The following is a 72,089-nucleotide window of genomic DNA, read 5'->3' as shown; positions in this document are numbered from 1 at the left end:
GCATGAACTCCTAGACAGATTAAGAATTATAATTGGCACTGGCATGAGCATGGTTGCCTGCTCTTTGATCACCTCCCTCAGGCAAGGTGGCCTTACTAGGCCACAGAGAAAGAGGTCCCAGACAGACCTGATGAGACCTGATAGGCTAGGGTCAGATAGTAGGGGAGGAGGACCTTCCTGATCAATTGACTATGGGACAGGCATATGGGGGGAAAGAGGGAGGGAGGGTGGGTCCGACGAGAGATGAGAGAGGGGACTACAGCCAGGATACAAAGTGAATAAATTGTAATAAATAATAATAAATTTTTGAAAAGAAAAAAAAAAGCCCACTCATCCTCTTGGAATCAATCACTGGATTCAGCCTATGTGGAACCTCCCTTATTTGGAGCGTAGAGACAGACCCCTCAACCACTAAGACCATTTTTTCAACCCACCGCAACCCTGAAATCGAGTACTGGCCATAGGGCAGCTGAAATCACTGTCACTGGAGTAGAAAAGAGGCAAGCAGAGGAAGTGCTTATTTTCCTGCCTGGCAGGTCCTTGCTGACACTAGCTGGGAACAGCAAGAAGGCCTACCTTCCACTCCTATCCTGACTTCCCTCAACTGACATGGATGTGTGAGCCAGGTAAACCCTCTTCTTTCCTAAGTGCTTTTGATGAGAACATTTTATCACAGCCACAGAAAGGAAACCACCACAATCGTCTATTTCTCAGTTTTCTCTAGATATTTAAAACTCTTCCAAAAGTCTCTTTCTCTTCTCTTCTTTCTCTCTCTCCCTCTCCCTCTTAAACAAAGACGGACTTTTTTTTTTTTACAGGGCAAACTTCTCTGAGCATGAAGAACCCAAGCAGGGGTTCCAGAGCATGAACTCCTAGACAGATTAAGAATTATAATTGGCACTGGCATGAGCACGGTTGCCTGCTCTTTGATCACCTCCCTCAGGCAAGGTGGCCTTACTAGTGTTAATAAAAATCATTAAAATGAGCTTATCAAAAAGACACTACACACCCAAGATGTGGGAGAGAATCACTGTGACTTCTCTCTGGGCCCTTCTTCCCCATTGAGCGCACTATGGCAAGTGGCTCAGGTCCCCTTTTCAAGTTGGAAGGAAGAGTTGTAACATGCCCATGTCATATCATTGGACCTGTCTGCCTTCACTTCGGTCAATAAATGGGTCTTATGTTGAGGTCTGGGAGTTGAGAAGGAGTCTGCCACTCTCCGGTGTATTAACTCCAAATCAGCCAATGGTTCGACCACCTAGACACTTCCCCTGCTACAGCATGTGATACTTCAGTAGACCGATTAGAAAGACCATTCCTGTGTGCACCATGATGAGTTAGCTGTATTCAAAGATCCCTAAGCACAGGCCAGACCACACTGTTCATTTTCAGAACCATGTCTGCCCCATTTGCGGAAGAACAGCCTTACCACGTGGTCCACCATGCCTGCTGCAATTTGCAGCATGACTTTGCTGCAGTTCTCACAGTGGAACTCAAGGTATTGCACAGGCCAGGCAAGCACAATAATACTGAGCAATATACCAGCCTTTGGCTGAAGCTAGAAAGGTCAGCTCTCCCCACCCCCCAGGCCTGGCAAAGAGCTGCTACAGCTGTAGGCTTCTTTATGTTGCTAACTGATGGACATTTCGTACTGAGTTGGATCGTATCCTTACATTCCACCACTTTCCCAGAAAGACTGAAGCTGTCTTGTCACAGCCACAAACCAAACTTGCCCACTAATATCGATAAGGAACAAAAAATTAGGGGGACAGCAAAGCCACTATTCACAAAAAGCTGCCGCTAAATGAACTAAGTTGTTCAACATGTATGTCTGTTCTTTAAAGTCTATTAGCTTTTTTTTTCTTTAAATCCATACATTTCCTCTTGATCTCACTTTTTTAAATGTCCTTGTCTACAAATTCAATTATATATGTTATTATGTAATTTATAATGCGTTCTTTCAAAATGATTTTTCTCCCACCCTTCTGAAATATATTTTTTTAACTTCTTCATCTGGCAATTTTTAATTGGATATAAAGCATTGAGAAATCAACTTTATTGGATACTATTTATTAATTTCAAAATTATTCTTGTGCTTCATTTGAGATGAAATTATTTGGCCACATTTTTAATCTTTTGAGATTTGCTGTTAAGCTTTAGGACTCACGAACAAAGCAGGCAGCAGTCTAAGACGTGAGTTCTCAACCTGTGGGTCACGACTCTTTCGGAGGGAATCACATATCAGATATCCTGCATATCGGATACTTACATTACTCATAACACTAGCAAAATTACAATTATGATGTAACAACCACATAATCTTATGGGGGGGTGTTACCGCAACATGGGAAACTGTATTAAAGGGTCTCAGCATTAGGAAGGTTGAGACCATTGGTCTAGGACCACAAACATCCAGTGCATACAGGTCTGAACTCTTGTCCATGGCTGTGGAAACACAGCTCTGGGTGATCTTTGAGAATTCTTTATCTTTCCTGGATTCTTCTTCTGCCCCTTACAGTTGCCTCACTTGTACCTCCCAATTGATCTTTACTTCTAAGGTGCCATGGTACTTTGGGTCTTTCCTTCATGTAGATCGATCTGTGTGTTCAACCTATGTACTCAGGTTGCCTCTTAACCCCCAACTCTGCATAGCATCCTTCTGCATAGCAGCCTGGAACCTCCAAGCTGGCAGTGGTCATAGGTCTGACTTTTCCCCCTGTATCTCATCCACGGCTCTCATGTACTGCTCAGTGTCTGATCACTGTTCCATGCACATTCCCAGGTTCTGTTTTGTCAATTGCTTCAAATGGGGAGGAAAATCCTATCTCATCACTCTGGTTTGGATCGAAGCATGAATGTGTATTGATTTTCTTAGGTACATGTCTTTTTTATTTATTTTTCTAGTTGCTTTAGATATTATAACATAGATCTTTAGTTGTTGCTGTTAACTTTGAAGAAAAATTATACTTCTAAATGAATGTTAAAGAGCCTTGTAACTATGTGTTTTCTTTCATTCTTGTGCTTCTTAGCATTCTTGTTGTATACATTTTCTCTGTATGCCATATGCCATGATACATTACTATGAACATTTTACTTATTAAAGCATTTTAAAACAGTCTTATAACAGAACTTTTATTTTTTTCAGATACTTTGGGGGCTCTTTCTTCTTTTTAAAAATTTACTTTTTTAATTTTTTATTAATTACACTTTATTCATTTTGTATCCCCCCATAAGCCCCTCCCTCCTCCCCTCCCGATCCCACCCTCCCTCCCCTTTCTGCATGCTTGCCACTCCCCAAGTCCACTGATAGGGGAGGTTCTCCTCTCCTTTCTGATCTTAGTCTATCAGTTCTCATCAAAAGTGGCTGCATTGTCCTCTACTGTGGCCTGGTAAGGCTGCTCCCCCCTCAGGGGGAGGTGATCAACGAGCAGGCCAATCAGATTATGTCAGAGGCAGTCCCTCTTCCCATTACTATGGAACCCACTTGGACACTGAACTGCCATGGGCTACATCTGCGCAGGGGTTCTAGGTTATCTCCACGAATAGTCCTTGGTTGGAGTATGAGTCATGGAGAAGTTCCCTGTGTTCAAATTATCTTGTTCTGTTGCTCTCCTTGTGGAGTTCCTGTCCCCTCCAGCTCTTACTATTTCCCACTTCTGTGTGTGTGTGTGTGTGTATGCATGCCTGAATGTATGTATTGCATCATTTGCATATAGGAGCCCAAGGTGGTCAGAAGAGGCATACAATCCCTTGAAAGAAGGGTTACAGATGGTTGTGAGCCACAGTGGGCCCTAGGAACCCACCCCAGGTCCTCTCCAAGAGCAGCAAGTGCTCCTTCCTAACTACTAAGCCACCTCTCCAGCCCAAGCTTTTTATTCTTAACTTTGACTCTAGAGTTTTATATGGACTAATTTTTATCATTTTGAGGCAATTTTATCTGTTTTTATTCGTGTTTATTTTAGACATGAATTTTTTGAAGCCTGCTTGGCTCCATTTCAGAGGACGCTCTCCTTGGGCATAGGCTGACAGCTTTTTCTCTTGTTTCAAGTTACTGCCTGGTGCTTTGGGTATGAAATCCTCCTGGTGAGAAGACAGTATCACTCTTACCGGTGTTCTTTGCTGCTTTAATAATATTTGACATTATTTACTTTCCTGTGATTTTCCATGGTTTCATTCTGTGTCCAGGTACAGACTGCTATGTAGCTAACTAGCTTAGGGTTGATTGTTTTGAATCTGAGCCCCAATGTCCTTCATAATTTTTTTTAAGTTCTAGATCGTTTGGCTTTACAATATTTCTTCTGCATTATTCTTTATCTTCTGCTCCTGAAATTACAATACCATATACAATAAAGCGTATCCTATTGCCCAAAAGATTTCAATTGGTTTATTCTTTTTCTAATGTTTTATTAATTATTTGAGATCTATTTTGATCATATTCATCCTATTTTTAATTCTTGTTTGAATCACATTTTGTCTACTTTAAATTCATCTGTCTTCAAGGTCAATGGTTCTTTACTCTGTTTGGCCTGTTTTGCTCCTAGAGATATTTATCCAATCCTTTTTTTTTTAACATTGTTTATTTTGTTCCTGTCAACACTACTTGGCTTTAAAGCTATTCTTTACAATTTTATGTTGCTGCACTTACATTAAGCATGTTGTATGCTGTTTTTACTGGACCAGTTAGTCTTTTTATCATCAATACCTTTGAGACTCAGTCTGGCCTTTAATCATCTGGGCTATTGCCATTTCTGCCTTCACTGTGGTATGCAGTAAACTTTCCTGGTTCACTGTTTATCTTGTAACCTTTGGTCATATGGCAGACATTTCATATGAAGCCATTGCCACTTATCTCAAGAGGCGAACACACCTTTTTTTCTATGTGTTTTTGCAGTGAAGGCCTTAGCCATTGTCATTTGTTTTTCAAATGAGCCTCAGCTTTGTTTCAGCCTTGGTATGACCTGCTTCATTCCTTGTGGATTGGTAATTCTGAGAGTGGCTTCAGACTCTGCCTTAAGCAGCTTTGGAGATGCCACAATTCTGAGGAGCTTTTTAAGATTTATAACTGGGTAGAGAGATTCCAGACTGTGTGCAAGCTCTTTTTGCTTTGTAGCATGTCTGCCAGACTTATGAGGTCTGACAAGGTTCTCTTTGCTCTTCAGCCCTATTTTCTGTGGCTTATGGGTTTGTTCCTTCCTGTTGCCACTGCTCAAGCCTTCAGAAAATGGCTTCACTATGTACTGTAAAGTCCAGTAATGCCCTGTGTTTGGTTTTCATGTCATCTGTGTCCCCCGCTTGTGCTGCCTGAGAACGGGACAGTAATTTCTTTCAGCTCTTTTATCATGTTCTTCCCCAATGGTGGAGATGCTTTTCTACAAGCCTTGATGTACTAGGTGCCTCATGGTACTACTGGTGCTCTTGACCTGCCTGGGTTTGCTGGTTTACTTTCTCTAAGCACTCAGTGAAGGCCTGCTGCCAGCATCTACCACAGCTTATGACTAATCTGTCACATCTGCTCATAAACTGAAATTCTGTTCAAACTTCAGCCAGGTTGTCTTTATTGTAAACTAGATATACTGTATAAAACAGTTTTATTGTTTGAGTATTTCATATATTCATATAATGTGTTTTTTTTATCAAATCCTTTTCATTCCCCTTTCAGTCCATCCCCTAATCTCTCACCATCACTTATCTCTCCCAACTTCACATGCTCTTTCTTTAACAAACAACAACAATAATAAAAAACTTACTGAGTCTTCTCAGTATTCTCTGCATACACATGGATGTAGGACCATCTACCAAAACATGGATATCCCCTGAAGAACACTTACTCTTCCTCCTACAAAAACCATCACTTCCAATAGGTCCTCAGCTAGGGATGGGAGCTCGACAGTTCTTCCCCTATGCATGCGGGGATTTGGGTTGGCTTGTTCTTGTGCCGGACTTGTGTGTGCAGCCGTCATGAGCTCATTTCTGCAATACATCTGTTGTGTCTAGAAAATACCATTCCACATAAGACAGCCACAACTTCCAACCTTTATGCTCTCAGTACTTGGTCAGGAGTGTGGACAGCTAAGGGGTTTTTTGCTTTTCTATAGAAATGGTGTTATCTAGACTTTAACCAATTCAGCCAATAGTATGGTATGTACATATATCTGTATCTTAAGCTGTTATAGTTTCTTTTGGCTTTTGGTTGGTAAGGTGTGGACATTTCCTTGTGGGTTTATACACTAATGGGGAGTAGACCTCAGACATGTGCTTTTTATTAATTCTCTGACTTACCCAACATGCCTGGCAATTTCAGCAGGTATAGTGTTGTGGAGAAATTTCAAAAGGAATTTATTCACAATAACTTTTATATTATTAGGAAGAAAAAATGCACCCCTGAGACCATCCCCAAGGAGTAGGAATATTGCTGTCTTGTGCAGAGATACAATGCTTGCCTAGTACGTACTGGGTCCCAAGTCCAGTCTCCAGTACCACAGAAAGACTGAAGGGGTGTACTAAAAGGCTTCATTTTAAGTTTTTCCTTAATGCCAACATTAACCAGTTTTCGAGTGGGCAGAGCAAGATCATAGGGATTTCAATGCTAATCCTCTTGCTTACATAAATGATCCACATGTGCTGCCTTCAAGCTGTATTTACTACAATACCTTGACTTCTGGTCAGTGTGTGGCAGATGGCAAGCACAAAAGGAGCACTAGTTACAAAACTGTTTGATCATTGAACTCCTGAAGATAGATAGGAAAGGGAAACATCTATTTAGTCTTCAAAATTGTTTCATACACTTTATCTACATTGTTTTACTTAATCCTTAAAACAGTTCTCCTGGGCATTATTACAATGCTTCGATGAATACAGAGGTAATGCTTCAAGCCTCTCAGCAGGCAGTTGGCTCCACAAAAGCTTACCTAAACTCCAGTTTCTGGACCTTTCCCACTCTTCTTCCCTGCCTGTCATGATAGAGCTTTGACCAACTGAAGAAAGTAAGGAGCAGCGGGTCTGGAACCTTACCATAAAATAACCAGACATCTTTATCAGCCCTCCCCAGCACATCAAGTCACATCAGGACTGAGCGTATCCTTATCCCCTGAGGCTAAGCAAGGTGGCCCTGTCAGAAGGAAGTGATCCAAAAGCAGGCAATAGAGTCCATGTTAGAAACAGCCTCCCCCTCCACTCGCCAGGCGACCCACATGAAGACCCAACATCAAGGTCATGTATTTGTATAAATACACAAATAAAACTGAGACTTGTGGTCCATCAGTTAAGAACACTTGCTACTCTTTTAAAATGTGGGTTTGAGTTTCCAGCACCCACATGATAGCTCATGCTCATCCATATGTCCAGTTCGAGGGGGGTTGAAATTGCCTGCTGCCCTATTCAGCACTGCATAAACATGGTGTGATTATATGCAAGCAGATAAAACACTCATACATAAAGATAAGACTAAATAAATCTTATAAAAAGAAAGGAGAAGACATTTACAGTAATAAAATGCAAAAAAGAAAAGAAAAGCTTTGAAGGCTAGGAAGATGGCTCATCAAATAAAGAGGTGACTGCCACCAAATCTGATAACCTGAATTCTGTCTCCAAAACCCACAGGGTAGAAGGAGAGAACTGACAAATGTGGCACCGTGCACACACATGCACACTTAAACCTAACAGCAATAATAAATATATGAACAAAATATCTTTAATTAAATACTTTGAATGTTCCAAAAAGTTCACATGGCCCTTGTAATCTTGTTATGTTTGTTTTTAAGGTTTTATTTATTTATTACTTTTATGTATATAGGTGTTTTGTCTGTATATAACGTGTGTGTCTGGTGATTGTAGAGGCCACATGAGGTCATTAGCTTCCCTGCAATAAGAATTAAAGATTCTTTAATTTAATTTAATTTAATTAAAGGTTATCTGAGTGCTGGGAATCAAACCTGGTTCTTCTGGAAGAGCAGCCAGTTCTCCTGAACACCACCAAACCATCTCTCCAGCCCCCATTTTGTTACATTGAATACAATAGTGCTTTATATTGGAAACAATAAATAAAACCATCAATTCCAAAATCTGATAACTTTTCAAAACTTCTACATAGATAGATCATGTCATGTTGGCACTGAAGAGATGTTAAAAAGTAATTTATTGAAATGTGATATCCGATAGTTTTAAATATCATAAAACCCTCTGTTTTCTTCAGATAAATGTATTTTCCAATTATCCCAATATCTCTTTTCATTATTTTTTAAAGATGTATGTACTTTTATTTTATGTGTATGTGTTTCATGACTGTGAGTACCCACAGAGTCCAGAAGACTCTGGAGCTGTAATTGCAGGCAGCTGTGAGCTGAGAGTTGAACCTTGGTCCTCTGCAAAAGCACTGGCACACTTAAACTGCTGAGCCATCTCTTCAACTCCCATATCACAATATCTTTTTAAAAATCAAGTTACAGTCTGTGTTCTTAAAAGCAGGCTGTTGGAGGGGGCCAAGATGGCGGCACCGGGAGAACACCATGTCTGAGAAGCAAGACAACACACTCCGTGCAGCAACAAGGAGACTGAACTCTGGGCCCTAAAACAACAGCGATCGATCGTGTTTCCCAGGTGAGGGGAGGCTCCCACGGCGTGGGAAGCGGTCGGGTCCACTCTCAGCTGCCCAGCCAGAACCCGGAAGAGAACCTGGCTAACATGGTTAGCTTTGGGTCTCCGGGCTGGTGCCGCAAGCCTGCTTGTCCTGATCAGTTTCCCAGGCTGATTGGTGGGCACAAGGGTGCCTGAGGTTGGGAGTCCCAGTCGCAAAAAAACCCCACGGGGAAGGAAAGTTGCCAAACTGGTCACGGGTCACCCAGTCTTTCCCTGGAAGGTCTCTCCGACCGAAGCGGGTACCTGCCACCATCACAACTGAGCTCCCGCCGCGGGCGGATAGCAGCTGCGCGCCCAGCTCAAAATCCCTACTCCCTCTTCGGAGGAGGCAGGAGGTGCCCAACAGAATCTGCCACAGACCACATTGTCTGTACCCCAACCCGAGATCGGGGCTGAGAAAACCCAATCCTTTCGGGCACTCCCCCAAACGCCGCCATCACCCTGCCGCAGCAGAGCAGAAGGATAACAAGGTACACAGCGGCTTCACAGTGCCAGGACTCCAGTGCTGCCTGCTGCTCCTAGCAAACAAACTACAGCTCGGGATCTGGGACTGCGGTCATTCTACACGTCCTGAGATTCTCCTGGGTCCAGCGCAATAAGGTCTAGCAGCAAGTTCTATCACCGCCACCCCCGACCCCTGGCAGAGAAACGCCGGCTCAGGGGTCAGGATCTGACTGAGAAGCCCCAACCCCTGCTGGCACTCCCCTGAGAGCATCTCCATAAGCTTGCCCTAGCAGAGGAGAAGGTCAGAGGGGAAGGACAGAGAGGCAGCCTGCCAAGGACACAGCACCCTCTCTCCAGCTCACCCAGTGGCCCCCAGCAGAGAAACCCATGCTCTGGATCTGAGGACACTCAACCCTACCCGGTACTCTCTTGGGATCAGCAAACATAGATTCTACCGGTAGGCTGCTTCTGGCAGAGAGATCTGGGCCCAGGATCTGGGATTGAGTACACTCATCCTAACTCTTTCCAGCGCCACCCAGGGACCAGTCAACATAACCCCCCCCGGCAGAGGGAAAGGACAAAGAGGCAGCACACAGGAAAGGTGGACACCGAGGCCTGCGGCCACAGTGTCACAGAGCTGACTGTTAGCCTACCCGTGCACTTCCGAAGCAGGACCAAAACAGAGAGTAGAGAGCAAGGGGAACCCCTGTGCATTCCAACTGGTCCTGCAAGAGAGTGAGTGAGCCTTCTAGGGAGAGATTGCCCCAGACCCAGGGCCTCTCCACAGAAGCAACCAGACGAGATCCCTGCCACCCACACTCCTAGTGTGGGCATCAGAGGGATTCTTGGGATAGCGACATTGAAGCCTCTGCCTTGCGGGTCCACCAGGGTAATCCAGGCAAACAATCCCTGGATCTCAGTCAGAACTGCCTAATAGTGGCTTACAGGCCACTGCAATAGTCAGAAAATCCGCGCATGCACACTGCGCCTGCTAAAAGCGCACGGGAATAGCGCCAGAGTCACATTCCTTACTTAGGCAAAACTGAAAACACAGTGCACACTCCCAAAGCAGTGAACCTCTCTCATCTTCCTGAAAAAACAGTCCAGAAAACAGAAAGAGAGGATCATAGCCCAAACTACAATCTCGAGAAACAACCAGTGAGGATTATAAATAACCAGATGGCTAGAGGCAGACGTAAGAACACTCCCAACAAAAATCAGGACATAATGACCTCACCAGCAACCCCACAAAACAATGGACACTTCAATTCACTAGATATACAAGAAAATGACCTCAAATCTATGTTTCTCCAGCTATTAGAGGCCCATAAGGATGAAATGAACAAAGCCCTCAGAGAAATAGCCAAAGAAATCGAGACTAACCAAGAGGAAACAAATCGTGCTCTCAGAGAAATGACCACGAAAATTGAGGCAAACAGAGAAGAAATACACAAAGCTCTCAAAGAAATGTCCACACAAATGAAGGCAAATAAAGAAGAAATAAACAAAGCTCTCATAGAAATACAGACAATTATACCCAAAGAAGTAGAGGCACAATTAGTGATACATAGAGAGGAAATGGACAAAAAATTAGAAGCTATCATTGAAAAGCAGGAGTCCACATTCAAACAGATGAAGGAAATGGTGCAAAACATTAAAACAGAATTAGAATCAATAAAGAAAACACAAATAGAGAAAAACCAGGAGCTGGAGAACATAGAGAAAAGATCAGGCACTACAAAGGTAAGCATCACCAACAGAATACAAGAGATGGAAGAAAGAATCTCAGGAGCCGAAGATACACTTGCGGAAATTGACACGTCTCTCAAAGAAAAAATAAAATCAGAAAAGTTCCAAACACAAAACATCCAAGAAATCAAGGACACCATGAAAAGACAAAACCTAAGAATAATAGGAGTAGAAGAAAAAGAAGACATCAGGCTCAAAGGTCCGGAAAATATTTTCAAGAAAATTATAGAAGAAAACTTTCCCAACTTAAAGAAGGAGATGGCCATAAACATACAAGAGGCCTACAGAACACCAAGTAGACTAGACCAGAAAAGAAATTCTTCATGTCACATCATAGTCAAAACACTGAACCTACAAAACAAAGAAAAAATTCTAAAAGCAGCAAGGGAAAAAGGTGAAGTAACATATGAAGGTAGACCTATCAGAATCACACCAGATTTCTCAACAGAAACTATGAAAGCCAGAAGGGCCTGGACAGAAATCATACAGTCCTTAAGGGACCACAGATTCCAACCCAGACTACTATACCCAGCAAAACTTTCAATCAACATAGACGGAGAATTCAAGATATTCCAAGAAAAAGCCAAATTTAAACAATATCTGCATAGGAACCCAGCTCTACAGAAGTTACTAGAAGGGAAACTCCAAACCAAAGAAAACAACTACATCAAAGGAAACAGAGGAAATAGATAACTACACAACAAAAAAACCAAAAGAAGACAAGCAATGAAACTCAGTGACACCACCAACCCCACATCTAAAGTAAGTAACAATTGTTGGTCACTAGTTTCTATCAACATCAACAGACTCAACTCCCCAATTAAAAGACACAGACTAACAGAATGGTTGCGGAAACGGGATCCATCATTCTGTTGCATCCAAGAAACACACCTATGCAACAAAGATAAACACTACCTCAGAGTAAAGGGCTGGAAAAATGTCTTTCAAGCAAGTGGTTCCAGAAAACAAGCGGGAGTAGCCATCCTAATATCTAATAAAATAGACTTTCAACCCAAGTTAATCAAAAAAGATAAGGAGGGCCACTATATTCTCATCAAAGGAAAAATCCACCAAGAGGACATCACAATTTTGAATATCTATGCCCCAAATACAAGAGCACCTACATTCGTAAATGAAACAATATTAAAGCTTAAATCACACATTGATCCTAATACCCTAATAGTGGGAGACTTCAACACTCCACTCTCACCAAGGGACAGATCAACTAGACAGAAAACAAATAGGGAAATAAAAACACTTACAGAGACCCTAAATCAAATGGACCTAATAGACGTCTACAGATCTTTTCATCCAAACTCAAAAGAGTATACCTTCTTTTCAACACCTCATGGAACCTTCTCCAAAATAGACCATATAGTTGGTCATAAAGCAAGCCTCAACAGATACAAAAAGATTGAAATAATCCCTTGTATTCTATCTGACCACCATGGACTTAAGCTGGACCTCAACAACAACAGAAATAAGAAACTGCCTACACGCACATGGAAACTGAACAACCTGTTACTCAACGACAGCTGGGTTAAGGAAGAAATAAAGAAAGAAATTAAAGACTTCCTAGAATTCAATGAAAATGAAGGCACAACATACCCAAATTTATGGGACACATTGAAAGCAGTGCTCAGGGGAAAATTTATAGCACTAAGTGCCTGCAAGAAGAAATTCGTAACATCACATACAAACAACTTAATGGCCCAACTGAAAACCCTAGAAAAAAAAAGAAGCAGATACACCCAAGAGGAGCAGATGGCTGGAAATAATCAAACTCAGGGCTGAAATCAATCAATTAGAAACAAATAAAACTATTCAAAGAATCAATGAAACAAAAAGCTGGTTCTTTGAGAAAATCAACAAGATAGACAAACCCTTAGCCAAACTAACTAAAAAGCAGAGAGAATCTATCCAAATCAACAAAATCAGAGATGAAAAGGGTGACATAACTGCGACACAGAGGAAATTCAAACAATCATTAGGTCATACTACAAAAGCCTATATGCCAAAAAATTTGAAAACCTAAATGAAATAGACAATTTTCTTGATAGATTCCATCTTCCAACATTAAGTCAAGATCAGATAGAAAGACTGAATAGCCCTATATCCCCCAAGGAAATTGAAGCAGTCATTCACAGTCTCCCCTCCAAAAAAAAGCCCTGGGCCAAATGGTTTCAGCGTGGAATTCTACCAGACCTTCAAAGAAGTGTTCACACCAATTCTCCTCAAACTATTCCACAAAATTGAAACAGAAGGTACATTACCAAACTCATTCTATGAAGCAACAGTCACCCTGATACCTAAACCACACAAAGACCCAACAAAAAAAGAGAACTTCAGACCTATCTCTCTTATGAACATTGACGCAAAAACACTCAATAAAATACTTGCAAACCGAATCCAAGAACACATCAAAGATATCATCCACCATGACCAAGTAGGCTTCGTCCCAGGCATGCGAGGGTGGTTCATTATATAGAAATCCATCAATGTAATCCACCACATAAACAAACTGAAGGAGAAAAACCATATGATCATCTCCTTAGATGCTGAAAAAGCATTTGACAAAGTCCAACACCCATTCATGTTTAAAGTCTTGGAGAAATCAGGAATACAAGGCACATATCTAAACATAGTAAAGGCAATATACAGCAAGCCTATAGCCAACATCAAACTCAATGGAGAGAAACTTAAATCAATCCCACTGAAATCAGGGACAAGACAAGGCTGCCCACTCTCTCCATACCTCTTCAACATAGTACTTGAAGTCCTAGCCAGAGCAATTAGACAACTAAAGGAGATCAAGGGGATACAAATCGGAAAGGAAGAGGTCAAAGTGTCACTATTCGCAGATGATATGATAGTATATATGAGCAACCCCAAAAATTCAACCAGAGAAATTCTCCAGCTGATAAACACCTTCAGCAAAGTGGCAGGATACAAAATCAATGCAAAAAAATCAGAAGCCCTCCTGTATACCAAAGACAAAAGGGCCGAGAAAGAAATTAGGGAAACAACACCCTTCACAATAGCCACTAACCACATAAAGTACCTTGGAGTGACACTAACCAAGCAAGTGAAAGACCTGTTTGAGAAAAACTTCAAGTCTCTGAAGAAAGAAATTGAAGAAGATCTCAGAAGATGGAAAGATCTCCCTTGCTCATGGATTGGTAGGATTAACATTGTGAAAATGGCCATCAGCCAAAAGCAATCTACAGATTCAAAGCAATTCCCATCAAAATACCAACTCAATTCTTTACAGACCTTGAAAAAAAGATTCTCAGCTTCATATGGAGAAACAAAAAACCAAGAATCTCCAAAACAATCCTGTACAACAACAGATCATCTGGAGGTATCTCTATCCCCGATCTCAAGTTGTACTACAGAGCAATAGTAATAAAAACTGCATGGTATTGGCACAAAAACAGAAAGGAGGATCAATGGAACCACATAGAAGGCCCAGAAATAAACCCACACACCTATGAATACTCAATTTTGACAAAGAAGCCAAATCCATTCAATGGAATAAAGACAGCATCTTCAACAAATGGTGCTGGTCCAACTGGATGTCCACATGGAGAAAAATGAAAATAGATTGATATTTATCACCCTGCATAAAACTAAAGTCCAAGTGGATCAAAGACCTCAACATAAAACCAGATACTCTAAATCTGTTAGAAGAAAAAGTGGGGAACAGCCTAGAACTCATTGGCACAGGAGACAACTTCCTGAACAGAACACCAACAGCACAGGCTCTAAGAGCAACAATCAATAAATGGGACCTCATGAAACTGAAAAGCTTCTGTAAAGCAAAGGACACCATCATCAAAACAAAACGCCTGCCTACAGATTGGGAAAGAATCTTCACTAACCCTTTATCTGACAGAGGACTAATATCGAGTATATACAAAGAACTAAAGAAGCTGAAAAGCAGCAAACCAAGTAATCCAATTAAAAAATGGGGAACAGAGCTAAAGAGAGAATTCTCTGTAGAGGAATAACGAATGGCAGAGTAACACTTAAAGAATGCTCATCCTCATTAGCCATCAGGGAAATGCAAATCAAAACGACCCTGAGATATCACCTTACACCCATCAGAATGGCCAAGATGAAAAACTCAAGGGACAACACATGCTGGAGAGGTTGTGGAGAAATGGGAACCCTCCTCCACTGCTGGTGGGAATGTAAACTGATACAACCACTCTAGAAATCTATCTGGCGCTTTCTAAGACAATTAGGAATAGTGCTTCCTCAAGACCCAGCTATACCACTGCTAGGTATATACCCAAAGTTGGCTCAAGTACACAAAAGGGATATTTGCTCAACCATGTTTATAGCAGCATTATTTGTAATAGCCAGAACCTGGAAACAACCCAGATGTCCATCAACGGAGGAATGGGTACAGAAATTGTGGTATTTTTACACAATGGAATACTATTAAGCAATCACAAAGGAGGAAATCATGAAATTTGCAGGCAAATGGTGGGATGTAGAAAAGATCATCCTGAGTGAACTATCCCAGAAGGAGAAAGACAAACACGGTATATACTCACTTATATAGACCTATAAGATATGATAAACATAATGAAATCTATACACCTAAAAAAGATAATCAAGAGAGCGGACATGGGGTAAGATGATCAATCCTCATTTAGAAAGACAGATGGGATGCACATTGAACATATGACAGGAGTCTACTGAGCGCATTTTAAAGACTCTAACTAGCAGTGTTTTCAAAGCAAAGAATCATGACCAAACCTTTGGCAGAGTACAGGGAATCATAAGAAAGAAGGGGAGTTAGTATGATAGGGAAAGGATAGGAGCTCCACAAGGACCAAATATATCTGGGCACAGGGTCTTTTCTGAGACTGACATTCAACCAAGGACCATGTATGGATATAACCTAGAATCTCTGCTCAGATGTAGCCTGTAGTAGCTCAGTAACCAATTGGTTTCCCATAGTGAGGGGAACAAGGACTATTTCTAACAGGAACTCAATGACTGGCTCTTTGACCTCCCCACCCCCCAAGGGAGGAGCAGTCCTGTTAGGCCACAGAGGAGGGCTTTGCAGCCAGTCCTGAAGATACCTGATAAAACAGAATCAATTGGATGAATGGGGAGGAGGTCCCCCCCCCCATCAGTGGACTTGGCAAGGGGCATGGTGGAGATGAGGGAGGAAGGGAGGGACTGGGAGGGAATGAGGGATAGGGACACGGCTGGGATACAGAGTTAATAAAATGTAACTGATAAGAAAAAAATAAAATTCAAAAAAAAAATCAAGTTACACATTAAAAGTTTTAAATTTCTTAATAACTCATTTTTCTTTCTTTTTTGTTTTGTTTTGTCTTCGTTTTTTTTATGTTTTGTTTTTGTTTTTTTTGTTTTGGGTTTTTTTTTTTTTGAGACAGGGTTTCTTTGTATAGTTCTGGCTGTCCTAGACTTGCCTTGTAGACCAGGCTAGCCTCAAACTCACAGAGATCCACCTGCCTCTGCCTCCCTCAGCGCTGGGATCACAGGCATGCTCCACCATGCCTGGCTAATATTTCATTTTTCTATCAAACATTTAAATTTGACTGAAGTGATTTTCATCGGAGTATTGCCATTCTGAGCAAATATTCACCCAGTTTCCAGGAATACCATAAAAATATGATCAAGAGGTAAAGAACCTAAATGTCTCAGAGAGGAGAGGGCAAAAGGGGCTGAGGTAGTTGAAAGAAAATGGCTCCCCATAGGCTTATAGGGCGTAGCACTATCAGGAGGAGTGACCTTTTTGAAGTAGATGTGACATTATTGGAGGAAGTGTGTGTCACTCTGGAGGTGGACTTTGAAGTCTCAGAAGCTCAAGCCAGGCCTACTTGTTCACTGTTTCTTCATGCTGCCTGTGGATCCTAATAGAACCCTCAGTTCCTTCTCCAGAACCATGTCTGTCTGCACACCACCTTGCTTCCTGCCATGATGAGAATGGACTAAACCTCTGACTGTAAGCCATCCTTAATTAAACATTTTTCATTATAAGGGTTGCTGTGGTCATGATGTCTCTTCACAGCAATAGAAACCCTAAGACTTTAGAACCAGTCACATCCATTTGGGAACCAACACAAAGGAAGCCAAACAGTAAAATCTCAAGAGGCTCTTGTTGTCCAACCAAGAGCACCTAAGCAGGAACAATAAACATAACACGTTGTGAGAGATAGCTGACAGACTTACTGTTTGGAAATATTTTTTTTCTATCAGATTGCTAGTGAGCAATCTCCAGTTCTGCAATTCATCCCACTCTATCTTTGCTTTGACCACCTGGAACTCAAATTATAGACAGAGCTCATAAGCATGCACATGGCCACATGTACATTCATGACATGCTGAAATACATATGCAAAAACATGTACATAGAAATAAGTATACACATGGCCAGTAAACCAACAAAAACACTTAATATCATTAACCTCAAAAACACAATTAGAACTACTTCACATCCACTAAGATCTTGGAAAATAAAAAAGTGGTAAAATTTTAAGAAATTTGAATCTTTATGTCCTCATCATTAGGACAGAAAATTATATAGCCACTTGAGAAGGTGGTTTAGTATTCTTCAGTAAGTTGTCATGTGACTCAGCAACCCTATATTTAAACATAGGTTTCAAGAGAATTAAAAGCATATGTCCACACACAAAAAAATGAATGCATGAATATTCACAGCTTCATTATCATAACATCCAAAGGGTGGAAACAACTGATCACCAATCAATGGCATACTTTTTTTAATGTGCATACTTATATGGTCAAATATCAGTGACTAAAGAAATAAAGTATGGGCTAAACCACAAACAAACTTTAGCATATTATTCTGGGAAAAAAGCAACAAAATACAAAAAGCCACATCCTCATATTGCATGGTTCCAGCTAACTGAAATGCCTGGAATAGACAGATTTTGGACAGAACATGGATGAGTGATACTAGGCTGCTAGACAAAAGGGCAAAGTGTGATGACTATTAATAAGTACAGGGTTTATTTAGAGTGGTTCCAAAAATTTTTGGAAATCGTACTGGTAATGGTTTTTTAAAAGCTTATGAATATGGTTAAAAAAAAACACTGGGTAGGAGGGATTCATTTTAAAACAGTGAATGAATTTTTCCAACTATGAATTTTAATTTAATTTAACACACACAATGTGAGGTCCTGTAAAAGCTGTTGCACTTTATTTCAGCCCTAGGCTTGTGTGATTTTTTTTCCAAGTATTCAGTTCACTTTGTCAGTTATTGATACTAAATCATATTCTGCCATATAAATAAACCACATTTATATATTCTACCAACTTATGGTTGGTTTCCAACTTGGAAGCCTTACAAATAAGATTCTACACATTCTTCTATGTGTGCTTGATCAAATACATGTCAGTATTTCTACAGGTGTTGCACCTAAAAGTAGAATGTCAGAATTGGCTGTTCAGATTCATTCCATTCCAGGTGCGTCCTTATAACAGATACTCTGCAAATGGTCAAAGTACCGAGACAATGATGATTTCACACTGAGGTACCCATGAAGCAGCAATGGGAGGCTAAGGAGAGATGCTTGGCTCCAGAGGTCTGAGCTACAAAAAGATCTAGGCTGACTGCAAAAGCGTTAAAGGGCACAAGGGGATAGTGTGAGGCAAAGGAGAGAAGGGACCAAGAAACAGGGCTGGACATTCAAAGGGAGGGTGGGAACAGGCTGTGAAAGCAGGAGAGACTTACCTTCTTTGCTGGCAGAGAGCAGGATGTGGAAAAGTTGGGCTCACGTTATACTCTGTGGAAACTGATGGAATATTTAAAGAAACTGATTCTATCACAGTCCCTGAAATATACCTTGAACAAAACTTTTTTCCAGACGGAGCACTCACTGTGGCTTCATTATGAATTTCCATGGTCTTCCCACACCCCCACACATTTGGTACAAGAAAGGACTAATCATAGAGAGGATATGGCTTCTGGTACTATTTCTTTGAAAATAACTCAAACATCTCATTACAAGAGTTTACTGTGGCATGTGCCGGACGACAGCTTGACTTGCTGCCATGGGATGCAGCATCTTTGTGAAAATGGAAACCTTGAGATCTATCTCCCCAGACCTTTCGGCAAGCTCCTATCTAACCTTGGTGAATTTTTCTGTAACTGGCTTGTAAAAATCCATTAGTTCTGGCATGTAAGGAGCACAGAAGGCAAGGCAGATGATCCCACAAGACTGACTTCTCCTCTGGGGGACGGCAATAATAAGACAAACGAGATAAAGGGACATGTCGTGATTAGGGTTGCCTTCACCACGCCACAGGGTATTTATTCATGGTAAGGATCCCAGGATTATTGAAATGTGGTTCCTTCTTCCTTCAAGAGCCTGACATTTAAATGAGAGAGGAGGCAAACACTCCGTGCGCTCCAGAGTGATGCAAAATGGCATAAATACGAATGATGAAGACAAGCAGCAAGCTGTGGCTATAAACATGAGTGAGCTTCCTCCCTCACTCTGAATGACAAATGCAAACCTCCTAAGAATGGAAAATTATCTCGAATAATGAATGGAACTCTACAAATAGAAGGCTTCTAAATAGAGAGCATGAGAAAAATGCCAGGTTGTCAAAGCATATACCATATTCATATTCAAACAGCCCATCCTTCCCGTGCTTACAGAGATGGAACATGTGTATGTGTGCATCCAGGTGTGGGTGCACCTGTGACTGAAGGTCAGAGGTCAACATCGGTCATTGTTCCTCAGGACCCATTCATCTTATTTTCAAGATTGGCTGGCCAGTGAGCCCAAGACCCTCCTGTCTCAACCTCCACACACTGGTATTACAGACAAATGTCACCACACTCAGCTTTTTTGTGGGTGTTGGGGATGGAACTCAGTCCTCATGCTCATACATCAGATACTTTGATTGCTAAAGTATTGTCTCAGAGCAATATCGCTGGAATATCGCTGGAGCCTTTGTTAGAAATGTGAAGTTTCTGGGCCCCATCACTGACTCAGAAACACTGGGCATAGAGTAGATACCACTTTACCTTCCCCTATACCTAGGTACAGGGTGGGAATATAGACTGCCCCAAGCGCTCAGCATGTCTCTTGATTACTCTGATTTTTGAGAACCACTGCACAGAGAGCAACCCAAGACTAGAAAACATGGTGAGTCTGAATCATGGAAAGCAAAATGCAAACTCAGGGACTGGGGTTTTATGATGTAGGCATTAAGAAGCCATTGCATGATTTTCAGCTAAGGAGGAGCATGATCTCCATGTACTTCAAAAGAAAATCCAGGAGTCAATTGAAAAACATTAACAAAGGGAATAACAAGGTGCAGAAAGAAAATATCTGAAAGCCCATACTTGGAAATCTCTGCACCAGCTTTATGTGTCAGTTCAGGAATATGAACAAAAAAGCTACCATCATCCTTTGAGAGAATAACTTCAAATGAGCAAGCATCTAGTTTGGCCCTGCAATAGAAAGTCCCAGACCATGGCATTATCATCTTAGCAAATTAATAATTAATTTAAAAAAAAGCATTCTAGAACTTAACCAGTGTCCCATATTACTTTAAGCATCTTACATATATTATCTCATACAATCTATGCTCAGCTGTTGCATGGAGGATTAGAACCTTACCAATGGCATGCACTGGAGCAACAAAAGTGGAACCCTTAGAGAGCTAAAATTCGCGGGGACAGAAAAACATCAACTTTAACAAAACTTTTCTGCTATACCGTACCACGTCTATTTGACCTCACTTCTTTCTTGGTGCTTACTTTCTTGGTACCCATTCAACCCCCACCCAATTCCTAATGCCTCCTTCAAAATTAATTATGAGCTCACCTTCTTCATTACGCCAGCCCCACAGGCAGTTTTCCCAAACTGTTCAAGTACTGAACCTTAACCTCCTCCTACATTAAAATCACCTATACAACATTTCCTCCTTCAGTGACCTGGTGGATCCTAAGGATACAGATACATGGGCCCATGGAGAGCATGTCATTTAATGCCATCTCCATTTTCTACACATAGAAAAGAAACCAGAAAGGACAAATTTTACTCAAAGTGTTCAAAAAACTTCAATCTGATTGGTTGTTCAGAGAACTTCCGACCTCATGGTCATCTGATTTGTAATCTCACCTTGCATCATTATTTACTACAATAAACTTCTAAAGCAGTAGCTGACACAGAGTATGCAATAAATATTTCTGACTGAATAATTGAAATGTCATCAATGAATTCTACTCCGTTCTCTCTGGCTAAATTTTCTCTTTTCTTAGCCTTTCCAACCTGACTGGTCTCTCTTCCTTTCAGTTACAAAGAGGTGATCACGCCGTCATTTCTTTCATTTCATTCTTTAAATTTAAAAAAAAAAATAGAATTCATTTTATTTCTACATATAAAAAAGTCTCGGGGCTGGAGAGTTGGCTCAGTGGTCCTGGGGTGGGGTCCCCGCGCCCCCAGGGCAGCTCGTAGCCACGTGTACCTCCAGCTGCACTGCATTTAACACCCTCTTCTGGTCTCCGGAGACACTGCCTGTGTGTGGTACGCCTAATGCATGCAAAACGTATATGCACATGCAATAAAAATTAATTTTAAAGAGAGAGACTTCAGAGATTGTGTAATGATTTATACTATTCTTTTTAAGAAAAGCAATGTTATTTACAAGCCCCTAAAGCAAAATGTAACAATGTGAAAAACAAGTACCCTGGGACCTGCATTGAGAAATACTGTGTTTATCAGTCTGATTATTTGTAAATGGGGGCTTCCAAAGGGCCTAAAACCTAAATCCCCTTCTGGGAGACTCAACATCTTTGCTGGAAGCAACTTATGTACTTGTTTACACAGCTACACTGATGGACCTATATCCATTATATTAACCTATTTGCTATGAGGATGAAAAAAAAATTATTCTCACTTACCTGTTTTTTCTGGAGAAACAAAAGTTCTCTAGTTTTTCTACTTAGAAAGCCTGGGAGCAGTCTTGGATATTACAGCATGATTAGAATCTAATAAGTAATGCATTAATTCTGCAGTGCTATATGACTTTATGAGACCTAATCTTCATCCTGAATATTTATTGGGTTTTTTAAAATCATTTCTCCTCTGTATTTTCCTTCTGGCCATTGAGTTGAACAGTATTAATAGCTGATATTGTCTAGCATATCCTAGGCTGGAGATTTATCCATTTGTGTCTGCCTTTTACTTCATTCCCTTGCTACCCTAATCAAGTCCAAATCCTTGAAGCCATTCTTGGCATTGCATGACATCAACAAGAAGGTGGAATACTGGGGTGCGCCCATTGAAGACCACTCCATTTATATCCATTCAGCACATGTTTACTGAGAGTCTAGCTGTCCTGGTGTGTTTTCTGTTGCTGTGGTTAATGCTATAAACAAAGACCACTTGGGGAAGAAAAGGTTTGTTTGAGTTATGTATCTAATCTTTTCATTGACAGAAGTCAAGGAACTCTGACGAAGCAGGAACCTGGAGTCAAAAATGAAAAACAAGAGAAGAATGTTGCTTACTGGATTGTTCCCCATAATATTATTCAGTTGAATGGACAGAAGGAAAGTCAAGAAAAGATAAACACCCAATACTGAGGGTGGGGATCCCTAGGTCTCATAAAGCCATCCATACAACACTGAATTAATGTATTATTTATTAGATTCTAATAAACAAAGCTCAGCCTACTTTATTGTACAACCCAGGACCACCTTCTCAGGGGTATTATTCCCACAGTGGTCCGGGCTCTCCCACATTAATTAAGAAACTGTCCTATAGACTTGCTTTCATGCCAGTCTGATAGAGGCACATTGTCAGATAACTCTAGCTTGAGAAAACTTGACAAAGACAGTAACACACTACCCTTAAGATAAAGCCTAAAGATAACAAAAAAAAAAAAAGGATTATACTTGAACTAGAGATAACTCAGCACTTAAGGGCACTTGCTGCTTTTGTGTAAGACACAGGTTCAGTTCCCAGAACTTCCATGGTGGTTCACAACCATCTGTAACTCCAGTTCTAGGGCTCCAGGAACCAGGCACTCAAGTGATGAGCATATACATACATTCAGGCAAAATATCCATATATGTGAAAATAATAAAATAAATGAACATTAAGGTTTTTTGAAGATTAGCTTTGTCCTCAGGTGGCTCTGCAGAAAAGCCTAAGTAGGAAAGTGATCACACCCCGAGAGTGCTGTGTAGAGCGGCCAGGAGGTCTGGAGAAGAGGTGCCTGAGACAAAATCAAAACACTGGAGAATTCTTCTCTCTGGGAAAAGGACTGTTTCTTAGTTAGAGTTCCTATTGCTGTGAAGAGACACCACGACTATGGCAACTCTTATAAAGGAAAACATTTAATTTCAGTTGGCTCACAGTATAAGAGGTTTAGTCCTTTATCATCACAGCTGGAAACATGGGAGCATGTAGGCAGACACTGTGCTGGAGAAGGAGCCTGGAGTTCTATATCTTGATTTGCAGGCAGCAAAAGGAGACTGTCCCACTGGGCATGGCTTGAACACATGTAAGACCTCAAAGCCTGTCTCCACAGTGACACACTTCCTCCAACAAGGTCACACCTACTCCAACAAGGCCATACCTCCTAATAGTGCCACTCCTATGGGTCTATGGGCCAATTACATTCAAACTACCACAGATTGGAAAGACTTCTTGGATGATATGGCAATGACAAGGGAGTTGTTTACATACAAACGGTAGGGAAAGGTTCAGACAAAGAAAAGTACATTGGAAAATCTCAGAGGCTGTTACAGCAGGTCTCCTTGGCCTGGAAAGCTGATACTATCTCAGGAGCTCCCAGCATCATAGACTTGCCCTGTGCCACAATGCAAGGACCCACAATATTTAGGCTGTTATTTGTTTGTTTGTTTGTTTGTTGAAAAGCACACATCATGGACCACAGCAGAGCTTTGCTGGTTATTTTATGAATGCCCAAAGCACATTTTCTCAAATGTAGCCTAAGGGCCACTTGCCTCAGAACCAAATTAATTATTTTTTGTTTAATTGTCCCCATAGACCACTATACATCAATGCTACATTCTTTACCCTGTCGCTCAAATTGTGCCAATTTTGGCTACTGAAAAGTCTTTCCATTCATATCCTTTGTGTGTGTGTGTGTGTGTGTATGTGTGTGTGTGTGTGTGTGTGTGTGTGTGTGTGTGTGCAAGTTTATATGTGTGGGTATGTTCACATGTATATTTGTCCATGTGAAGGCCAGAAGTCAATGTCAGAGGTCATCCACATTTACTTTTCTATTTACATTTTGGCACAAAATCCTTCACCGAATGTTGATTTTGCTTCAACTACACTTACTGGTGAGCAAGCCCAGAGAGTCCTCTGTATCTGACATTCTAGTGACAGAATTACAGGTCTGGACCACTAAAACCAGCTTTTTCATGGGTGTTCTCATGTTTGCACAGCAAGCACATTACCAACTGAGACATCTTCCTAGCCCCATCTATGCCCTTTTAACACCTGATGAATGTGATTGTTTAGGTCCGTTTTGCTCAATGTTTTGACTGTTACGGTGGTGACACGGGTGCACACATTTGTCAACGTTACAGAACCATACATTACTAAAGAATGGGTTCTAATGCATTAAATTAGATCTTAATTCAAATTAAAGTAAAAATTATGAAATGCCAGTCAATTAACACAGACTAACGCTCTGATGTACAGACAAATAGAAGAAGGGAGCATATGGTATGTTCTCAGACACTGGAAATGATGTAGGCACAGACAAGGGGATGGAATCAGCACAATGTTAACAACCACTGCAAGTACAAGTAAACAAATACGCCTCTTTCACATTTTATATAACTGTGCAATAATAAAAACAAATTCATGTGGAGAAAAACTGTTAAGTGGTATATACAGGCTACGGACTTTGTGAATAGCTGTTTATCTAGTAGCTCCATAGTCTAATACATCCAGTGGTTATATAGAATGCAGTACAAATTCTACACATGGACAGTGCCATTCAGGAATGCCATCAGCTGAAAATACTTACAGTGAGATGAGAGAATGCTCTCGCTTCTATGCCTGACCTTCAGTGGCCTTCCTTGTGCTGTCTAGGAACATACAGTCTTCTTCACTTTAAACACTCACAAAGTCTGCCTGTCTCATGATTGTAACTTTAGACCCACAGAAGACTGTGGAATCCTCAGATACAGACCACTAAATCAAGGCAAACTAGCTCAAACTCAGTATCTCACCATTTACATTTGAATATGGATTTACATTTCCTCCCTTGGGATAAATATTTTAATAACATATTTTTATATCTAATCTTGAGGTGATCCGTGTGTGTGTGTGTGTGTGTGTGTGTGTGTGTGTGTGAGTGTATGGTTAGAATAGATAATCTATTTCCAGAAACATGTTTTCTGATACAGCCTCTACCCAGAGCATCCTTTGCTTTACTGATCTTCTCCTTTACACAATCAACAAATACTTATTGTTTGCTAAGGTCTAAGGAAAGATGCTTGGTCCTAAAGAAGAAAAAGTGCTAGACAGGGGATTCACAGTCTAGTATATATGCAAAAAGCAACACAGATATAGGCTCTCTCTCTCTCTCTCTCTGTTCTCTTGCAGTATCTTTCTCTCACATATAGAGTGACTGAGAAAGCAAAAAAGAGAAAGACAGAAAGAGAGAGAGAGAAAGCAACAGAATATGTTACACAAATGAGAATAACAGATAAGGACTAGAGAAAGCTGATGAGTAACAACTCCATGGTGTGGCTCTGTTAAGGGGGCTGTCAGGGGGGCTCAGTGGTGAAGAACATAGACTGTTCTTCCAAAGGACCTGAGTTGTGTTCTCAGCTGTGAGGTGGCTCATAATCATACATAACTCTAGATCCGAGGTAACCAATGCTTTCTTCTGACCTTTATGGGCACTTGTACTCATGTGTACAGACTTACACTCAGACCTAGACATATGCACATAATTAAAAAGTAAACTCTTGAGAAATAAATAAAAGAAATGTTATTCCAGCAGCCGGATGCACTGGCTAAATAATATAAATTAACATATTAAAGAAAGGCTACGAAAATAAAATTGCTAAAGATTCTCAGAAAGCATTTTAGGTTTTCTTTGTTGTTTTTTTTTGTTTGTTTGTTATTTAAGTAGGAAAGTGAGTGGAAACCATGCAGGGAGAACTGCAGTAGCAACGGTGAGATAAAATTCTGTCATTTATGAGAACTGCATGCATTTTTGGATGATTACGCAGCAGGATGAGCACAGGGAATACAGGACATAAGTCCACTAGCATTTGGAAGCAGGCTACAGAGAAATTTCCATGCCATAAAAAGACACTTGGACAATTCGGTAGGCAATGGGAATTATTGGAGACTCTTCAGCCAAACCGAGGCTGGGCATCATGGGAACTGAACTTTAGAAAACTTTTAGTTAAAGCAGAAGCAACATGAACAGGAATGTGACTTTGAACTTCTCACGACCCTGTAGGTATTGGAAGAGCCTGATAAAAAGGTACTTGGCCTTCTCTTCATTTTCACTCTGGTCTGGAGACTCTTTTCAGCCACTTGTAAGCCATGCTCTACTTGTATAGCCAGCTCTCTTCCCACACATGAAGCCTGGCTTTGTTCCAGAGGAGAGTCAGCTCTAAAAACCAGAGCTCTGGTGATGGTTCACAGGCCCAGTGAAGCCCAGACCTTAATCAGGGTGACCAACTTTAGCCTTGTTTCCTCCCAGAAGCTGACTGTTTAACACCAACTACTGGGTTGGAAGAATATAAGTCTTTGCTTCAATGAACTGAGGTAAATCTTTTTTATTATCATTTATTACAATTTATCCAATTTGTATCCTGGTTGTGGCCCCCTCCCTCATCTCCTCCCAAACCCACCCTACCTCCCTCTTCTCCTCCTATGTCCCTCTCCTAGTCCACTGATAGGGAAGGTCCTCTTCCCCTTCTATCTGACCCTAGCCTATCAGGTCTCATCAGGACTGGTTGCATTGTCTTCCTCTGTGGACTGGCAAGTCTGGACCCCCCAGGGGGAGGTGATCAGAGAGCCTGTCACTGAGTTCATGTCAGAAACAGCACCTGCTCCCCTTACTAAGGAACCCACTTGGAGACTGAGTCTATGGGCTACATCTGAGCAAGGGTTCTAGGTCCTCTCCATGCATTGTCTTTGGTTGGGGTATCAGTCTCTGCAGGGTACCCAGGGCTCACATTTGTTGTTGTTGTTTGTTTGTTTGTTTTTTGTTTGGGGTATTTTTTTTTGCACTGTTGGTCTCCTTTTGGAGTGCCTGTCCCCTCAAGATCTTTCTATCTCCCCTTCTTTCATAAGACTACCTGTAATCTGTACAAAGTTTGGCTATGAGTCTCAGCCTCTGCTTCAATACCTCGATCAGTAGAGTCTTTCAGAGGCTGTCTATGGTAGGTTCCTGTCTTGTTCCCTGTCTTCTCCTGCTTCCAATGTCTATCGCATTTGTCCTTCTGAATGAAGATTGAGCATTTTCCCTAAGGTCTTCCTTGTTTAGCTTCTTTAGGAGTGTAGATTTTAGTATGTTTATCCTATATTATGTGGCTAATATCCACTTATGAGTGAGTATATACCATGTGTGTCTTTCTGCTTCTGGGTTACCTCACTCAAGATGATCTTTTCTAGTTCCCACCATTTACGTGAAAATATGTTTTCATTGTTTTTAAGAGCTGAGTAGTATTCCATTGTGCAAATGTACCACAATTTCTGCATCCATTCCTCCACTGAGGGACATCTGGGTTGTTTCCAGCTTCTGGCTATTACAGATAGAGCTGCTACAAACACGGTTGAGCAAATGCTCTTGTTGTATAGTTGAGCATATTTTGCATATATGCCTAGGAGTGATATTGCTGGATCTTGAGGCAGCACTATTCCTACTTAAAATTCTACTAGAGAACTCCTTCAACTGATAAACACCTTCAGCAAAGTGGCTGGATACAAAATTAACTCAAAAAATTAGTAGCCCTCCCATACACAAAAAACAAAAGGGCTAAGAAAGAAATTAAGGAAACCCTTTCCAATAGCCACAAATAACAGAAAGTATCCTAGGACTCTAACCAAGCATATGAAAGACCTTTATGAAAAAACTTCAAGTCTCTGAAGAAAGAAATTGAAAAAGATATGAGAAGATGGAAAGATCTCCCATGCTCATAGATCGGTAGGATTAACATAGTGAAAATAGCCATCCTACCAAAAGCAATCTACAGATTCAATGTAATTCCCATCAAAATACCAACACAATTCTTTACAGAACTTGAAAAAACAATTTTAATTTCATATGGAAAAACAAAAAACCCAGAATTGTTAAAACAATCCTGTGCAATAACAGATCTTTTGGAGGTATCTCCATCCCTTATCTCAAGCTGTACTACAAAGCAATAGTAATAAAACTATGTGGTACTGGCATAAACACAGAATGGTGAATCAATGGAATCAAATAGAAAACCAAGAAATAAACCCACATACCTACAGATACTTGATTTTTGCCAAAGAAGCCAAAACTATACAATGGAAAAAAGATAGCATCTTCAACAAATGGTGCTGGTCTAACTGGATGTCTACATGTAGAAAAATGCAAACAGATCCATATTTATCACCTGCACAAAACTAAAGTCCAAGTGGATCAAAGACCTCAACATAAAACTAGACACACTAAACCTGTTAGAAGAAAAAGTGGGGAAGAGTCTTGAGCTCATTGGCACAGCAGACAACTTCCTGAACAAAATACCAACAGCACAGGCTCTAAGAGCAACAATCAATAAATGGAACCTTGTGAAACTGAAAAGTTTCTGTAAAGCAAAAGACACTATCATCAGAACAAAAACGACAGCCTACATGTTGGAAAAGGATCTTCAGCAATTTTGTATCTGACAGAGGGCTAATATCCAAAATATATAAAGAACTCAAAAAGTTAAAAGCAACAAATCAAGTAATCCATTTTAAAAGTGGGGTACAGACCTAAACAGAGATTTCTCAACAGAGAATGACAGAGAAACATTTAAAGAAATGTTCATTGTCCTTAATCATCAGGGAGATGCAAATCAAAACAACCCTGAGATTTCACCTTACACCCATCAGAATGGCTAAGATCAAAAACTCAAGTGACAACACATGCTGGAGAGGATGTAGAGAAAGGGTAACACTTCCTCCATTGCTGGTGGAAGTGTAAACTTGTAAATATTCTTTAAAAAAAATAAATAAAGGCTTCTTTTCCTTCCTGTAATCGTTCAGCTTGAGGAAAGTTGCTTACACATGCGAGTTTTCTGAATCTCAGCAGGGATCACTTGTTAGAAGTGTGGGAGGCCACTCTCTGAAGAGCAATCCACCCTCTCAAGAGAGATGTGGAAGTATTTAAGGAGCCTTTTGTTGAATCTGTCTGGAATAAAACAATTCTCTCACGATTTATTACAAAAGTTTGAGTTCTTCAGTGTCAGGATTTTAAGTGACAAAAGATGGACAAGAGTTGTATACTGTCAACTACAAAGCATTGTTAGAAGCAAAAGATGACCCAAATGAATGGACATGACTCCCATGTTCCTATTAAGATATCAGTGCTTCATGTATTCGTCTATATACTAAATAAAATCTCAGTCAGAGACCAAGGAGAAGCCAGGTGTGGCAGCACACTGGTGATCTTAGAACTTTGGCAGTAAAAGCAAGTAAATCAGAAGTTTGTGGTCTTCCTGGGCTACATAGCAATTTAAAGGCTAGCCTGGGCTACATGAGACTCAGGCTCAAAAATATCTCAAGAGAGCTTTTATTTGTCTACTGAAAAGCAAATTCTAATGAATAGAGTAGCATATATATATATATATGTATACATATGTGTATATATATATATACACACACACACACACACACACACACACACATATATATATATATATATATATATATATATATATATATATATATATATCCTTTATGCTAGTCTATAGGTGATATATAAATGTAATGGCTTTGAAGGGGAAAACCAGGTTGTGGCACTTACCTAAACTGATCTTAAGACTTACTGTAATGCCATGATTATTAAGAGAATGTAATACTGGCACAATATCACAATATCCCATGCACAGCAACAGAACATAATGGAAGGTCCATAAAACACCACACATGATAAAAATCAAATTACTAAAGATACAATGTCTGTTTTTCAAGAGGCTCTAAGTCTACTGGAGATTATGAGTGAGTTTTAAAAAATTATAATTTTGTGTAATAAATGCTACTGGAACCTAGATAAGGGACCTCTTACTCACCAGAGAGCACCTGGGAAGCTTCACTAGGGTAGCTGAATGAAAGATCATTTGAATTCACAAGAAGGCAGGGTGAGATAACAGCACTATGGGTAGCACCATATGGGCAAGAACAGAAGCACAAGCGAGTCCAAAACAGTTGAGTTCATCACAGGTCGCTATACAAAGTGCTGCAACGGTGCATGCTGGGAGTGGCAAAAAAAGGCGTAGGAACATTGGAGCTACAACACGACACACCTTGCACAGCCAAAGGGAGGCTGAGATTTATTCCAAAGGTGAGCAAATCTACAGGAAATTTTACACAGGCCTTTGACGTGGTCATGTTTTTGTTCTGAAATATTACTTCATTAGAAGGATTTTTAAAAAGTGAATTTGGTAAATTTTGAAGTGGAGGTAGCAAGACCAGGCAGGATGCTACTGTAACTACTTTTGGTGGGACTCACTGGAGGCTTTCCCCAAGGCAAAGGCAATAGGTGAAGGTGAGATACTGAAACACTATAATCAGGGGAGGGATGTGAGAGGTGACTGAATTGTAAAGCGAAGAAAGAAAAAGGTGTGAGGATGGGTGACAAATGTTTCTCTCAATTCAGCTTTTTGTCAGGTATAGCCTGCAGCCTCTGAATGCATTTAAAGGTAAAAACTTTCAAAGAACTCTTTCAATAAACAGCCAGCCCAGAGTAGAGGCCAGGAGGTAATGCAGGGTAGTACATCATAGACCACCTGTGCCATTTCAATGCCACTTATTATGTCCAGTTCATGCTCACCTTCCTACAGGCATCCTTATGCTGTACCCACCAAGTACCTGGGAGAATGCACACAAACAGAGCTGGAGAACATGACTCAGACATTGTGTCTTAACTAGAGTTAAAATGAAAGCATTCTCAACCAGTAATGAGACTTGAGTCCACCCGAGTCCATAATCCCTCTCCTAGTCCTGCTTCCAGGCTCTCACTCTGCAAATGATTTATCTATTTCAAGTCCTGCCAAGCTTGAGCCCAGTGCTTTCCAGACACTAGACTATAAATGGCTGAAGTAATAACGGGAAAGGAGCAGAGGTGAAAGGTCAGTGGGCAACTGTTTTTCTTTAGCTCTGTCTGGACTGAGTAACCAGCCAGCTGGGGTCAGGCCACCCCACCTTTTATTACTCAATGAGACAACTCACATGAGCTCATCTCTGAGCAGTCACTGGGACTCTGGAAAAGTCCTCAAGAGTCCACAGACCCATTGTAGATCATCTCAAGACCCCCAACGCCACTTATATCTCACTAAACCACCAGAAACACCCCACACTACCGAGTGGGGCTTATTTACAAGACTGTGGGGTTGGTTTTTTGTTGTTGTTTTTGTCTGTTTGTTTTTAGTTTTTAAGAGAAGGAAAACAGATAGAGGTCAGCCCAATTGTGATGCAGATGGAGGAGAGACAGCCTCAAGTGATCCCTGAAAACTAGCAATCCCTAGTGTTGCTAGATCCCTTCCCTGGGGGAGACATCCATAACACCTACCCCTCCTCCAACAGTCCCAGCCTCATAGTGAGATAAGATAGCACCAAAGTTCACTCTCAGGAACCAGAATTTTTTGGCTTTATACACAATATAATGAGGGCAACTGTAGATCAGGCACACTAGAAGGGCTTCATCCAGCATGATGACCCCCCCCCCTCCATGGCCACATGCATGCAATCCTGTTTATGTACTTCTAGCCACTCCCTGAGACCATGTGCCATTACAGCACAACTGCATGTACCAAGCTGAGAGGAAGGACTGGATACTTCAGTGAGGGTCCCGCAATTGTCCCCACCACTCCTTCTATGAGGGGAGGTCAACGGTCAACTAGTCATGATGTGGTGATCTTTTACAATTAGGAACAGGTGAACTCATGAAGATGGCTTCAAAGACAGCATGGTACAGAGAAGGAGCCACCACACCATCTCTAAGTAACAATGACAGCATGAGTGGGTTTACAAACAAAACAATCAGCTATGCTAAGCTCTCCTCCAAATCTCACTCACTTGGCCGTCCCTGATAATACCGATGTGTATATTTTCATGATCAAATGAAGAGTGTTTTTAGAAACACTTATTCTTCATATATATATATATATATATATATATATATATACATGTAGATGTATATGTGTGTGTATACACATATATGCCTCACCATGTAGACCAGGCTGACCTCAAACTCACAATGATCCACCTCCCAAATGCTGACATTAAAGATGTGCATCACCACACAAACTTGAAAATAATTATTAACTTACAGACTTGGGACCAGTTCCCAGTGGAGTCAGCACACTCATGTGGAAAGCTTGCTTAAGTTTATTCCTCAAATCCCAGTAAGAAGCCTTACAAGCCTTACCCATTTTTGGGAATCACTGATGTCTAAGTCGCTGTTAAGTGTTGGCTTAATATTTATTTATGTACAATGGGAAGGGCAAGGGAAGAATCTAAACAACATGCATTGGCAAAAGACGTGCCTGGCTGAGGCTGATCTTGGAAAGGGTTAGTATCTGTGCAAGTTTTGTGTGGTTTTCACAATGGGAAAAAAAAAAAATCAAGTCAGAGTCCAGCAGAGACTTTGCAAATGAGAACACTAACCAATGAAAACTAAGCAAGAACCAGTCACAAAGCTCTGTATAGTTGTCTTCGTTGCTATAGCAAAAGTAACACATAATAAGTGTTCTAAACAGCAGAAAGTTGAGTCTCTACAGTTCTGGAGACCTGAAATACCAAAACCAGGGAGGAAGTTTGGTGGTTGATCCTGATGAAAGCCCTCTTGTGGTGTGTCGATAGCAATGCCATTGCTGTGTTCTCCTGGTGTAGAACAGAGAATGAGGAAGCAGATGTTCTAACCCATCTCAAAAAGACAAGCTCTCACTGGGAAGGCTCTCATGATCCACTCACCTCCCAAAGATTCCGACTCCTGTCAGCTTTACTTACCTTTGCTGTTGGTTGAGTTTTCATTTTTTTTTTCTGTTTTGTTGCTGCTGCTGTTGCTCATTTTGTTTTGTCGTTGTTGGTAATGGTGAGGTTTGAGGGTTTTGTTTTGCATTGTTTTATTGTTTTGGAGAAAGGTTTGCCAGGCTGACCGCTAATTCTTGGCAATCCTCCCACCTCCACCTACTTAATACTAGAATAACAGGAGTGAGTCACCAGTCCTGGCTACCATAAGGTCTTAAATTAATGGATGAGTCTGTTAATTCTGACTTACTAGAATATCTCTGTCTCTCTGTCTCTCTCTCCTGTTAAACTGGCACTTAGAAGATAAGACCTGCTTACACCATTTGGCCTGTGCATTCCAACAGTAACTGTTTTCTTAGTGAAAAGGCTAAGAAGCCAGTAGTTGCTCACACCATGAGGCTCTTTCCTCAGCAGCACCAGTCTAGTACTCAAGGACTAGAAGATTCTTAGAGAGCCACTGGCCTTCCATTTTGAAAGCCTAAAGAAAGCTGAATGCTGGTAGCAAGGAGAGATTATCCATAACTGCAGCAATGGGGCAGATGAGTACACCAGAGAGACATGAAGGCAATGAGCCAAAAAGCCAAAACCCTCATTTTTAAAGGCCATACTTGGGTATCCTTGAGTTGGTTCATGTGTTGGTTTGTGGGTTTTGTTATTTCTTGTTTTTAGTTCTTGTTTTTGTTTGATCTTATTTGAGACAGAGTTTTTACTCTATATGGTGTTGCCCAGGGTGGCATCAAAATCATTGGCATCTTCCCCAGTACTGAGATTACAGGTCTGAACCATCACACCTTCTTTCGGGTTTCAACATTTAAATTTAGGGGAACACAAAGGTGCTATCTATACTAGTTGTATACTATACCAGAGAACTTTACTGCTAGCCAGACCTGTTCCTAAATTCTCCAATATTCTTACAGTTAATAGAAACTATATATGCATATATATATATATATATATATATATATATATATATATATATATATATATATATATATATATATATATTAGTACTGGCCAGTGAGTCTTAAGAAAAAGTGGTACATGTTATTTCTAACACATTTAAGTGATGGTGCTCAGCCGTCCAGCTCCTCCTTCTTGTTTTCTTTGTGAAGACCTGGACATCAGATTTTCCAATTGGCAAAGATACATGAGACAGGAAACTGAGAAATTAAATCATGGCTTGACACAGAATTGCCCTCACTGGCTGCCAAAATCATGAGTGAGAAGTAGATGTTTATGTATTGGGCTACTGGAGTTTCAGGATTTGCTTGTTATCATGCTAAAGCCTAGATTAGCCTGACTAACAGAGATAACAAGCAAGAAATCAAATCGGAGACTTGGGCCTGTGTGCTTACAAAATAGGTTTATTCACTGAGTCGATGTTGAACAAGAACTGATTAAGAATTATAGTCAGGGCAGAAAGGGATCAAAGCCAGCTAGCTGCCTGCAAGCAGAGCCTCATCCTACCACTTCCTTGGAACAGTCTTTCTCCCATGTTATAAGACATCTGTGATGTGAGGGTGCATCTGAGTGGCCCATAGACTTTGTAGTGTGGTGGAACTGGAGCAGGAGAAACCAACACTACACAAAGTTTCTTACTAGGCTTCTCTGTGTTGCCCTTGGCACCCTGAATGCTAAGACACTGTCTTCTTCACTGCCAAGCACTCTGGGTGCCACACACCTCCAGGCCTCTGGTAAATGTAAGAATGCCTAAGATAAACCCCCACTTTGCCAGTTGCTTTCCTCATTACTGTGACAGAATCATTACAAATATTACAAGCATCCCACAAGCAGCAATGCAAGATAGGAACGATTTGACTTTGGCTCATGGGCTGAAATATGACCATAACAGGGAAGCCACAGCAGGGGGAGTGACTGGAAGTTCCGGAGGTGGATGTGCACGGGTGCCTGTTCACATCTTATTAAATCAGGAGACAGGGGACAGGAAGTTGGGCAGGGCTGTAAAACTCAAAGGCCTGCCCTCTAGAGACCTACTTTCTCTACCTGGGCTTCGCCTACCCTTCCAAAACAGAGCCACGAAGTTGGGACTAAATGTTCAGATAAATGGGCCTGTGGGGGACATTTTCTATGCAAACCATAGCTAACCCACTTTGCCTTGAGCTTATGTCCCAGATACACTGTACACCAGTGAACAAGCTATGTCTCTGCCTGTGCTCCACTTCTTTGACTATCAAATAGAATATCTGAGTTTGATGATACCAAAACACTTTGCAAACTAGATTTTCTTTGAAAAGACTACTTGGGAACATAAAAAGAAATTAATTAAAGGGCTGGGAGATTACTCAATGTATAATAGCATTTGCTCTGTAAGCATGAGGAGCTGAGTTTGATATCCAGACCACACAGAAAATGCTGGGCATAGACAGCCATGTTGGTGAGACTTTACAGGTTTGGAGGGAGAAAAGGATAAACTGATGTGATTATATGATAATCTCAAAATGAAAGTATTTTTTAAAGATACTATCCATACCTGTAACCCAAGCTCGGGCTGGGGGAGGGCAGGGACAGGTGGATCTGGAGATGCCATTGGCTAGCTAGGCGAGTTGAAATAGTGAGTGGTCCTACGAGAGACTGTCTCAAGACGATAAGGTGGAAATTTATTTAAAAAAAAAACCATCCAAAATCATGCTCTGGCTTTCACATAGGGGTGTACATACTCACATGCATGTGCTATACCACACACACACACACACACACACACACACACACACACACACACACGCATGCATACAAGAAATTGAAACTGCAACTGTTGAGCAAAGCGTGCTCATGCTAAAGCTATGCAGGAAAACCTGAATATCTTCAAAGCCAAATAACACCACTGGTTCTTTTTATTATTAGCTACAGAAAATGCCCTTCCCATGATAAAAAAAAAAAAAAGTACCCCCCTCCACTAAGCTGGCTGACTTAGAAAACATTTATTCCTGTCACACACCAAAGGAGGACACCTTGAGGAAACACAAGCTCTCTCTTGTGTTATCAGATAATTGGCTGCAGAGATCAGCTTATCTGTACTAAACAAGAATTACATGCCCCAGAGTTCCTTTATCTATCGACTACTACACTCATCTTCAGACACGTTTAACAGAAAAATATATTGCCTCCATAAACTGTTATGCTAGCATTGATTTTTTTTCCTTATGTATAGAAGTTCCATATTTCTCTATCACTCGCTGATCAACCTGATCTTTTTTTATATACCAAATATGAGAATAGTTCAAGGGCTTTGCCTTGAATTTTGGTTATGTTCCTCTAAAGGAACATTCTGCTTTTTATTAAGGGAGATTGCCTATGAAAATACAGCGAGGGTGGCTCTTATTAGTGATCTACTACTGAAATTCTTTTTGCATGCTCCCCTGGACCTATCCTTCCTTAAAAGCTTCGCACAGCACAGAATAAGAATAAGAACATGGGCTTTGTTGTGAGGAGAACCTAGTTTTCAATTTCTAGTTCAGAAATCCATTGGCTCCATGGATCTTAACTTCGCATGTCACTTAAGCTCTCTCAGCCTCGGGGGAAAGCAGGGTATCAGTACGTTATGACAGTGCTGTGCCCACCACGCATTGGGTGGCAGCTTATTATTAGATGGTTAGAATTGAAAGTGTCATAGTGACCTTGAATCATTGTCTTGCAGAGCAAGAACTGCTAAGAGAAGAAGAGCTTTGTGGTTGCTCTAAGACGCTTTTGAGTTCCACTTCTGCGTTGCTGTGGCCCCCACCACTCACTCCTCTGTCCCAGATTTCATCAAAGATATCCTAATTAATAACTCCAGGGAAGGCGTTTTGATTGGCATCTTCCTGGGCCTCCTACAGACTTTGTAAGCTCACTATTTCTAAGACCTCCTGCCCTCTGCACACCCAGGATCCCTTGCTCCTTCGCAGAGCAGGTCCAGCTGATGAGAGCATGCTTATCTTAATTTTAGTGTCCCCGGAGTATTTTCCTAGGCCATTTTCCTTTATGTTGTACAGTTACTTGAATTCTTCTTGTTCTTCCTACATAATCATTCCCAGATTTGGACCTCCCAATCTAGACAGACAGCTCCAACCTGTCTACCTAGAGGTCCTTTAGCTGCTTCATCTTCCAGCCACAGCACCAGAACTTAATTATTTGAATTCTATACTAAGTCCACCCATCGCCCTTCTGGTGGGCTCTTCTTCAATCAGCAAAATGACCATTTAACAGACAGCAAATAAACAGGAGCTGTGTTCTAACTCTGAGCTTCCTCTGCACTCTACTCCTATGCTTAAAACATCTAGAATCATTCTTTGTTATGAATCCATGTAACAACACCACACTCCAGCTTAGGTCTTCATCCCCGAGAATTACTTCCTCATTTACGTGATGGAGTCTCCCAGGCTCTGAATACACAGCCTTCACACAAGCAGAATAAGCTGTCTGCAAGAAGGCTACTCCAACAGCGGCCCTCAGACAAACGACCTGTTTTCTAAACATGACAGAACAAGAAAATTGGGCCAAAATGTGACTCAACCACAACACTAAGCTTGCTTCTCATTCAGCTGACCTTTTAAAATAGCAACATTTACTTGATGAGAGAAGGAGAGCGGTGGCTTCCATTCTAGCCCTGGCTTCTTGCAGCACTGCACATCAGCTCTAGAACGCACATCAAAATAGAGTCCCAGTGTGCACTGTAAGACAGTCTGATCTGAGGCCTCCTTTCCTCTTCAGTCACATCTGCCATTGTGATCAACTCCATTTCTCCCTCATCATCCCAGATCTGTCTGTTCCCCTCTGTCCATAAACACATTTTCAAGAAGTGCACAAAGATGTATCTTCATCCCTCCTGGTGTCACTATCACCATTATCTCCATCCAATGCCCTGCTCAGCATGGCAAGTTTGACATTCTTCACCTCATGCTTTATAACCATTTAATTACACATCTCTATGTAAAATGTTAGCCCCTGGAAGAGAGAAGATATGCACTATCCTGGTCTCATTTATATTGCTTTGAAATACTACTTTAAGAAAAAGCAACTGATAGACTAAAGGGTTTTTTGGTTTTGGTTTCAGTTTTTGTAGCTTACAGTTTCAGGTTGTAGCCTATCATGGTGGAGATGTCAGGCAGGAACTTCCAACAGCTACACACATCACATCAACAGTTAAGAGCAGACAGCGATGAATGCATCTGTGTTCACGTACTTGTGCTCAGATTGGTTTCTCTATTCTTTAACAGGCGAGGATCCATGACACCCACTGTGGGCTGGATCTTCCCACATCAATTAACCTGATTAATAGAATTGCCCCACAATCACAAACATAGGCCAGCCCAGTGCAAACAACCCCTCACTGAGACTCTTTCTGGGTGACTCTAGGTTTTGTCAGCTGGCAAAGCTGACCGTCTCAAGCCTAAAACAGCTGCTCCAGGAATAAGTAAACCCTCAAATCTCAGTTGACTTGACAACATTTTCTGATCATTCGAAGCCCCATGCATAATGAAAAAGTAGCTCTCGCCAATGGGGTCTATTGCATGGGCCAGATTCTCTAGTTCATTGAGTTCCTTTTTTAGGTCTTTGGTTTTCTGATGATGGTGAAAAGAAAAACCACAAGTTCATTTTAGTAGTCAGGAATGGAAGTGGCCTACATCACTCTTTTCACACCTATTAGCTAGAAGCCACTAGCGAAGATTCACATGACCTCAAGTGGACTCAGATACAGTGGGACATAGCTATGTGCCTGAGGTAGGGGGAAGAAACTCTTCAAGAGTGTCAAGCAGAGCCCTGGACACATCAGCCCTGGACTCTAAACAATTATCAGTGGTTCTTACGAAACTCTTTGTGAATGAATTACAGCTGTTCTCTTGGGGTTAAGCAAGCTGTTACTCCATCATCTACCAGGTCTGCAACAGAGAAAAAAGACTGTTGATGAAGACCTGGAGGAGAGCTGCCTTCAGCTGGACACAGTCAAGTGCTTTCAACAGCCATGACCGCACAGGAAGATGGCAAGTAAACACTAAGGAGAAGGGCAGGAAGCCAAGTTCCTTTTCTTTAGAAGGTAAGCCCATCTCATGACACGTCCATCAAACCTCCTTTGGGATTTGAAACAAGTTCCCTGATAAAGAACTTCTAACTCCCGGCCTCATTCATCCTTCAATTTATAGTTTTCATTTTCAGGAGCTTAAAGATGAGCAATAAAAAGTCCTACATTGGCTGGGCAGAGGTGGCACATGCCTTTAATCCAAGCACTCAGGGAGGCAGAGGTTGGCAGATCTCTTGTGAGTTTAAGGCCAGCCTGGTTTACAGAGTAAGTTCCAGACAGCCAGATCTACACAGAGGAACCCTGTCTCGAAAAAAGCAAAACAACGACAAAAAAGTATTACATTCCATTTCTAATTACATCACATTTTCCCATGTCTCTCAGATCCCTAGAAAAATCCTTAAGTGTTCTCATTAAACCCAAACAACTTTCTCATTTTATTTAACTGAAGCCATTCTTCCATAATCTCTTGATTTCAACTTTTTATGGCACCCTTTAAACAAAATGTAAATTTAGAGCTCAAACAGCTTAACCAACATCCCTTTAAAGGAATAGAATTTAATAATATGACCAATTACATAATCAAAGTTCATGATGATATTAATAGAAGGTGGTATGAGTTACACCAAAAACACAACACACTGCTAGAATATGATACAACTCACTTTAAATGTATGCATGGAAACACCTATGACCCACTTTTAGGAATGGGACTGAAGCATTCCTTTGTCTATTCCCTGATTGAAGATAACAATTAAGATCTTTGTTTCCTAATAAGTGTAACATAATAAAACAGCTAATCAAATGTTCCACAACAGATGATTTGTAGATGCATAGAATTACCAAATATAAGCACTCAACATGGACTGCAACTTCGAGGACATGGCACCCTTATCTTCAGAGTCACAGGGCAAAGTGAGCTAAGCATCCTACTGTAAGTTCTCCCAACAAATCACTTATCTTCCCTTTACCACACCCTCAGTCCACAAACCAGTGTGAGACTCAAAAGTCAGGCTTGTCATACTTCGTCTGCTTTTTCATTACAACTGAGAGAGATTTATGATGCAAAGGATCATACCAGTGTTGGCCTTCAAGCCTCTAGGCCTGGCACTAATGACATGTAGGCAGCAGGCCTGTCTTTACATCTGTCGTCTGCCCCGACTTCTGTCAGCCAACATCCGTACTTTCTGCATACTCGTCACGGATGCACTGTAGCACTGGTCATGCTCAGGGCACTGGCTGGCATTCTTGCTGGCTGCTGTAAAGCAGAAAACACACTTCATGAAACGAATAAGCTGACTAAAAGAAAAGGCTTGTAAAACCCAATAAATATATTTCAAAATTATTTACTGAATACCTGCTGATGCCAAATACTGCACTTAGTCTGAGGATCAAGTCGTATGAAATAGCATATCTTAGTTAGGGCTACTATTGCTGTGATGAAACATCACAACCAAAGCAACTTAGAAAAGAAAGGGTTTAATTGGCTTAAAATTTCACAGCACTGTTCATCACTGAAGAAAGTCAGGGCAGAACATGGAGGCAGGAGCTAATACAGAAGCCAGGGACAGGTGCTGCTTACTGACTTGCTCCTTGTGGTTTGCTCAGCCTGCTTTCTTACAGGACTACCAGCCCAATGGGTTACCAGACCACAATGGTCTGGGCCCTCCACCATCAAACACTAAGAAAATTCTCTACCACTGACTTCCTTTCCAGAGGACCCAGGCTCAATTCCCAACACCCACATGGCAGCTCACAACTGTCTGTTAACTCCAAGATCTGTTACCCTTACACACACATACTTAAAGGTAAAACATCAATGCACATAAAATAAAAATAAATAAATTTTAAGAATAATACATTTATTTTTATTTATTACAATTTATTCATTTTGTATCCCAGTTGTAGCCCCCTCCCTTGTCTCCTGCCAATCCCACCCTCCTTCCCTCTTCTCCTCCCATGCCCCTCACCTAGTCCACTGATAGGGGAGGTCCTCCTCCCCTTCCATCTGAACCTAGCCTATCAGGTCACATCAGGACTGGCTGCATTGTCTTCCTCTATAGCCTGGTAAGGCTGCCTTCCCCCTCAGGGGAGGAGATCAAAGAACCAGCCACTGAGTTCATGTCAGAGACAGCCCCTGCTCCCCTTACTAGGGAACCCACTTGGACAATGAGCTGCCATGGTCTACACCTGTGTAGGGGTTCTAGGTTATGTTCATGTATGGTCCTTGGTTGGAGTATCAGTCTTGGAAAAGACCCCTGTGCCCAGATTTTTTGGTTCTGTTGCTCTCCTTGTGGAGCTCCTGTCCTCTCCAGGTCTTTATATCTCCCCCTTCTTTCATAAGATTCCCTGTACTTTGCCCAAAGTTTGGCTATGAGTCTCAGCTCAGCATCTGCTTTAATGCCCTGCTGGGTAGAGTCTTTCAGAAACCCTCTGTGGTAGGCTCCTGTACTGTTCCCTGATTTCTCCATCTTCTGAAGTCTATCCCATTTACCTTTCTGAATGAGGATTGAGCATCTTGTCCAGGGTATATACTCACTTGTGAGTGGATATTAGACATATAATATAGGATAATCATACTAAAATCTGTACACCTAAAGAAGCTAAGCAAGAAGAAGGGCACTGGGTAAAAGAATGCATTTTAAAAAATAAAATGCTCTAAGGCTTGCCTACAGCCCAATATTATGGAGGCATTTTCCTTTTGTAAGAATTTATTTATTTGTTTGTTTATTTTATATCCTGATGCAGTTTTCCTTCCTCCTCTCCTCCTATTCCTTCCCCCACCTCCCTTCCCATCTATTCCTTCTTCTCCCCCCCCCCCCAAAAAAAGGAAATGGAAACATTTTCTTAATTGAGGTTCCCTCCACTAAGGTGACCATAGCTTCTGTCAAATGGTGTAAAACTATCCAACACATAGGGTCAAATTGACACAAACAGTATGTATGTCAATAAAATCTGTATGAATAAAGCAGTTAGGGGGTAGATGTGGTAATGGTATTGGCAAGTGTGGTAATAAGTTACAACAAAAGTATAAAAGCACATATTGAGTAGCTATGTGCTTTATAGCAAACATAATAATTGCTTTATCTCCATAATAATTTCATAAATGATAGCATGATTATCCTGTCCTGCAATTGAGAAAACAATGCAGAGATCAAGTAACTTTCCCCAGGTCACTAGAATCAATCAGTAGGCACCGAATCCAGTCGGTTACAGATATTTGGGGTGCAAATAAAATGGAAGCAGGGAAACATCTGCAGGAGAAGTGGCATCACTAATTCTTACAGAGGAGTCAAGGGTTGCAGAGGAAGAAGAAAGCGGGATTTTTCAGGAGGAGACAGAGCATTGGCAAAGGTACTGAGGAATGAGAGGATGTGTAACATTCAGACTGAACTGTTGGAGACTAGAGTTCAGAGCAAGGTGCTCACAAGGCAAAGTGCAAAAGATGAGCAGACAAGAAGTGGACAGAGTTCCAAATCTGTTTGTATTCCACTTGGGAGTATGGACATTTGCTTGCAGATGGTGAGGAGTGATGCCTGTTCTGGGGCCTTGGCCAGCTTTTTGTTGTTGTTAAACACTGGTCTCTCCTCAAAGATCTTGCTCTATCCTCTTCTCATTTCTGTTTAGCCACTAATATATCATTTTTCAGTTGACTAATAAACTCCTTTCATTGTCCTTTCTGTCTTTTAAGAGATTCTTGGAAATCGTCACAACTTCAAATATTTGTCCCCTTTAAAGAAAGTTCAAAGTTTGTCGTTTTAATTAAAATTCATCAGAATGTAAAATAATGTAAATAACCGCACTTGAACAATTACCATATTTCATAAAGCTTAAGTTAAAGTCAAAGCCTAAATTATGAGATGGAGCCTCCTGAAAGAAATTAAATTTATTGAAAAGATGGTAGAAAAGAGGATGAAGAAGAGAGAAAAGATGAATACAAAGACAAAGAAGAAGGGTCATAATATTAGGCTACAAGCACTTTAAAAAATCAACTCAGCACAAAATTAAAGTCCAAGTGGATCAAGGACCTCAGAATAAAACCAGACACACTAAATCTGTTAGAAGAAAAAGTGGGGAAGAAACATGAACTCATTGGCACAAGAGACAACTTCCTGAACAAAGCACTAACAGCTCAGGCTCTAAGAGCAACAATTAATAAATGAGACCTCATGAAACTGAAAAGCTTCTTTAAAGCAAAGGACACCATCATCAAAACAACAGCCTACAGACTGGGCTATATCTGACAGAAGGCTATATCCATAATATATAAAGAAGTCAAGAAATTAGACACCAACAAACCAAACAATCCAATTTAAAAATGGGATACAGCACTAAGCAGAGAATTCTCAACAGAGGAATATCAAATGACAGAGAAACACTTAAAGAAATGCTCACCACCCTTAGTCATCAGGGAAATGCAAATCAAAATGACTCTGAGATTCCATCTTACACCGATCAGAATGACTAAGATAAAAAACTCAAGTGACAACATATGCTGGAGAGGATGTGGAGAAAGAGAAACCCTATTCCATTGCTGATAGGAGTGCAAACTTGTACAACCACCTTAGAAATTAATCTGGCGATTCTCAGAAAATTGGGAATAGTGCTACCTCAAGACCCAGCTATACAACTCCTGGGCATATACCTGAAAGATGCTCAACCATCCAACAAGGACATCTGCTCAACTATGTTCATAGCAGCTTTATTCGTAATAGCCAGAATCCAGAAACAACCTAGATGTTCTTCAATGGAAGAACAGATACAGAAAGTATGGCACACATTCAGAGCACAAGGCCTATCCTTAAAAGTGATCTACTAAAATCTGTAGTCTTAAAGAAGCTAAACAACAAGGAGGACCCTACAGAAGATGCTTAATCCTCACTCAGAGGGCAAACAGGATAGACATCTGAAGTAGGAGAAGACAGGGAACAGGACAGGAGCCTCCCACAGAGGACCTCTGAAAGATTCTGCCCACCATTGTATCAAAGGAGATACTGAGACTCATATCCAAATTTTAGGCAGAGTGCTGGAATCCCTATGGAAGAAGAGGGAGATAGAAAGACCTGGAGAGGACACAAACTCCTCAAGGAAAACAACAGACCCAAAATACCTGAGTCCAGGTGGACCTGCAGAGACTGATACTCCAACCAAGGACCATGCCTGGAGAGGATCTATACCCTCTGTTCAAAGGAAATCCATTGGCTGCTCAGTTTCCAAATTGGTTTAGTAGTAAGGGGCTGTCTCTGACATGAACTCAGTGGCTCTTTGATCACCTCCCCCTGGGAGGGTGCAGCCTTGCCAGGCCACAGAGGAAGAGGATGCAGCCAGTCTTGATGAGACCTGATAAACTAGGGTCAGATAGAAGGGGAGGAGGTTGTCCCCCATCAGGGGAGTAGGGAAAGGGCATAGGGGGAGAAGTGGGAGGAAGGGTGGGACTAGGAGGAGAAGAGGGGAGCTATAGGCAGGATACAAAGTGAATAAACTGTAATAATTAATTAATTAAAAAATAAAAATATTGAAAATTGATTTTCTAAAATAAAAAAATTAAAAAAAGAAAGTGTGGCACATTTATACAAAGTAATACTACTCAGCTATTAAAAGCAAAGAAATAATGAAATTTGCAGGCAAATGGATGGAACTAGAAAAGCTCATCCTGAGTGAGGTAACCCAGGCCCAGAAAGACACACACGGGATGTACTCACTTATAAGCTGATATTAGCCATATAATATAGGATAACCATACTACAATCTACAGGCTTAAAGAAGCTAAACAACAAGAAGGATCCTAGGAAGGATACTTAAATCTCATTAAGGATGGAGCCAAAAGCAGTAGAAGAAAGGGAACAGGAGAGGAGCCTACCATAGAGGTCCTCTGAAAGGTTCCACCCAACAGGGGATTGAAGCAGATGCTGAGACTCACAGTCAAACTTTGGGCAGAGCACAGGGAGTCTTATGGAAGAAGAGGGAAATAGAAGGACCCAGAGGGGAGGGGAACAACAAAGCTAAAATATCTGGGCCCAAGTGGTCCTACACCAATCAAGGACCATGCATGGAGACGACCTAGACCCCTTGATCAGATGTAGCCCATAGGCAACTCAGTCTCCATGTGGGTCCCTGAGTAAAGGGAGCAGGGGCTTTCTCTTTTATGAACTCGGTTGCCTTCTCTTTGATCACTTTTCCCTGGTGATGAGGCCTTGCCAGGCCACAGAGAAAAGAGAATCCAGGCAGTCCTGATGAGACTTAATAAGCTAGGATCAGATGTCAAAGGAGGAGGACTTCCCCCTTTCATTGGACTGGGGGCAGGGGATAGGGTGAAAGATGGAGAGGGTGGCACCAGGAGGAGATTAGAGAGATGACCACAATCAGAAATATAAAATGAATAAATAGTAAAAGATTAAAAGTAAAAAAAATACAAAACAAAAAAAATCAACTCAGAATTTCAAGTAGAGATAACACATGCAACTTACACTCTAGATGCTCCATTTCTATGATGGGGCTTTTGTCATTCTAGGCCTCACTCCCCATGTCCAGAAACTATGAAATGTAGTTTTTCACTGGTCTTGCTCTTCATAAGACTGTCTACTGTGCCCACCTGAGTCTCCAACCCTTGTTTTTGTTGGCTTTTTATTGAAATTCCCATATATGGTGTTGGAGATGCTACTCATAGCGTCACTAAATATCCTCATATCAGCCCAATCAACCTTGTACACAATTTCTCTTTAATCTTTAACAAAAGAAGAACTAGGGAATGGCCACTATGTCGCCCTGTAGTCAACCAGAGGGGTGAGAAGAAAGACCCAATTTGGTACACAGAATCTACACATGGTCCAAGCATTAAAAATAATAATAATAATAAGGCATTGAAAGACAGTAATATAAGCAAGTGATCTCTTATGCTAAAATTTTCAGATAGTTACAGATAAAATCCAGCTCCCTATTAAGGCAGAACACTTCTGCTGTGGCCTTGCTCCTTGAGTGTCACTGAGGTGCACAACTGACGGCTGGGTCTCAGCCGGACTCAGCTGGGTCTCAGTAGGATTTGACTTCTGCCTTTGTCACTTCAGTTAGCATCACTGACCTCAGACAATTATGAGCAAACACCCCTGTCCACCATGCTTTCCTGAGCAGTGTCCTTCCGGACTCAAGAAAGACTCCATACTGTCCATGGGGTTTCAGAAGATATGTTCAAGGGCTTCAAGGGACATTCCAAGCATTCAGGAGGGTGGATGGCTTCTGTGCGTTTCCTCTGTGTGTGTTACCAAAGTGGAATACCAGGAACTGTGGGGCCTGTGTCATTGTGGGAAGGGGAAGAAGAGATTAAACGTGGATCAACCTGTCTATGTTGTACTCCACAGAACTCATTCTGTGGGTTGGAAACGGAGCCTCCACTGCACAAGAATGGGCAGGTAGGAGATGATATGAACAAAGGGGTAAATAATTGTTACATGGGTTGAAATAAAATAAAGCCAGTGTTGTACAGTGGTTTACACCCATGACTGTCTGAGAATTGTGACCTTAGCATCCACAGCTTATGAAGAGCTAGGGAAAACATCAACCTCTAAAAAACATTTCGAATGATTCCACTCTTTTTTTTTTTTTTTTAAGATACTAGGATTGAACCTAAGTTCTTGCGTATGCTAGACAAGCTTTCTATCACTGGGCTATATCCTTACTACGCTGTCCAAACTACCCTTGAATTCACATGGTAGCCCACTCTGGCCTTGGGGTTGGAGTACTCCAGCCTCAACCTGTAAAAAAGCTGGGATTTCAGACCTGCACTACAAGACCCAACTCAAATAACTCCCAAATATCCAAATATCCAAAACTCCCTCTTTCTGTGTCTATCCACCTCCCTCTCTACCTCTCCCTCTACCTCTCTCATTTGCAAATTACCTAAAGTCACTTGCACCTCTCCTCCCTCCCCTCCTCTTCCTGCCACCTCTCTCTTTTCTCCACTATAGATTTTTAGAGTGAAGAAAAACTTCTCGGCAGCAGATTGGGAGGTGGGTGTCACACTCGGCTGCCAAGAGCAGATTTCCATTTGCGAGGAAGAGGTCTGTACACTCCCAAGTTAATCATTTCCATCCTCTCCCATCCTTGCTTAACTAAGTGCTAACTGAATAGCAGAAGAGTAAGTGCTGTAGGAATTCTGAGAAGAAATATCAATGGAACTGAAAATGCTCAGTGACTTGGGCTAGTTCTACTTCAATCAAAATTTTCCCAGCAAGCAAAAGTAAGGGCCACTGTAGGGGTCCTATAGAAACCTAATACAGCAGAAACTTCCAAAATATATATACATATGCGAAGGTGATCTAAGTGAAATCACCAAAAAACAGAGACAGAATACCAACTGAACAGTTTTCATCAAGAAATGAATTTTCCAGTACAAGGAATGAGTTACATCGAATTTGGTTGTTGGTCAAAGAGGTTCTACAGGAATGCCCAAACAACCCAGACCATAGCCACAGCTATTGGTTTCTCTGCACAAACTGATGTTAAGACCCCATTGCTGAAGACAATACTTACACAACTCACTGAACATGGAGAGGTCAAGCTGGTATCTACCTAAAGCCTTCACCCCTACAAAGTAATGTTCATAGCACTGGAAGGTACTCTGCATGCTACTAAAGGGAAAAGGTGGAGAAGCATAAAATAAGCAATACTCATATTGGGCGCTCCCCAGAAGATTTACGGAAAAAAATATTCCTAGTGGTTCAACAGCCAGCTGGAGCCCAGACTTATAAATACCTATTCTTTTATTCAGCCACTTAGAAAAGTTCAGGGAGTTTTAATAGAGAGAGCAAGACATTCTGCACTGAAAAGCTCACTTCAGGGCATCTAATGAAGAGTGGGCTGCTTTAAATATTTAGAGCTAAGCTAAGACACAAAACCCACAACAAGGAGTCTGTCAGATGCATCTTCATTTGTCTGTGGCGAGAAACAGCAGGGAGCAGGAAGTAGTTTTCAATTAGCCAGTGGCACAATACATGCCTGAGCCCTCAGCAATCATAACTCAGAAGTAAATAAGATTTGCCTTAATGGGCAAGATGTCCATAAAGCCTGTTTGGAACTAAAGCCACTATATATTGATGAAGCCACATTCATGTGGGTGAAAAGCGAAGTGTTTGAGGTGGTTTGAATGAGAATGCCCCCTCCCCCATAGGGGCATATATTTGCATGCTTAGTCCCCAGTCTCTCTCTCTCTCTCTCTCTCTCTCTCTCTCTCTCTCTCTCTCTCCCTCTCTCTCTCTCTCTCTCTCTCTCTGTCTTGTGCACACTACTACTGTTGTGCCCGAATCGTGATACCCCAAAAGACGACCACCAGGAGCTGAGTCCGTTGCAAACCACATGAGGATCTTTTTATTACAAATTACAAGCTGCAGCTCAGGCTCACCCCCCACCACCACCACCGCTGAAGTGGTGAGAGCTGAGAGCCCCTTGCTCAGGTTAGTTGGGTGATTTAAAGATTCTGGTCCCTCCCAGCATGCCCAAGACAGGAGTGATTTCTGCCTGGCAAGCATCTATTGGTCAAAATGCTACATTTTTAATTGATTGGCTATACAAAGGTGTCCCTCCCTAGGGGGATGGGCCAGTTTCCTAGCAACTGTATCTCTGGTGTGTGGTTAAAGAATGCAGTATGGCAGGTACTTCCCCTCAGGGCATTACTGGACCTCACCCAGCTAGTTCAGGCCTTAAACTTTAATAATAATGGCTGATTTTTAGTCTTTTGGTCTCTCACTACCTGCACATCTGGATGTAAAGCTCTCAGCTAGTATTGGAGCACCATGCCGGCCTGCAAGCCACCATGCTCCCTGCCGTGATGGAGTGACCCTCTGAAACTGTAAGCAAAACCCAATAAAATGCTTTATTTTATAAGGGTTGCCTTGGTTGTGGTGTTTCCTCACAGCAATAGAACACTGATTAAGACAGTGTCTTTCTCCCATCCTTGGCTGGTGATAACAGGATCCAGATAGTCTAAGCTGCAAAGAACAAAGACTTTGAGAACTTGTTGGAAGCAAAACTCATACTGGGTGAAGAAGGGGAAAAGAGAAGAAGCCAGAGAGATCTAGAAAAAGAGCAGGTACATTGATCCCAAGGAAGCCTTCCTCATTCCCCAGGTAACATTCAATAGTGGGATAACAGAGGCAGAGAAGTTACACAGAAAATCAAATGTCAATACCACACTGCCTCTGAGCCCTCCTGGTTTCAAGTCCCATAACAGAGAAAACCTTCCAGTCCATTATCCATCTGCCTCTACTCACTGAGCTAACAGAAGTGTGTCCAATCAGCATCTCCTTTCTAAAAGCATAGAGACATGTAAACCTCTTGAAGGGTTGTCATAGCACAACCAGCATTTCCATAATAAACATGCCCTGTTGTCTCTGCAGATTTTCCAAGTCACTTTTTACCAAGAACTACTTCACAGCCAGTTAATGGCTCCTTTCAGGTTCTTTGGTTCACAACTAATTTCTGATTTCTGTGTGTGTGTGTGTGTGTGTGTGTGTGTGTGTGTGTGTGTGAGAGAGAGAGAGAGAGAGAGAGAGAGAGAGAGAGAGAGAGCTTGGTCCCCTCAAAGAAACCATTCTCTAGAAGCCTAATAACTGTAGAAGCCAGTCATCTTTGGTAGCAGCATTACAGAGTTAATGATAAGCTTTTTATCCTAAGACCAACAATGAAACCCTGGGGCAGGTGTTGACAGTTGTAGGGTGGTTAGAGGTACAATAAAAAAAAAAATTAAATTAAACTAAAGCAAATGAAGAAACTCAGTCCTCTGCCTGGGTCTTCCTGCCCTGAGCCCTCAGCCCAGAGGCTAGTCCTTTTTGTTCTGAGCCATCTAATGTATTCTAAGCCACACTTCTAAAGAGCATGTTCACTATATCCTGATTACTGTGGTGCTTAGACATTATCTGCTGGCTTATCGCTAATGAGAATAGAGAGATGAGCACCAGATGTGTGCACACACATTGTCCAGTTTTCAAATATGTGTTGTCATATTTCCAGTTAAATCATTATTCAGTGTTCACATTATAAGAAATATGAGAACGTTATTCGCAGATGAGATAGGCACCATGATTCCAACCCCTTTTTCTGAGAAATTTACATAATTCCTAGAAAAGAATAATTACTTTAGGTTTTCTAAATGCATCTAACATACAGTTTCTCACATATGCTCCAACCATGAGGAAATATTCTTCTAAATATCAGATGCATCAAGTAATCTGTATGTTCTTTTCATATATGTTGCACGTTGGTTTAAACAGAAAGTACTCCTCCAAAAAAGAAACCATAATTGGGTATTTGAGATCTGGTTCCCAAGTTGAGGTACTCTTGGGAGGTTACTCGATCACCATGGTAATAACCTCATCAATGGCTTATTCTGTTAATGAGTTCAGAGTTGAATGGGCTACAAGAGGTGGGGCCTAGTTAGAGGAAGTGGGTCACGGGGTGCTTAACGTTGAAGGCAATACCTTGGAACTTTTCCCATCTTTCTTGTTCTTGCTCTGCTCCCCAGCCACTGTGAGGCAAACAGCTTCCTTACTCTCCCAGCAATGACGTTCTGTTTCACTACAGGCGTAACAGCAAAGGGGGCAATCATCATGGGCTAAATCTTCTAAAACCAAAAGCCCGAACAAAACTTTCTTTCTTCCATGTTAATTTCCTCAGGTGTTTTGGCACAGTGGGTAGAAAGTGGCAGACACAGGGGCTATTGCACATGAGTGTACGCACACTTCTGGGAGCCACGCCCGGGGTGCCTGTTTCTTGCTCCACCCTGGCTTGGCTGCCCTCTTGCCTGCTACCTGAATCACATGCTGAGCTTTCCCTAACAAAACATTACTGGAATCACCCTCCAAGCTCTTCCTGAACAATTCTGGTTCCTGGATTCTGTCTTCCTAGAGATTATCTGTTTCTACTTTATGGGACATATCTTTTAGAAGTGCCCTACAAAACAGATACACTAAAAATAGAACTTACTTCGAACTTAAGGTTATCTTTATTTTATCTTTATGATTTACTGACATTTTAGCTGCTTGTACAAGTGTGAAGTACAATTTTATTTTCTCAAAATGTTAATGTTACCCAATGTCATCTTCTGGTTTGCTACTAATGTTAGAAGAATAAATTTTAGGCCTCGGAAGATGGCTTGGTCTTGAAAGTGATTGTTCCTAAAAGTGTGGAGACCTGAGTTTGGGTCTCAGCATGTACACTAATGCTGGGTGAGTGTACACCCCGTGGTCAAGAAACAAAAATACCTAAACCAACCAGATCAGCACGCTCTGGCTTATTTCAAGTGAGAGAACCTGTCTTAATATGATGACGAGAGATCCAGAAAATTACCTGATGCAACCGCTGCTTCACAGGTATGTGCATACTCACACACACACATGCGCACACACACAAACAATACCCAGACACAGCCATGCGCATACTCACATGTAAACTGAAATGCACACAGGAGAAGCTAAATAAAAAGGAAGAAAGGGGGAGAGAGGAAATAGGAGAAAGAGAGGGACAGGGAGAGATTGTATGAGGCAAGAAGCTAGAATTGGGGGGAGGGGCAAGAGTTGCTCTTCTGACTTCTAAAAACTAATTCAGGGTCTCATGAGAACTACCTTTCTCTCAAGGGCATGCTTACCATGAACAAACTACCATTCATTATACGTAATGGTGGGTTTCATGGAGGTATGTTCATACTTGGATAGCAATTGATTTGACCATGTATACATCCCCATTCCCTTTATTCATAGCCACTCCCCCAGAGAGTCCTGCTTCTAATTTCATGTCCTAGATACCATATATGACTACATGTATCTATATTTTAAAACATCTGACTCAAAACTGAGACAGAACACACCATATCTGTCTTTCTGAGTCTCAATTTTCTTAGTATGATAATCTCCAATTGCACCTATTTTCCTGCAGACAACATAATTTCATTCTTTATCATGGCTTAATAAAACTCCATTATATAGAGAAACCAAATTCTTCCTTCTCCATTCATTCATTAATGGACACCTAGGCAAGTTCCATAACTTGTCTATTGTCAACAATAGATAGGAATGCGAAGGTACCTCTGTGCTACATTGATTAAGAGCCTTTTAGGTAAACACCCAGTTTACCAGTGTGCTGGCTAGTTTTGTGTCAACTTAGCACAAGCTACAGTCAAGTGAGAGGAGGGATCCTCAATTGAGAAAATGTCTCTATGAGATTGGGTTGTAGGCAAGCCTGTACGGCATTTTCTTAACTAGTGATTAATGTGGGGGGCTCCAGCCCATTGTGGGTGGAGTCGGCTTGGGCTGGTGGTCCTGTGTTCTATAAAAAAAAAAAAAAAAAAAAAAAGCAGGTTGTGAGAAGCAGCATTCCTCCATGACCTCTGCATCAGCTCCTGCCTTCAGGTTCAAGTCCCGCTTGAGGTCCTGCCCTGGCTTCCATCAATGATGGACTATGATATAGAAATGTAAGCCTTTCCTCCCCAACTTGCTTTAGTTGTGGTGTTTCTTTGTAGCAATAATATCCCTAATAATGGCACCCAGAAACAGTATGGCTAACTCATATGATAATTCTAGCTTTAGATTGTTTGAGAGCCTTTCATGCTAATCGATGGTCCCACCAGCAGTATAAAAGGTTCCCTTTGCCCTCTCATCCTTGCCAACATTTATTGACACCTCTTAACATTGCCACCTGGAAGAGCAAGCTTTCCAAAAGTGAGTTCTTGGGGCACACACTATCCCATAGCAATAGATAACAAACATCGAGGCCAGGAAGCTCAGTGTACCCTCAAGCCAGACCTATCGCATTGCAACATCTACAGTACCAGCAGCTGGTGTTACTGACTCTGCAATATAACTCATCTGCACGTCCGTGTGGACCAGGATGACTCGGGGAAGTTGAATGTTTTTAAATGCACACCCATCTCCACTTGCAATCTGAAGGGGCCACCACATTCTTTTATTGTCTCAGTGTGTAGCATGTGAGGAATGGTAATTAGGAGATTTTGAAATGATCCTCTGGCACCATTAGAATAAAACTCATCTTCTGAACAAAGAAGACTCGCTTGGCTGTGCATACAAATAAAAACCTGCACAAACGCTCAGGCCGGCCACCATTTTTCTCCTTCGTAGAGTTTCAGTCTTCTAGGAGTGAAATTTATTTCAAGTGGTAGCATGTTTTGAAGCTTTGTTCTTTGTTGGAAATACCCTGAGCCCTGAGACGGGACAGATAGAGTGATGTGAAGATAAGAATTAGTCATGCTTGTCAGAATAACTGTAACTGCTCAATGCCTACTGTGTGCTGGGTGCATTTTCTACATATCACTCAATCTTCCAGTAAGTCTATATGATAGGTATTGTTGTCCCCACTTCATCATAAAAATCACAGAAGCATAAACAGATCACTTCATCGTGTGATGACACAAAACTCATGGGCTTCTGTGATCTCAAACTTTGCTTTTATTTATTTATTTATTAATCTATTTAATTATTTATTTATTTATTTTTGTGAACCACACACAGAACCTTCCCCTAGCAAGAACAGGGAGAAAGAAACAGTGGTTGGTATTCCCCATTGTGGTATGCTAGGCCATGGGTTTCTAAAGCTTATAGATGGTAAGGCTGGGCTTGTTCTGGAACTCCCTGCATGGACCAGTCTGTGAGAGCTAGCAAATGAGGCATCTTTCAGAATGACTTCTTTACAAAGGAAGGCATTCATAGAAGACTTCAGCTAAGTGGCAAACTTGAGAAGGTTGTTCTCTCTGTGTTAAGTGGTAAACCTAGGAAAAAACTCCCCAGGCTTAAACGGTGACAGTCAGACCCCAGCTCCACTATTAGACAAGTGACCTTGGGGCAAGGTATTTAACTTTCTTGAGTCTTAGCAGTGTTATCAATCTAGGTCACATACCTTCCAGCTCCAAAAGGGGTCCAGAAGAAGAAGGCTTCTGAGTTGTACCCACACCGCAGGGAAGGACATCCTACCCAAGCCTACCCATGTCTTAGCAGACTCTCAGAAGCTAGCAGCAAGGGTATAGTATAAATAAACTTAAGGACTCTACCAGTTAAAAGAGTCCCCAGATACTCATTAATTCCTTCTGTCACCGTGAGAGAAAGGATTTAATATTTTGGTGAGTTATCACTGAAATCCAAAACCCAGCTCAGACAAAATAATTCAGGATGGCAAATAAAAGGCCAATCTCTCTTTTCCAATAAAGTATAAATCAGGAATGATAAAAACACCTAAGTCACCCTGAGGACACTCTGACCTATCTGCCAATCTGCCGTATACATTTAAAACCAGGAACATTGCATTTGGGGCAAATCATATGGGAGAAAAAAGAAAAACATATTCCTCAACCTAAATATTTTGTAGCTTTTCTGTAGGACTAAAAATGCTACAGAACTAGAGGGATTGCAAATTGTCTTGATGGTTCGGGCCATTTGAATATATGACACAAATAACCTGTGACTTGGAAAGGGCTAGGAAATCTCTCACACACACGAGAGGAGACTTTAAAGTAATGGAGCTACTTCTAAGAACATCCATCACAGGCTTGATTTTGAGCCTTAGACACCAGCTGCCTGGGCAGGTTTGCCCTGCAATAAGCTTCAGCGCCTTAAAGCTTCAGCAACTTTGTGCCTGACATCTGTCTTCCTCCTTTCCACTCTCCCCATGGAGGCGACCCCCCACCAAACTCCAGTCCCTGCTCAACCTCACCCTTCCCTCCAGAATGCACTGGACCCAATGAAATGGAATTTGGGTAGCAATTTCATTCATGGCTTTCCCAGTCCTGACCATGATCATGCCGCACATCGGGTGAGGACAAATATGCCTTGCTTTCATTATTTAACTTTTTACTTTTTGTGTAACTTTAAATTTACAGAAACTTTATAAAGTAAGTAAAGAATTCTTCACCTAGCTTGCCTGAATGTTAGCATCTTATTAAAGCACAAAAGAAGTATAAGACTATGTATGTGAGAAATTAACATTAGTACAATATTATTAATTAAACCAAAGGTCAGTGTCTTACTGCTGAAAACTCATATTGCAGTGAAAAAAAAAATCAATGTTCATACTTTCAAGCTGCATATACAAGTGAGTTTGCTTGATCAAAAGGTAAGTGCAAGGACGAGGAAAACAGCTCTATGGGGAATGTGCTTGCTGTGCAAACATCAGGACCTATGATCAGCATCCTAACACCCACATAAAATCTGGGCACCACAGTGTATGTCTCTAAACCCAGAATATGGAGGGGAAGGAGACAGAGAGATCCCTGGAGGTCAGTGGCCACCTAGTCTACACTAGATAAGAGACTCTAGGTTCAGTGAGAGACCCTCCCTTAAAAAATTAATATGGAAAATGATAGAGTCAGGCACCTAACATTTACCTTTGACTTTTACACAGATGCACAAAAACAAGCAAATACATGTATATGTGTACATATGCATACACAGAAAGAGAGAGAGAGTAAATGTGTAGATGGTTCTGTATAAAGTTGCCAAGTACTTGCCTAGTGACCTGTTCCAGCTGCTTCCCACCCTGTCCTTCCTGCTAATGGGATATGTTGTTACACTCCTTAATCTTTGTTCTTCTGATACATGAGAAGTATTGTGGGATTTCATTTCCATTTCTCTAATCACGAATGCATTTGTGCATTTTTCATCATTTGAGAACCATCTGTCTCACTTTAATTAACATCCTAAGGAAAAGCACAGAAGAGAAACTTGGTCAAAATATCCACTCCCCACAGCTGCATGTGGGCAGACAGTAAGGACCACAGGTTCTCTGGTCCAAAAGCAAGCAGCCATTGTCTTTCTGGCCCTCCATCTCAGAGCCCTGAAATGCACTCTACAATCAGACAACAGGCCCATCCTCTTCCTCAAAAAACTACGCATGGATCAAGTTACCCTGGAGTCTTTACAGCAAACCACCTTTGGAGCTCTACATTTCTTTATTTCTAGAATGAGAACAAGTGAAATCTCTCTATTTTATGAAAGAATGAATGAGTTAAAAGAACATGAAGCTTCTCTGCAGTGCCCAACAAGCAAGAGACCCTCCTAAATTATTCGTTCACGAGGGCTGCCTTCCCCACCACACAGGCTACCAAATAGCCCATCATGAACTCTGACACCTTCCTCTACAAACACCCATTTAAGAAGCTAGAACACAGGTGTTTCTTCTTTGACTATGGAGCAAGAAAACAGGATGAATCCTTGAGAACCAAAAATGTAGGCACTATGTCATATGGAGCAAATAGGGTAGGGGGTGAATAAGGTATCCAGATGCAACCAATAAAAACATTCAATTCAAGACACCTTTCTAAATCTGAAAGACACCCAGCTACAATGATTCCCTAACCTTAGAAATCTCAAATATTACCTTATGCATTAAACTAGTGAACTTTACATGCTGTCTCTAAGTTCCAAGAAGATACAGTCCATCACAGTCGGAAAGGTATAAGGGCAGCAGGAAGTGTCTGATTACATTCTGTATGTAGCCCAGGAGAAGAATGAACAGGAAGTAAAGCCTGACTGTAAAATGTGAAGGCCCGCCCTAAGGGGCCTACTTCCTCCAGCAAGGCTCCACCTCCTAAAAATTCCATAAACTTCCCAAATAGTGCCACCAGTTGGAGACCATAAGTTCAGACACATGAGCCTATAAGGGAACATTTCACACCTGAACCACAATAAACATACTCACAGTCATTTCATGAGATTAGGTTTCCCCGGTAAAATACATGTTACTTAAATTTGAGTTTTGGATGAACAATTAACTTGTGGTCATAGATATCGCTCACAGGTTCAGTTATCTGAAGTCCATATTTAACTGGTTTGTATTTTATCTAGAAACTGGTATAGCAGGCCTCCCCAATTTTCTGAATATCACCTGCCTGTTTCCCTACATAGAAGGAGGGTGTCCCAACTACTGTCCACTCTGTAGACTACTAGACTAGCTGATATGCAAAGACAAGAGAGAAATAAATTATACAGGTGATTGAACCAGTGCTTCAATGATAAAATGGTTAACAGTTGTATCAGGTAGGACTCTTTCAGATGCAAATAATAAAACTTAATTCAAAGAAAAGAGTCCATAAGCATGGTCTATGTTGCCAAAGGTAGCTAAAAGTATAGGAGCTAGAGGTAGCTTAGATGTGTTAGAAAAGAAAAATTTAATGATGTCATTAGAACCATCAGTGTGGTGGTACATATCTATAACCTCAGCACTTGGGAGATGGTTATAGAAGGATTAGGAGTTCAAGGCTAGACTTAGCCACATTGCACACGTAAGGCCAGCCTGGAAACAAAACCTTTTTTTCTCTCCATCTCCTAGCTGTGCTTTTCTCTGTCAAAGTTTGCTGCGCACTCAATCTTCCAGTAACAAGAGAGATTCTCATTGTTAATGATCCAAGAACAACACAAGGAAAGAATCAGCACAGAGCTATGATGACTCAGTCAGGATTGAACTACAGTCTTCTAAATAAAGCAATCCAACCTTGTGTATCAGGCCATGGAAGGAATAAGATAAATTCTATCCCTCCCTTATTTTGTCTTCCCAAAATAATGATGAAACTACATGGGAAAATATCTTTATAAATTGCTGGGCCTTAACAGAAAATAAAATGATCTTAAGATTCTATCAGTGCTACTAGCTGTACCTCCAAAGGATATAATTGAAGGAGGTGACTGAAGTCTGTAAAAGAGAGGGGGCATATGTGTGTTTCTAAATTCTTCAGGAAGACACCTCCATTTTCAAAAACACATGGCTATACAGATGTCTGATTTTTCTAAAGTGGCCTTCTCAGAACCTAGCAGTCATAGCCTACGGAGATTTGTCTGAATGGAGGAATCCATATAATTAATAGATGCTTCAGGCTTCAATTACTTGCTTTAATGGAGGTAGGGGGAAAAACATTTCCAGAGACCAGCCAGCCCTGAAATCAAATATATAACTCAAAATGGTAACTAGAGATAGAAGCTAGAATGAAGGGAGGGGAGCCATGCCTGTCAAAGGAAAGATTAATGGGAATCCACAGTAGAACTCAGGCACGTGACTATGCTATCCCTTTAAAAGATGCAAAGAAAGTACCTAGTAGGGCTTCAGTAGAAAGCATTGCATTACACAGCCGTGGGCACAGAGCAAGCACAGGAACTCCTGGATTCACTCTGGGTCCAGATCGTCAGCTCTCCTCTGCTTCTGTACTGGTGAGAAGCCTTTTTCTATAGTACTGTTTAGGATATGTGAAATCAAATAGCAGGTAAGAGTTGGCCAAAGTTTGTTACACTGGCTACTCAAAGAGGTGGAGTATAGGAAATGTGTTTTATATCTAGCAACTTAGCAATAGGTTTTTGAAGGTTAATAGAGGAAAAACTGGGTGAAATTGCATCTTGAATTACCTCAGCAAAGCATTTAATAAGTTCTACGGAGCCCCACAAGGGCCAGCCTCTGCATGGAGTTGCATTCAAAGGAAATTGAAGTTGAATTGTGGTACATAAAAAAAAAAAATGCAAGCTTTTAAAATGAAAGAGGAGTACAGGGGTTCTATAGAGGTTCATCACCCCAAATGCTTCCCTGAACAGTTTGTCCTGCCCACATAGGCTCACGGCACTCTCAGTCACAAATACCAACCAGGCCAGCCAACGTAAAAATAGAAAGTTAACTATTCCATACCTGCAAACTGGCTCTGCTGAATGGTGGAAGCAGGAATGGCTGGTGCTCAGGCCCCAGAACTGACAAGTCTCTCAGACACATGCCTGTGGCTTCCTAACTCCTTTGTCTTCAGTGGGTTTGCAAACGAACCTGTCATGAAGTGACCCTTTCATGTGGCTCATTTCAGACATTATCCATCATGAGTATACAGATAGGCCCAATATCAAGGTGCTGGGAGAATCAAATGGCTACAATATGAGGTGTTCTCCCGTGACAGAGGTGCAAAGTCCTCTATCTCTCCTTACAGAAACCCCAACTCTACCATAAGGACCCTACTCTCCTGACCTCCAGAAGCCCTAACTGCCTCCAAAAGGCCCCTTCAACAGGGACCATGGTAGCATTGTGAGTCAGGACTCCAATATAGGAATTTTTATAAGACACAAATATTGTGTCCATAAAAAATAGTTTTAATCTACAGGTAACAGAAGTTCTTGTTACCCATGAAAAGTCCTGATTTATTTTTAAATAGATAAGAATCGCCATGTTTTTTTCTTCACATTTAATGTCTGTTGTGTTGTGTTGTGTTGTGTTGTGTTGTGTTGTGTTCTGATTGCAATCCCAACCCTGCACACTCTAGTTCAGAAGACCACTTTGGGTGGCAATCCTTGCCCTTGCTTAAGACAAGAGTTGTTTGCTGATGTTGCGTATGACAGACTAGGTGACCTGTGAGTTTCTGGAGATTGTCCTTTCTCCACTTTCCATCTTTCTGTAGAGCTATGGAGACATACCAATGCTCCCAGATTCTGGGGATTCAATTCAGGTCCTCAAGCTTAGCAGGCATTTTACCTACTGACTCATGTCCCCAACGCCATTATACTGTTTTTGATTCTTTAACATGCTCCTAGTTGAATTTTTTTTTTTTTGAGACAGGGTTTCTCTGTAGCCTTGGCTGTACTGGACTCACTTTGTAGAGTAGGCTGGCCTTGAACTCACAGAGATCTGCCTGCCTCTGCCTCCCTTAGTGCTGAGATTACAGGAGTGTGCCACCGCACCTGGCTTAGTTGAAGATTTTTAATAAGAACAAATATATACATATTTTTAAAGAACCCCAGGAATAATATGGATCTCAAATCCCCAATCAGCGCATGGACTTCTCAGACAATGGCTGCCTGATCCTGTTCACCCATGGCTCAGGGTTTGGCACCTTCATCGGTGTGTTGCCCACCATCAATTCTCTAACGAATTCCTCTTGAAGCTTTTGTCAGGCAGAAACATTTGTTGTTGTTGTTGTTGTTTACCACCAAAAGGATTTCAGCAGATACAGGGTTATTTCTTATTCATCCACTAGGATTCCTAGACCTAAGAATGGGAGCAGAACTCAGGAGAAGCACAAAAAGGAAAGATCTCTTTGTCCTAAGAATTAAGAATTTTAAGGTTACGCTCGCTTCTTTTTTCTAAGAAATGGTGTGATGTCATATGATATCCCCTCGGTGTATCTCGGGTTCCTTGGCTGTGAAATGCTAAATGATTCTGCGAAGCTCTCCAATTCTGACAGCTTATAATTTTATTTTGAGCTCAGAAAGGGCTGATGGATGTGTTTATTTAAAATCGTTCTGCTGATGTTCCACTTGTACCCTGCAATCCTATGAAGCTCAGTGCCAACCCTAAGATCCAGCCAGAAACGGAGCAGAGAAACAATCCAGACATCAGCAGAGATTTGGAAAGCAGTGTCTGGGCTTCCTCGAGCCATGCCTTTACCTCTCCAACCATGTAATACATAAGCTTGTCTAGCTGCAAAGACAAGACCTTGAGCAACAATGCAGGACTTTATAAATTGTAGAAGGAACTCAAAACAGAATCACTCCACAGGGCATAGGGAAAACCTCCATGAAATCTCTTTTTACTAAAACTCTCCCTCTCTTTCCCCACATTTGGAAGCAAAGTTGTCTACCCACTTCTTATTGTCCTTGCAAATGAGCTCCCAATGCAATCCTTTCTCTGTCTGCCACACAGAAAAGCAGTGTCCACCAAAGTCCTTCCTTAGATTTATGATTTCTCCCAGTGTGCTCTAAGTCCATTTGTCCTCTACTTGCTGGCTCTGCATATTTTTGCAAGGTAAAGTTTCCTGACATAAATTACATATTAACTCAACCAAAATCTGGGAAGTGTAACGGTCGACTTTTGTCAATTTGACAAAATTTAGAACTGTATTGGAAGAGGCTCCATGAGGACAATTGTTTAGATCAAGTTGGGCTGTGGGCATGACTGAGGAGGGTGAGGAGCCTGTTTTGATTGAGCTAACTGATGTAGGAGCACCAGGCCCTAGGTGGGCAGTACCTCTCTCAGGGATAAGTCCTGAATTACATACAAATAGAGAAAGCAAACTGAGCAGCAGGCAGGAGTGCACACAGTCATTTCTTGCTCCGCTCGTGGCCGTGGATATGATAGGAATAGCTGTTTTAAATTCCTGCTGCCTTGACTTCCCTGCTGTGATGGGCCATCACCTAGAATAGGAAGGAAAGATAAACTCTTTCTATCCTGAGTTGCCTCCCGTCGGGGTATTTTATCATGGAAAGAAAAGTGAAATTAAGGCTCTGAGCTCCTTCCTTATCCATATAACCAGGGGAGAGGGAAACCTCTGGGAAAATGAGAGATATGCTTCACAGTCAAACACTCACCCCATTGCACATTTCAGTTACAGAGCTTAATGGTCATAAATGCACACACTCGTCATGCATGGCAGAGCCCCTAGGCTTGAAGTTAAAAGTGATCTCATAGACCTGAGACGGCCTGAGACTCCCACAGCTGGGCCAGCAGTAGCACAGTCTTCTGAATGCAAAAAGGACAGCTACTCATCTTGCAAAGGTCAAAGAGAGTAGATGGGAGTCTAGCGTTCTCAGAGCACTGGTGCTGTTCAGTGTGCATTTCTCAGAGGGAGGCTCTTCCAGTCCCCTCTGGACACAGATCTGTGGCAGGTTAGTGTCTGGCTTTAGCCGCTGGCTCATGCAGTCTCACTGGTGCCTCATTACTGATAAAGAAATGACTAGATAAACAGCCTTATGTGACAGCAGTTCCTCAGGAATCCCATGAAGTCCCTTGTTCTGAGGAGCAGAGCTTTTGCGTAGCTGAACCTTGACTTTGAGACTGACAGATGCTGAAGTGACCTTCAGTCTCTGCTCTTGGTGACTATCCTGTTGAATTATAACATGCTGTGCTATTCCATCTACATTTCCATCTACTCTCCACCTTTCTGTGTTCTCCAACACTTGAAGGCAAACTTAAAATTCAGTCATGTGACTTCTCAAATACTCACAGGATAAAGGGCAGAACTCTTGCTAGCCCATATGTAGTCTGCCCAGCCACCTCTCAGCTTCACTCATTCCAGTTCCCAGGAAGCCACCCCAGCCTGACTCAGCAATGCAGTGGCTTCTCCTGCCCAGGCACTCTGCATATGCCATTGCCTCTGCCAAGAACATTCCCCTTTAACTACCTTTAACTGCCTCTTTACTCACATTCTTCCTTCAATCTCAATTTGCACCTCACTTCTCGTGAGAAGAATTGGTGCTGCCTGTTCTCATACCAGCATTGGTCATAAATGAACTGCTTCATTTCTATTTACAGCTCCTTGATGATGGTACAGCTTTCCCATGAAAGCTGTTTCCCTAGAGCAGAGGTTGAGCTTTGTCTCGTTGCATAACTCTGTTATGGTACTAACTAGCACAAGGTGTGAGAAATCAGAAAGAGAAGGAAGGACTGGGAGATCAATGGCTGCCACAGTGATGTAAGAGGATGCCATTGTATAAGAGAAAATGAGCAGGGAAACAAGACCAGCCAACAGAAGGAAGCATGAGGAGACCACAGTGAATCGCTGAGTGGAACATGAATAGCCATCAAAGTACAGCAATAATGGTCATGGCTGGAGAGATGGGACAGTCATTAAGGGCTTTCCATGCAAACCTAAGGACATAAGTTTGAGCTCGAGGAGCTATGTCAAAAAACTGGGCCTGGGGATGTGGGCTCTAATTCCAGTACTGGAAGAAGGCAGGTGGCTCCCTGGGGCTGGCTAGCCAGCTATCCTAGCTGAATCAGGATAATAAGAGATTTTATCTCAAAAACCAAGGGATATTGTGACAGAATGATAAGGCCTGAAATTGGCTCCTGGTATCCACAAGCGTACGCACAAGCATGCCTGGGTCCCTGACACACATGTGCAAGTGTATACACACACATACAAGAGAATGGGCAGACAACTATAAGGAGGTTTCTGAAGGTGTGGGTACAGATGTGTTCGGTAGTGATATATCAGAAAGGGCGATTCCGGAAGAGTTGTAGACACGAGGCTTAGCCACAAGGACTAGAAAAGTACATGCTGAGGAAAGGAAAAACATCATAGCTCACCATCCTTGAGAGGCCCGGGTTAGGACAGGAAAGCAAAAGTGACAGGGGTAGACGAGATGGGCATTTTTATAGTTGACTTGGAATACAGCAGCCATAGGAAAAGGGACATCATCAGGGAAGGGAATAAGTATGATAGGAGTGCTGAAGGGAAGACAAATAGCTGGAAACAAACAAAATACAACTGTTATTCAGGGTCTGGAAGACTGTCTGGTCACCAACCATATAGTCAGTACAGAATGAATGAATGAACGAATTATAAGATAAACATGGACAGATGTAGGTAAGGGATCTTGCTCTGATAAATACTGAGTGCTTTACTCAGTATTCTGGACTACCCCTCCCCACCCCAGTCCAACACTAAAGATTTGGTTTCCTGTTTAACACTATTCGGCGACGATATTCCTTGAAGAATGGAGAAGTCTGGAGAGATGGCTCAGCAGTTAAGAGTGCCTGCCCAGAATGAGTGGTTCCCAGCCCCCACATGACAGCTCATAGCCACCTCTGTCTCCAAGTCCAGGTAGCCTTTATCATAAGTCTTTTGACTGTAGGATCATATCATCTGCAAATAGGAATAATTTAACGTCTTCCTTTTCTGTTTGAATCCTTTTTTATTTTTATATGTTGGCTTATTGCTCTTGCTAAGACTATAAGGACTGTATTGAATATGAGTGGAGATAGTGGGCAGCCTTAGGTTAATTTAAACAAGACATCAGAGTCAAACACACAGACACAGTATTATTGTAGTATAGCTGCCATTCCTGAAAAACATTAAAAGTCTCTGCAGATCTCTAAGTACTCCTCACATGCACCATCAGTAGTTACAAGTTTAAGTTCAGCTCATGTAATGAAAGCTTAGCTGTGAGTATATTAGTAATTAATAAAATAACAAAGAAAGTAGCATATGTTGAACACTGTCAGATTTCTATCACTTTGACAAAATACCGGAGGAAAAATCATTTTGGCTGAATTTCAGAGACTTCAGAAGACAGTCACTAAGTTCTATCACTTTGGATCTTGGTGAGACAGAGCACCAGGCCAGGGACCATTGGGTGAAACTGAGCTGCTCAGGTTGTAGCAGTCAGGAAGTAGGGGGTGGGGAAATGCAGGAGGAAGATGGAGAGAAGAAGTGGGAGAGAGGCAAAGATAGAGAAGCAATAGAGACAAGATACTCTTCAAGGGTGTGAACTCTGTGATCTGCTCCCTCCAATTAGTTTCTACCTCCTAGTGGTTCCATTGACTCCCAATAATCCGTTCAATTATGATAATATCAACAGACCAACTCACAAATATGAGAGATCTTCACTGCCAATAAACCCCAATCAAGTCGTCAGCTGTTAGGAGACATTTCATGTTCATACATAAGATGTGCCTACTAAGTACTCTTAATATGAATTGTCTTAACCTTGTGAGATGGACCTTGATAGCCCCATTTGTAAGACTGAGAAAAGGGAGTCTTCAGAGAAGTGAAGTAACCTAATCTTAGCTATACATCAAGAGAGTGAGAAAACCAGGGCCTGAATTGCCTGACTTCCAGAGCCTGTGCTGTTTTCTGCTTGACTCACACACATCAGCCTGATAACCAATCTATTATAAGTTTCTCATCCGCAGGAGCTATTTTCTTTTCAACATTGTCAGAGCATGGTCCCACAGCAGCATAGAACATAAAGTAGCCTGTATCGTATTTTTATTGAACAAAAAGGATGCTCAAGGTTGTTTCCTGTTTTCTTCTGGCTTTCAGAGGCCCTCTGTAGCAGGTTCTGAGGTTGTTTCCTATTTTCTTTTTCTTCTGATGTCCATCCTCTTTGCCTTTCGGGATGGGGATTGAACATTTTAGTTAGGGTCCTCTCTTTTGCTTAGTTTGTTTAGATGTACAGATTTTAGTGGGTTTATTCTATGTTGTATGTTTATATGAGTGAGTATATACCATGCGTGTCTTTTTGCTTCTGGGACAACTCACTCAGGATGATCCTTGAAACCTGCCACAGAGGGCCTCTGAAAGCTTCTGCAGTATAGACTGTCAAAGCAGATGCTGAGCCTGATGGCCAACTGATGGGCAGAGTGAATGGAATTTTATATAAGAAGTGGGAAATAGTAAGAGCTGGAGGGGACAGGAACTCCACAAGGAGAGCAACAGAACAAGATAATTTGAACACAGGGAACTTCCCAGAGACTCATACTCCAACCAAGGACTATTTGTGGAGATGACCTGGAACCCCTGCACAGGTGTAGCCCATGGCAGTTCAGTGTCCAAGTGGGTTACATAGTAATGGGAAGAGGGACTGCCTCTGACATAATCTGATTGGCCTGCTCTTTGATCACCTCCCCTTGAGGGGGGAGCAGCCTTACCAGGCCACAGTAGAGGACAATGCAGCCACTTTTGATGAGAACTGATAGACTAAGATCAGAAAGGAGAGGAGAACCTCCCCTATCAGTGGACTTGGGGAGTGGCATGCATGCAGAAAGGGGAGGGAGGGTGGGATCGGGCTTATGGGGGGATACAAAATGAATAAAGTGTAATTAATAAAAAATTAAAAAAAACAAAAAACAAAAAACAACAACAAAAAAAAGGATGCTCAAGTCCTTTCTTACAAGGCTTTAGCCAATTGTGCTCAGTCCTTGCCAGTTGGAGACTGGGATTGACATGAGAGACTCCTTAATGTAGATTCACATAGATATTGGTCTAAAATGTGGTCACATGTAGACTGCAGACTGAGGGAATGAGTGAGAACTGGAGTGAGAAACAGGATTTGCCAAAACCCATGGGTAACTGGTAGGTACAAGTCAAAGCTGAAAGTAAGAATCTAGATTACTCCCAGATCCAATGCACACAAGAAGGGGCCAGTGATGAGAGGTTGGCTTTATTCTGTGAACCTTGCAGAGAGCTTGCACTTCTCTTCTATGTAAAGCTAGCCCAGAGACAAAGGGTATAGGCAAACCTGAGTCCATTTCCATCAAAGCAACACCCTGGAGAACCTTAGAAGGATTCAGAAATCCTGCAGACCTCAGCCATGAGGGGACGCTATGCCTGTACAGTCTCCCTAGGTCACAGGTTCTAGGCAGTAGAGAAGATAAAGATGAGGATTCTAAACACTCCGACTCCCATGGGTTCTTTGTGACATCCTGCTTCTTGCACCAGGACCCTTTGCCTCTAGAATCGGCTGAGCTGGCCAAAGGAGAATGAGCAAGCATCCAACTGAGGACCTTGCAATCTGCCTGTCCCAAGATTAAAATTGCATATGCTGAAATTGTCATCTATAGAGAGACTCCTCAGCAACAACAGAGTTGCTGACAGAATTTATGAATCCATCGTTAGCTCTTCAGAAACAAGGAGGCCATTTCTTACTGGCTCTCAGCACTGAATGTGTGCATCACATATGCTGACAAACATCTTTCTCAGTTTATAAATACCGAAGCATGTGTTCCCACTCCAATGGGAATAGGGCCCGTTGGCCCGCTGCAGACAAGGCACAATTTCATCAGCTAATTGCTACTGGAGAAGCAGCTCTGTGTATCTCTTTGTACACCTGGCTTTACAGTACTGTGAACTTCTCAAAACAATGAACATTCATGGTGGTGGCTGGCAGGATACATTTAAAAGGAAAGCTGTGTTCAAATGCCACACAATGTTTCAGGAAACACATGCTCTACTCACTGATAACTTTTTCTTTGTTTTTAATGATGTAGTGAAGTCCACTGGGAGCCCAGTGTATACTTGTTTCCCTTCATTGTCTTTCCTATAAAGAAAAAAGTGTCTTGATAGAAAAAGCTTATTAAGTATTGATAGGATACCACTGGAAACACGTTCATATCTTCACAACTATGATCCCTTTTATATACTAAGACACTGAAGCTTAGATAGGTGAAGTGCCTACCCCACACCCACTAAGAGAAACATAAACAAACCTGGATCACAAACAAAAAATAGTCTGACTCCAGATTAAGTGTTCTTCCACACTTTTGAATAACTTGCATTTCTAGCATTTTGTTTGTTTGTTTTTGAAAAGAATTTTTACATTTCTATCTAAAGCTTATATTTCTATAACATTATTTATGATTCTGCTCTTTGGGATTTTATATTTCATAATTTAAAAACTGCATCAATGGTTCTCATATAATTGAACCTCCTAGATTATCTCTGTTTTGATACTCATAAAAGTTTCAACAGTTCTTGAGGCAGCATGAATACTCACTGAGAAGAGTTAACTGAAGCCCTGCCTTACAATATGGAAAGCCATTCGTGGTTATTTACTGTATGAATGTCAAACACTACACTAGGTGCTATGAACAGGCCACCCCATTTAATTTGTATCTTATTTCTATGAGATGACTGGTATTATCTCTATATACAAATCAAAGATGGAGGCTCACAGAGGTTAAAGATTTTGCCCATCTTACGTGCATGCCCACTGATGCCACAGCAGCATGGCTATTATGGAGTTAATCAACTGCTTTCTGATGAATTTGAGGTCTTCCCCACAGGAACGAACACACACACACACACACACACACACACACACACCTGGTACTACATGCCTGCTCAAAAAGCCTATGGCTGAGGATGTCACAGGACCTAGAATACACTGTTCACTGTTCCTGTTTTCTTTTTCTTTTTTTTCCAGTTAGCACAACTGAGGAGAGTTTTACTTATTTTTTAATTAATTAATTACTGTTTATTCACTTTGTATCACAGCTTTAGGCCCTTCCCTTAGCCCCTCCCAAACCCACCTTTCCTCCCTTATCTCCTCCCATGCCCCTCCCCAAGTCCTCCTCCCCTTCCCTCTGACCCTAGCATATCAGGTCTCAACAGGACTGGCTGCATTGTCTTCTGAGGAGACTTTTCATGTCAACAAGTGACTGAAAGGCAGAACATGGGAGACCTTCTCATCATACCAATCCTGGAAAGGAAGGAATTTACAGCCACCAAGGCAGGCATACTGAAATTCGACAGGACTAAAGGGAGTTCCTGTTTTCTTAATTGACAAGTAGCTTAACTGCCTCTTACAATTTTATGTTATGCCCACAGGCAAGTCCTGCTCTCCACCTGAGTCAAAGAATCTTCTTTTTGCAAAAGGCAACAGCTGACTAAAAGACTCAAAATTGGTCAAATACAGAGGACAGGTGACTATTGAGTACCCAACCCTAAACAAAGCATTTATACTACGAGGCCCAGAGAACATCTCTCTCTCTCTCTCTCTCACACACACACACACACACACACACACAGAGGTTATAAAGACTTTAAGAGCCAGAAAATGGAGATGAGCCTTAAGAAATGCTGCCTTCTGGATATGAAATGACCATTACAATCAAACACAGAGATGTGGTTACCTGCAGAAAACCTGTACACACAAAAAGACACAGGGCTGAAGAGGGGAAACTAGTGAGGAAGATGGGGAGCCAGCAAGAAAGAGTGAAGAGGGGTGAGGGAGGATATAATGGATATAGTGGGATGAATATGTTCATAACACATTCTACACATGCATGTCATTGTCTAAATAAACAATTGTGATGTTTTACAAAGAACTCACCAATGATCAAAGACAAAGTAACTACAAAAATCCCAATTGTCTGACGCAAAGACCTGTGTTTTTCTTTGTTGTTGTTTTGTATCCACTGTTCCCACTGTTTGCTATTCCTAACCAGTATGATATATAGATATTAGCACACTATTAAAATGAAAGCTGCTTAGTGGTTGTGTTACCACCTGGAGCTGTCCTCACCTATGGATATGGGTCCCAGTCTCTAGTACCTATGATTGTGACCTTATCTTACAAAATGACTGCAGATATGGGTAGCATTATAATGTAATAAGAGTAGCCAGGGAGGTGTGACACAGAAGATGCGAGGGCAATGTGGTAGTGAAGGCAGGGACTAGTAAGATAGGGCAGCAAGCCAAAGATGCCTGCAGCCATGGGAAGCTGGAAGAGGCAAGAAGCAGACTGTCTTCCTAAAGCCCCCATCGTAACCATCTCTGTGGGCACCTTAAGTTTAGTTCCAAAAACTCAGGTTCAGAATCAGAAGACAAATTTCCATTGCTTCAGACCACAACATAGGTGGTAAGTTGTTATAGCTGTGATAGAAAACACATACTCTTGGGATGTTGTCAGGCTCCCTGCTGAAATACTGACCTCACTTGGATATTTATAAAACTGAGCAACTTAATACATTCTTGTTTATGAAAAAGTAAGAAATATATTTGACACGAACTATGAGGCATCACACATATGTACAAATATATGCACACACACACCTCAAAGACAGTGTGTGTGTGTGTGTGTGTGTGTGTGTATGTGTGTGTGTGGTGTTTTAAAATAAGAAAAAAGGGTAAAACAGGAACTAAAACTGTAGCTATAAAATAACTAGAAAGTAAGATGCACTATCACCCAAGTTTAGAATACTGCAGAATTATCAGATTTTTGTTTTGATAGCATTGCAATTTCGTTCAGGAAAAAAGGGGGGGATTCTTTTAAAGATGTTCACTAAGATGGTTATAAATCAAATGATTCTTGCTTATAACCAGGAAAGGAAGAAGTGAGTTGTGGAAGATATGAAATACATTTCTAATGAGTTGATATACTTGCTGAAGTTGGGTAATAGGCTTGAAGAAGTGTATTATACCATTATTGATACTTTAAAATGTATGAAATTTTTATAATACAAAGAAATAAGAGGGTGGAGCAGTGGCTCCATGGAAAAAGCACTTACTGTACAAACATAAGGGCTAAAGCTCAGACTCCTATAACACACGTGAAAGCAGGGTAAGTATGGAAGGCACCTATAACCTTATACTCAGAAAGCAGGGACAAGGGTCCCTGATGAAAACTGGCTCGCCAGACAATCTGCCAGTTCTGGGTTTAGTAAAAAGACTCTGACTCAATAAAAAGAGAATGATTAAAGAAGATACTAGACCTCAACTTTGAGGCCCCACCCACATGTACAATATGTGGGTGAGTATCTGCGTGCGCACACACACACACACACACACACACAAGAACATGTACACATACATTTACACAATATATATTTTTAAAGTGTGTGTGCGTGTGTGTTATAAATAGGAAAGGATGAGTAAAGGCAGGAGCCAGAGCTGTGACTATGTTCTAGTATGGATTTTCTCTTTCTGTAGCTCCATGACCTTGCACAATTCATTCCTCTGCCTTGCTGTAAAATTAATAGTGATACGACCTCTGAAGGCGCCTCCAAGCTGCTCCATGTTGTCATGCCCCATGACCTCAAGCTTAACCATCTAAGACATCTTTGTCTTTTTTCTCCCAGCTCACCCTTCCTCTCTCCTATCCCCCTAAATGCTCTGACATCTTACCTGGGAAGGACAAAGTTAACAGATGCTGCGAATGACCAAGGTTAAGCCACCAGTGATGTGACAACAAATCAAAGCCATGCCCCCACAGTTTCTCATAAAACCTTTTACCCAGCCTGGCTGCCAGAGCCGCAGGAGCCTTCACTCCTGCCACCAGACACAGAGAGATGAACAACCTTTTGCAAACATGATTGATAACTGAAATCTTAAAGTAGCCACCTCCCAACAACAGAAAAGACACCTCAATGGCTGAGACTCTACCAATGGAGAAGAAAAAAAATAATTGGTAGACTAAAACTGGTTCTTATTAGGCAAGTTTTTACTGTAAACAAAGTTGGAAAGAGCCTAGACAGCTTGGAAAGAACATAAATTATGGAGTGTGAGAGACCCAAATCCTAGCAATCACCCATTCCTCTCCAAACACAAACTCAGTGCTCCTCACTTCCTGATCATATAGCTATGACCCATGGGGTTAACAGGAAACCCAGGCTCCCTGTGCCCACTTCTCACAAAAATAACACACATTTGTCTAAGAAGCTAAGAGACACTTTTCTCTCTCTCTCTAAAGGAAAGCAGGCTCACGACACTAAATTGAACCATATTGAAACTGCTGTTACCCTATATCAAAAATAATAGATATTGACAATTCCATATGGCACAAACCACCGTTTACCGAATGTTAACAAACACTTCTTAACAGTTCTGTGAATCAACCCCCACAAAATACAGAAGGGTGTCTCTAAGCCTCAAGGCAATGAGTGTGACCTCCCAGATGGGGACAACAGCAAGCGCTCCCCCAAAACTGTTGAGCTAAATGTGAAATTAACACAAAATGGAGTGCTGAATACGTACAAAAGCATCTGAGTGGCCAAAGAGTTCTGACAAAACAAAAACAATCAAAATAAGAAGACCAAGAATGCCAAGTTCTGCCTTTACCAGCACAGCTAATCCCCCACTGGACAAAAAGGCTAGGGGGTGAGAGCACCCTAAGGTGAAAGGTACTGCCACTAAAGGAGAGAGCGAGAACGAACAGACAAATGTAGAGGGCAGCAAACAGCGTACACAGTAGGAGGCAGAGTGGAGGAGAGACCCAGGAGCTTGTCACTACCAATGCAAGTTTTACCCCTAATTGAACTCAGTCAGGCTCAGAACAGAGACCACACTTCCCCAAAGAACTCTGTTGCCAAGTCTTCCAGGAAGCTGTGCCCTTCCTCCTTTTTCATCCTCCTGTCCCTTTTTGCTCTGCACCCAGGGCGAAGGACTGGGAAGGAGATTGGTCCTTCAGCTCAGTTCACGGACTTCCAAATCCTTACTGGGATAAAACAAGCCTAACAAAACAGAAAGAGAAAAAGAGTTCACAAAGTAGCAACAACAAAACAAACAAAAATGAGCAAGTTATAAGTTAACAAAAACTCTCTGAAGGGGTCAGCTCAAATGAACCCCAGAGTCATCCACACAGAACCAGACACCACAGAGTTTGTCTGGTTTCCCTTTCTCCCTGTTCATGCTCACATCCTCACCAGCCTCCTATAATGTTGGTGTTCAGCCACCAAGTCCACCCTTCCAAAGAGAAGGGGTCTATGTCTCTCTCCACGGGAACAAGGGGAATCTGTGAGGAGCGTGGAAAAGCCAGGAGTAGCTGCGTGTATCCAGGGACTGG

The sequence above is a fragment of the Psammomys obesus genome, unplaced genomic scaffold, assembly GCF_907164565.1.
Source record: "Psammomys obesus unplaced genomic scaffold, mPsaObe1.curated_primary_1811, whole genome shotgun sequence".
NCBI lineage: Eukaryota > Metazoa > Chordata > Mammalia > Rodentia > Muridae > Psammomys > Psammomys obesus.
This window is presented reverse-complemented; position numbering follows the sequence as displayed.